This window comes from Azolla caroliniana, unplaced genomic scaffold, assembly GCF_043228905.1.
Source record: "Azolla caroliniana isolate FFs.n. ecotype wild unplaced genomic scaffold, voAzoCaro1.0.p SCAF_6, whole genome shotgun sequence".
In the NCBI taxonomy this organism is placed as follows: Eukaryota; Viridiplantae; Streptophyta; class Polypodiopsida; order Salviniales; family Salviniaceae; genus Azolla; species Azolla caroliniana.
Window position 1 is genome coordinate 14,192,902 of NW_028230441.1, and position 72,089 is coordinate 14,264,990.

At 42.6% G+C, this 72,089-nt stretch overlaps 1 protein-coding gene across 6 annotated transcripts; it reads right to left on the reverse strand.

Annotated features, from left to right (window-relative positions):
* Nucleotides 1-25,748: 25,748 nt before the first annotated feature.
* On the reverse strand, nucleotides 25,749-33,971 carry LOC147863170 (elongation factor P (EF-P) family protein). 6 transcript variants are annotated; one of them, XM_087321060.1, is made up of 12 exons: nucleotides 33,803-33,967; nucleotides 32,579-32,609; nucleotides 32,483-32,496; nucleotides 32,320-32,370; nucleotides 32,107-32,176; nucleotides 31,534-31,600; nucleotides 31,210-31,277; nucleotides 30,987-31,110; nucleotides 29,498-29,566; nucleotides 26,513-26,552; nucleotides 26,359-26,426; nucleotides 25,749-26,110 (listed from the first exon to the last, which is right to left on the reverse strand). In XM_087321060.1, the coding sequence occupies exons 1-12, from the start codon at nucleotides 33,890-33,892 to the stop codon at nucleotides 26,098-26,100; spliced, it is 705 nt and encodes a 234-aa protein (XP_087177186.1). In that variant the 5' UTR covers nucleotides 33,893-33,967; the 3' UTR covers nucleotides 25,749-26,097. The 6 variants fall into 6 exon arrangements, with proteins under 6 accessions (XP_087177186.1, XP_087177181.1, XP_087177182.1 ...); XM_087321055.1 differs by lacking the exons at nucleotides 25,749-26,110; nucleotides 26,359-26,426; nucleotides 26,513-26,552 and adding exons at nucleotides 27,121-27,563; nucleotides 27,654-27,722; nucleotides 27,900-27,974 and having other exon boundaries at nucleotides 33,803-33,971; XM_087321056.1 differs by lacking the exons at nucleotides 25,749-26,110; nucleotides 26,359-26,426; nucleotides 26,513-26,552 and adding exons at nucleotides 27,121-27,563; nucleotides 27,654-27,710; nucleotides 27,900-27,974 and having other exon boundaries at nucleotides 33,803-33,970.
* Nucleotides 33,972-72,089: the final 38,118 nt, after the last annotated feature.

Consider the following 72,089-nt stretch of genomic DNA (forward strand, 5'->3'; position numbering starts at 1 on the left):
CAAACTTATTTGAATTTCTAATGATCTCCACTCGTAGACCTATCATGTATTTTTATATTTGCAAATTCTAATCAAGTTGTGGAACATGTGATACTAGTGCATCCAATTTTTGTAGAGAGGGTATATTTGGATAGTTTCAAGAAGATTCTACAAGTGGAATGCGTAATCCTTCCACTTGTGAACGCGAACGTGTTAAAGGTAAAACTCATCCTAGCCATGCCACCTCCCACGAACGAGAAACAACTACAAGCGTTCATGGGATATGCAGGTTACTATAGACGCTTCATTAAGATGTTCACGGACAAGGCCAAACCACTCTATGCCCTACTAAAGCAGTATACTTGGACGGAAGAGTGCACACACTCGTTCAAGCTCTTGAAAGAGTGCCTAACTAAGGCCCCCATCCTCCGACCCCCAGACTCTAGACCAAAGACTTCCACGTTCACACCAACGCTTCCGCCTTCGCGATTGGTAGAGTGCTAGCTCAACCCGACGAAGGGGCACTCGACCTACCGGTCACCTTCGCTAGTCGTCAACTGAATGTCGCATAACGAAATTACTCCATGACAGAACAAGAAGCTTTGGCCATGGTTTACAGCGTAAAAAAATTCTGCCACTACCTCTTGGCGTCACGGTTCTCATTTTTCATAGATCATTAGGCCCTCCTCTACTTGGTAAACAAAACTCACGCCATCGGACGCATCTCACGATGGATCGTAACGTTACTCGAGTTCGACTTCAAGGTAGTGGTGAGAAAAAGAAAAGACCATGTACTCGTCGATCATTTCTCCCGGATACCAAATGGAGAAGAATCCATTGGGGTCGACGATGAAACACTAGATGCAGCATTATTCATGATCGACACTGTACCAGCATGGGCATCAAACATTGTTCGCATCTTAACTGACAGAGCGTCCTTCCTAAAACAACTAAACCGGGCACACGCGCATGTCTTGTTAAAGAAATGTGGCCCCTTCACGATGCTCAGAGGCAACTTGTACCGACGAGGAAACAATGATCTACTTCGGAGGTGTGTAACAGACCATGACGTCGTCGCCACCCGAGAACAAGCTCATTGCGGAAGCAGAAGTGGACATTTCAATCACGAGGTCACCGCATGCAAGATCCTCCAGTCCGGCTTATGGTGGCCAACACTCTTCAAAGACACATATGAGTATGTACACTGTTGTGATGAGTGCCAACGTTTCAAACACCCACTAAAAGCGGATTTCAATACATTAAACCTGGTGGTGGCATGGCAACCGTTCGAGAAATGGGGTATCGACTTTATCGGCCCAACCGGCCAAGCTTCCAACCTCAATCGATACATAATAACTGCCACTGACTACGCTACCAAGTGGGTGGAAGCTAAAGCTTGCATTAATGCCGACGCGCTGTCGTAGTGTATTTCGTACACTAAGTGAAAAAGTAAAAATAATATAACCGATTTAATTACATATAAATAAATAAAATAAGAATATTAAGATATTTATCACATGCATAGGGCAAGATTCAAACCTTGTACCTCCACATAGCCAAACCTCAACTTTACCATTATGCTACCTTATCTTTAGTGTTTTACAAATAGATTTAATAACTATAAGTGCTTTATTTGTGCCTACCTTTATTAAAAGGTAAATCATGTATTTTTAGAGTGCGTGAATATTTTATAGAAAAACGCAAGCAACTAAAAAGTGACTCATGCACATCTAGCGTGCATGAGCACTATATTTAGCAAATAAAAGCAAGGATTAGAAAAGCATCACATGCACATTTAGTGTGCATGAACATATTAGAAAAAAGCATGTAGCTATGCTTAGTCTCTCCCATCACTATATAAGGATGGGGAGCACATTGTAGTTTTTGTTGATTTTTTTTCTATAATGATGAATCAATCTAAAATATTCGTGGGATTCACGAATTTGCTAAAATAATTCTCTCTTACTACCTAAATATTGACTAAATATACTAAACTCGAGGGATTCACAAGATTCTTATCTTATAACTCTTTATACCTATTCTTTACTAGCCTTATTTGTATTTTTCTTCCTCCTAGTCCAAAACCTCGGCGGTTCCCACCCGACTCACGCAACGATCCGGCGCCGAAAGGCACGACACATTTGGCGAACCCGACGTGAAGACGGGTGGCAAGGGGATGGAGAATCAACAAGAGGCGATGAACATGATGATGATGATGGTTGAGTGGATGCAACAAGAACAACGCGCGATGACGGAGATGAAGGCGGCAGTAGAGCGGCTTGTGTGACGAAATGGGGAATTCAACGGAAATGATGTGTCACGCTATCTACGTGACTACAAAGTGGAGATGATGCGATGTGGGATACCGGAAGGATTGCAAGTGATATCCTTCAGTCGGGTAGCCACGGATGAGTTACAAGAAAGAATCTACAAGATACGGCAACAAAATCCAACATGGGGGTCCCAGCTCGTTGTTGAGATACAAGCTCAACATTGGCCGGATCGGTTGTGCAAGCCGAGAACCGGATCGGTTGGGGCCGATCGGTTAGGCCAGACTGATGCGTAAAACGGGTGCGTAAACCAGTACGCAACTGGTGCATAACGAGAAGCCGTAACGGTGCGTAAACCGCGAGGCCGTTGGAAAGATATTCCGCATAGGAATATATTTTGGGAGTTAGCATAGAGCTCAGTTATGAGCATTGAAGTACGTGTCAGTACTTCTGTCAGTCCGTATGGACTTGTATAAAAGTGCTCACTGAGCACATCCTATGTACAGATTGAGTATTATTTTGAATCGATTTTTTTCCTTTGTGTTCTCTCTCTGTCTCTCCCGCGTACTGTGCATATACAAGCTCTCCATTAAACCTGCGTATTTTCTATGTTCAATTTCCTATTGCTTCTGCACGCTATTCTTCACATGGTATCAGAGCGCGAGCGTTGGGAACCTTTGCAGCCGACATAGCTTGAAAGGGAAACTAACTAAGAAGAACAAGTAAAACTGATGGATAGAGGCATGGCTCGCTTCCGACGGAGAAGCTCGATAAAAACAACTACGCATCTTGATCGTACAAGATGCACCAGTACCTGCTCGGGCACGGTTACTGGAGCTATGTCGACGGAGCAAATGACACAGCACCCGAATTGACACAGAGATTTCCCGGTGTGGGAATAGTCGGCGAGCAGAGTACTATACTGCTTTGCGTCTTCTGTGGGTGAACAGCTCCTAAGCTACATTCGGGATGCAAAAACACCAAAAGATGCTTGGGGAAATCTGAAGAAGATTTTCACCACAAGCACTATAGCCAGGAAGCTTCAACTTCGACAGGAGCTGAGCAACCTATGACAACGCGATTTGTGGGTGGCTAATTACACCTCGAAGATCAAAGATATATGTGACTCCATAGCCTCCATCGATGTGAACATCGAGGACGGCGAGATGGTGCAGATCTGTCTCGGGGGACTGGCATTTAAGTTCGGAGCATTCCGAACTGCTGTGTGTACACGGGAGAATACGCCATCGTTTTTCGACCTACAGTCGATGCTCCTTATAGAGGAGAGCCACGTGGGTGCGTCGATGACCACGCATGCTGACAACAAGATGTTGTACACGGAGGGAGATAGGCCCCGTGGTCGTGGCGGACGAGGCGAGTCGGTGCGCAATGGAGGCTACTGGCGGGATCAAGGACGAAGGCACCGAAGTGATGCCGACAACAATTCCAGACCCTCTAGAAACAGGGAGAGTCGAGGCGATGAGAACCGACAAGAGAAATCCGTTGCGGAATGTTGGTATTGTGGCAAGAAAGGCCACAAGGAGAGCGAGTGCTGGAAGAAACGCGTTGATTCAGAGAGGACCGGATCCGGATCAGGCTCCAAACAAACCGACAAAGGAAATCAGCAGCGATCGCACTACGCCACAGGGTCCGGAAAAGCCGGAAAAGGGTCTGCCTTCGTGACGAGACACGAAGCGAACTCGATGAAGATGTCCACCCCAAAATCGGACGAGGTGTGGTACGTTGACTCCGGTGCGTCAAATCACATGACGTGCCACAAGGAGTGGTTCTCGTACCAGGAAAAACCGATTGAACCGGGAGTAGTCGCAACTGGAGACGACACTCCGCATCTGATCGCGAATGTTGGTGAAGTTCCCTTGAGCCATGTCGGGCAGAAAGGGAAACTTATGAACGTGTTGCACGTCCCCACAACCACAAAGAATCTGGTATCGGTCAGGTAGATCGTCGACCAGGGGATGCAAGTCCGGTTCAAGCATCTCGGGTGCTTCATCGAAGAAGAAGGCTGAGTTATTGCTATTTCGCAAGGGCGCAAAGACGGGAGGATGTTTATACTCGACTATAGTGATGGTGGCACCGCAATGTTCACGAAAGGACAAAAAGTCATGTCAGATATCAACTTGTGGCACAAGCGGATAGGCCACGTCAACTATCAACGGCTTCAGGACCTGCAATCGAAACATGTGGTGTTCGGATTGCCCAAATTTAGTTGCCGAAAGGCACAAATAAGTGAAGCCTGCCAACTTGGGAAGCAACACTGACTTCCTTTCCCTAACGAGCATAATCAGAGCCGGAATAAGCTCGACTTGATACATTCCGATGTATGGGGGCCGGCACAGAACGTTAGTCTTGGCGGGAGTCAATATTTTGTCTCCTTCATCGACGACTATACGCGGCACATGTGGATCTATCTCATCGAGAAGAAGAGTGAAGTCTTCGACTATTTCTAGGACCTCAAAGGGTTCGTGGAAACGAAAATAGGACGGAAGATCCAGTGCTTGCGATTGGATGGCGGAAAAGAATACTTTTCCGGTCAATTCAACGGCTATCTGCAACATATGGGAATTCGGCGCGAATTCAGTTGTAGATACACTCCAAAGCAAAACGGTGTGGCCGAGAGGAAGAACCGGTCAATTGTAGAAGCGGCACGGGCAATGCTGGAGGAGAAGAGCTTGCCCAAGTTCTATTGGGCCGAGGCGGTACGAACCGCAGTATACATCCAAAATCGGATCAGAGACAGTGTCGGCGCATGAGCAGTACTTCAGAAGGAAGTTGAATCTACGACACTAGAGAGTTTTTGGTAGCATTCCGTATGTGCATGTACCGAAGGAGAAACAGAGGAAGTTGGACGTGAAAGCCGAGAAGTGTATCTTGGTCGGCTACTCGGACGAACAGAAGGGTTATAAGTGTTATAACCCTCGCACCAAACAAGCGCGCGTCAGCCGTAACGTTGGGTTTGACAAGTCTGCGTCTTGGTACTTGCCTCCAACTCCGGACCTCACCTCCAATCCGAGTTCTGATGATGAGGTCAGTGAGGCCGAGGTGCCTCCGAATGAGCCTGAAATCGGGACCCATGAAGAGAGTCCGATTTCGTTTCGGTTAAGCGGATCGGATGTACGACTAAGTTAGTTCAACCTAGCTTTCTCAATGTTCTCTCAATAAATTCTTATATTTTGTTATTTCTTCATATGTTGTCCCACTCTTTGCTATGCTTTTTAAACTTGCGCATATAGAACAAACACCCATCCGAACCTTGCGGGGTATGACCACATTGTTAAACTTCAATCTCCATAAACGATTAAAATGTTGATATTGTATGTAAGGTACACTTTCCAATAACATGTCATCCTTATACACTTGGTATACCTCACGACGAGTGAAGTTATCTGACAAATGTAACCTTATAGTGGTGGGCATAACATCACATTGCTTTGAGAAATATATCTCCATCCATCTAACAACATGTCACCCAAGTAGACCCTTACATGTCGATTTTGTATTGTTGAAAGGTACCCACCACCCTTTAAGTAATTGATGTTGAATTCTTTGTAGCCTCATGTTCCCGATACTATAGGCAATTTTAAAAGCAACTCGACAACTCTCACCTGCTGAGAACATGACACTACTAGATGGTCCTTAACAAGTTGCATATTGGCAATCAAGAATGTATCTTGTTCGTCGTTATTGAGAGACAAATACTTTTGTCACAACCCCCGCAAGTTTGCCTTTCCAAATTTTGATAGACAAAGGCTCCCACAACATACCTTGCATATATCAATTGCAATTTGGCGATCTGAACACATAAAATTATATCGTTTAACACTCACTTGTCGAGGAACTCTTCAAAAATTTAGAGGCTTGTTGACACATTCGTCGTCAACATTCGATAAACTAGACTCATCATGATTTGTATCTACTTTAATATTTCTTATTTTACCTAAGTTAAAAGGCTCTATCGAAAAAAGTGACGTCGAACTTTGCTCTCGATCGTTGTTTGAGTTTATATGGCACCGTTTATTATTAACATGGTTATATTCCTCGATTGAGAATAACGAGTCATCAGATAATTTAAAAGGGTGAATAGAAAACAGAGAATTTTTACTGAAGTTTGAGGACATTTTGAGTAAGGCTAACTAAGATCATGGGAGTCCAAAATAGGCTCAAGTTTAGTTCTATAATAAGCACCATGTCCAAAAACATTTTCAAAAATTTGTTTTAAAGAAATTTAAAAAAATAAAAATAAAAAACAAAATTATATAAGGGAAAGTCATATTCTCATTGTCATTATCGTGTTCAAGCAACAAAAGAGCACAGCTACATAGAGCAACCAAGACTTCCAGTTTTCGCCTCCCTAGTCAAATCGACACCAACGTCAACAACATGAACAAGGGTTGAAGCACGCTACGGTGTACCAAAAAAGTATTTTTTTTGGCCAAAAAAAACACGAGTATTGTTAGTACTGTTAGTACTAAGTGATTTTTAAAAAAAACGAAAATAATTAAAATCATTTTAGGGATTGGTATACATTGCATTAAAGTCGGGGAATGGGTGGGGGGACAGTTGTTGCGTATTCAGGACTGTTTTGGGGGCTATTTCCCCCTCATGTTTAATTTAGGACACCACATTAAATCCTTTTGGTGCTTCTCCCAGGCGTCTCCTCTTCCGCCTTCCAACTGAAACAACGTAGGTCTTCACAACGCACTCTAGTCTTCCGCCTTCCAACTCAGGTCTTCACAGCGCTCTCTGGTCTTCCGCCTTCCAACTTAGGTCTTCACAGCGCACTCAAAATGTTGTTTTGTTGTTCTTTGCGTCACTCGTCTTCCCCATCTTCTCCTTCCATCGGTATGTCTTCTCCATCTTCTCTTTCACTTTGTATTTATGCGCCTATTTCTGTAAAGTGGTTATTTCTATACAGTATTGTTAATTGAATGTATACTCTAGCAATCTTAAATTCGCACATATGAAGATTAGTGTTCAATAGGAACTTAAAATAATGTAAACAAGACATGATAGCATGAATCTGAAATATTTACACCAGCCTTGTTAGCCAAATGGTTAAAACCTGCATATTTTACTGATCATTGTGGATGTTTTAATGATATAATGGATTAGCAACATCCAGGCTAGACATGTAAAATGACCAGCCAGGAGCATCAAAATATATAGTTTGAGTTGACATAAGTTATTCATCATGGAAAACGCTAAACATAAATTGTGTTTGTATGTTCTGGCAATCTTCAGGGGAGTCTTAAATTGATCCATGGTAAGGTTTTATATGGGTTGAAACATTTAACATGAATACCAATATGTTAATAAGGCTTGATAAACGGTTTGAAGAATCAGTGGATTTGAATTTCATTGATAGGGGCGTTTTTGATGGAAAAAGTAAATGAATGGTGTTTGTGTTATGAACTCATGCATAACATGAGTTATGTTATACTTATCTTAGTCTTAAAGTCTAGTTAAGAAGACTTCATGATGTAAATAGTATGCATGCATCTCATCATCTTGTGAGTCACAAAACTTATGTATTTCAAACAACAAGTTAATTGATGCAATTATTTCTTAAAAGTTAATTGTTTTGGAAAAGGAATATATGACTATGGCAAACTCTCAAATGTTTATCCGATTTCTTGTTGATGTTTATGTTATGGGGTATTAACTATGTTTATTTTACGATGTATTAAGCACTTATTCTGATTAATTAGGTCCTGAAATAACAAGAAATTAGGTGCTGGAATATATGAGAGTGACAATGGTCGTCGATGAGGAGAGCAAGGTGTCCCTTAGCAAATCTATGTCTGAGAGGAGCAAGAGACAAGTGGTTCTTCACATAGTCCATTATTTACTAGAAGTAATTGAGAGATTTAGCTTGGAGGATCGTAGGGATATTATCTCTAGAGTGTTGCACCATCAACTTTTGAATGAAGACATGGAGAATATTAAGTTTAGGGACCAATGTGTTTTAGAGGAAATTCTAGAGTGTATGAAGTCATCCCTACACTTAGTGAAAGGGGTAGAGAGCATGGATAAGCTTCCAGGTGCAAAGAGAGCAGCCCTTCACATGGTTGTAAATGGTACAACGAAAAAAAGATATACTGATACTAAAGTTGCCTTAGCACTTGGTATCCAAAGAAGGAACTTGAGAAAGCATCGGACAAACATACAATCAAATCAATTTAAGTGGTTGGGGTTAGGCCGTAGACAACGATGTGATGCATTGTCTCATGAGATTATTGAGGAAGTGGGTTCCTTTTGGGCAAAAAACACACGTCTCACCGAATAAAAAAGATGTATGTAGACAACGTATAAGTCGAGGTAGGTACCAGATTCACCCAAGACACTTCTTGGAGATGATTGAGGTAATTCAATTTTTTATCTATTTGGTCTTAAATATTTTGTTGTTTACTAAATGCTTCTATTAATGTTACCTATTTATTGAGTGATGTAGGTTGTTCATGAACTTCAAAGACCAACATCCTAGCATCAATCTTGGATTTCGCAAGTTCCAAGGTTTGAAACCATTTTTTGTTAGAAAGTTAAAGGAGAGGAACACATGTTGTTGTGTGTACCACATTAAAATGGACATGTTACGGCTTGGCGTTAACAGTATGCGTACTGATTCTAAAGGTATACACAGGGATGGGTGTGTTTGCACTTGTGAGGTATGTAGACCAAATGGGAGTGGTAATAGATGTAATGCACGAAACATGACTTATGCAATAGTTTCTGAGTTATGGAGGTCTTTAGTTTGTGAAAAACAACCATCATCTGAGTGGCATAATCGTACATGTCTTGTTAGGACATGTAAGGTTTGCCCATAATCGTACATGTCTTGTTAGGACATGTAAGGTTTGCCCACAATCGTTATTTTGTAGACAGGAGGTTGACGTGGATAACTGTCATATTGTGAAATGGAAATATTTAGAGTATATGACAGAAAATATAAGTAAGGGTCTCATTAGTAAGCGTATCAAGGAAGTATATAAGGAAACATGTGTTGCTACCCTTGTCTCAGAGTTTAAGATGTAACTCGGGGAGTTCATTCCACATAACTTTAGGAGTTATAGGCAAAATTCACAGTTCAAGGAATGTATAAATAACTTACCACCGGATGTTATGGTATCCGTTATTGACTTTGCAGAGAACTATACCTTTAAAGTTCAAAATGAGGTTCAGTCAATGCATTGGTACAATGACCAATGTACAATACTTGTACATATTTGCTACTGGAGAAAAAATGGTGAGTTACATAAGAAATCAATATTCTATATTTCAGATGATAAAAAGCATGATACACTATTTGTTCAACATTGTTTTAAGCTTCACCATGCAAATTTATTGTCCTTGGGTGTTAACTTTTATCGCCATTGGGTCTGATCTGATGGTGTTGCCTCGCAATTTAAGGCGGCTCGGTCCTTCCACTTCATTGCAAGGTAAGGAAATAATCCATATGATTGGTACTTATAACTGGAAGTCTATTTTGGTAATACTTCATAGTACATCATCTATTGCTTGAGTTTCCTACCAATACGAATATTATATGAACAGTCATAAAAAATGTTTGTATAGAATACAATTAGTAATTCTCCTACTACATGCACCAGTTATTATAGATCTAGGTACTAAAGTAAGCTTAAGATAAGGATAAAGAAATGAAAGATAGAAAGGAGAAAGAGAAAGAAGGGTGTCGATCCACCCGACCACCCCCGAGCGAAGGGATCGAGACGGACTCGAGCCTCGATCGGCATCCCATACCACCGTCGTGGCGTCGAATCGTACCTGGCGCTGGCGCGCTCGCTACAAGAGTTGACCCACCACACGAGCAGAGTCTCGATGTAGTCAAAAGATGATCCAATGAGGGTAGATAGGCCTCTTATTTATAGCGATACCCAAGGCCCCCAGGCAAGTTCACACTTGACCTAATGGGTTGTCTCAATCCCGAGGATTAAAAGTAATCCTCCCCTTCTTTACACTCTTGTTTAACACTCACACTTATCCACGTGTATAGAATACTACGGTAAATTCTTACCACGGGATATTATATGGTCATGCCCGTAACACCAGTACTGTCTTGAAATGTTTGTATAAAATGCAATTAGTAATTCTCCTACTACATGCACCAGTACTATCTTGAAATGTTTGTATAAAATGCAATTAGTAATTCTCCTACTACATGCACCAGTACTGTCTTGAAATGTTTGTATAAAATGCAATTAGTAATTCTCCTACTACATGCACCAGTACTGTCTTGAAATGTTTGTATAAAATGCAATTAGTAATTCTCCTACTACATGCACCAGTACTGTCTTGAAATGTTTGTATAAAATGCAATTAGTAATTCTCCTACTACATGCACCAGTACTGTCTTGAAATGTTTGTATAAAATGCAATTAGTAATTCTCCTACTACATGCACCAGTACTGTCTTGAAATGTTTGTACTACTTATGGTGTAAGTCTTGTTTGTATGGTTCAAAGCCTTGAAAAGTATCCTTATTTTACAACTTAGTAGTATCATCCCACATGCACAAGTACTAACTACGGTTCAACGCCTTGTAAAGTACACTTATTTTACAACTTAGTACTATCATCCCACATGCACAAGTACTGACTATGTTTTACAACTTAGTACTCAGATCCCACATTCACAAGTACTAATTGATAACTTTGTGGTGACATCCCACAAGCAGGAGTACTAATTTGTAACTTAGCATTGTCCTCTGTCGTGCATTAGTACTAATGAATAACTTAGTACTATCTTCTTTCGGTCATTACTACTCATTTATAACTTTGTTCATTAGTACTAACTTTGTTCATTAGTACTAACTTTGTTCATTAGTACTAACTTTGTTCAGTAGTACTAATTATAGGATCGGTCTCTCTAGTGCATTAGTACTAAATAATAACTTAGTATTGTCCAACTTTGTTCATTAACACAAGTTTATAACTTATGATTGTCATGGCCCATTAGTACAAACATTAGTACTAATTATTAGCATGATAACTATCCAACTATGTTCATTACTACTAATTATTAACTTAGTACTGTCCAACTTTGTTCATTAAGACCAAGTTATAACTTAGGATTGTCCTCTCTCATGCATTAGTACTAATCAATAGCTTAGTACTATCCTCTCTTGTTCATTTCTTTTAATTTATAACTTAGTATTGTCCTCTCTCGTTCATTTCTTTTAATTTATAACTTAGTACTGTCCTCTCTCGTTCATTTCTTTTAATTTATAACTTAGTATTGTCCTCTCTCGTGCATTAGTGGAAATTTTGTTTTAAGTCATGTTAAGAGTTGTAAGCTCCAGTAATGCACTAACTTTGTTTGTTGGCTAACTGTCATGCAAAACACCCAAATACTTCTCATTGACATACATTAGGATGCAATGGAACTACTTCGAGTCTGGACATGGAAAAGGAGAGCATGATGGCACGGGGGTTGTGATCAAGCGTGCTCTTACAAGTGAACAATTGGATAATAAAGGTGTGAAGTTACAAAATGCACATGATGTTGTGGAGTGGCTGACATGGAAGATGCCAGATGATGGTAAGAATAGATTGTTTATTGAGGTTAGTGCTAATGAGATGGATAGGAGTAAATCATATGGTTGTAAAACTGTGAAAGGGACGTGCAAGACCTATTGTGTTTTAGGGCTTAGTCGCAGGGACACAACACAATTGTTATTCCGCAGTTTATTGTGCTTTCGTTCCATGTGTTTAGATGAAGCTTGGGATGAATGCACCAATCTATCAATTGTGGAGCCATGGAAGCTACAGAAGCTTGAGATTGAACAATGTGTGGATATCCAAGAAGATGAACATGCAGACAATATTGTATACTACAACCAGTGTGAGGACTTGGTAGTATTGTTGGAAGTTGGAGATCATTTTGCAGTGCTCAAATCTCCTCAAAATGAAGATTTTGAAGACTACTACATTGTGGTGTGCAAGCAAGGAAATAAAATATTGGAAGAAGTCGTGAGGGACGGTTGGGTAAACATGTTCAATGTTGGTGAGTGTGTCGTGTATGGCAACTACTATGCAAAGTGACCACAATTATGCAAGAACATGTATGCATTATTAAAAGATGCACCCACTGCAATAATCTATGTTGACGTTGTCATCGCAATCAAGTTCACTATGAGTCAAGCAAAGCACAAGGTTAAGGGATACAACACTGTCTACAAGGTCCCCAAAGAGGTTCACGAACATATATTGGGGGAGGTCTCCCTCTTTAATTCTTAGAATGGCAAGCATTGTTCATATGTAACATTCGCATGTCTTGTAAACTCTGGCCTACAAATGAATGGAAATATATCCTCTTTCGTTTTCTTATGAGTTTGCAATGACAAAGCTCTTAATCTCGGTGTTTTATTTAGATATGTATGTATCTTTTACATACAATTTATGGTGAAAAATATCTTTGGTTAGTACTAAAACTGTGTTAAGTGTTTCCTAACCTAGAGATATCTAAGATAGATGTGTTCATTCCACACATGTTTCTAGTGTGTGGTACACTCATGAGGGTGTGGTTGACTAGATGAGGGAACAGATTGAACATGTTAATTGCTAGTACTAATACAATGGTTCGTTCAAGTATACATACCATGTTCATATGCATTAAAATATAGTACTAATATTGTGCTAAGTGTTTACTAACCTAGACATATCCAAGACAGGAGTGTCATATGTGTCCATAACAAGCGTCAATGTCATATGTCTGCATAACAAGTGACATTCTTACTAAGATGAGACCTCAAATAGTATCAAATTCACATTCTTACAAATATATGTATCAAAGTTAGTACATTGCATATCAAGTTGGTACTAAATTAGTCACTAAGATGAGTACTCAAATAGTATCAAGTTCCAATTCAGGATAAGTAAACCAAAACAGTGTCAAGAAGCAGTTAATCAAAAACTTGCTCATATGGTAATCAATTACAAACAATGATCTAAATACAAAAAACTTTGTTTTTAGTTTTTTCTAGATCTTGTAATGTGCCTATTTTTTGTTACACTCTTCTCAGATTTCACACCCTTCTTCTTCTTCATCTTAAAGCCACGAGGTAGTCGACTACTGAGTGGCAGTTCATCATCGGAGGGGGGGGGGGGGAAGCTTGAGGGAATCTTGTTCTCTACTGCAACTGCCTGAGACGCACACACTTCCAAGAAGATATTGTCAATAGTATTAGCGTTAATCTGCTCTTCATGGGTAGAACCGGTGTTCTGCAGTAACACGGTATTCGTAGTACAAACATGTTCCTCTTCTTGGGTGGTTGCCATCTTCATTGCAAACTCCTCGTGATTGAAGCTAGACACCTGGTTCTTTGTACAGTCTTGTTCCAAGTGCAAGCTACTTGCGGTGTTTTGGTAAGGACATGTGATTCGTAGTACCACCTTGTTCCTCTTCTTGGGTGGTAGCTACAATCTCCTTATTGATATAGTCTTGCCCCATGTTTACGATACTATCAAAATTCTTCAGCTCCTCTTCTTGGGTGATTTCACATTCCTCATGTGTGGTGCTATGTGAGTCCGAAAAATCAAGATTGCTCCATAGACTGCCTGAATCATCTGATGCTATTTGGGAATCTCCATGTTCTTCTATTCCTAAATAACAAGAACAATATCATTCACATTCTTACAAAGTGAAGGAACCTAGCCATATCAATTAACATACTAGATTAAGGGACAAACGTTTACCTATTGTTACATCTCCATCCGGGACTTTTGAAGATGAGTCTTTGCAGATGATTGTGTTTGTCATGTGTTGCAATACCTGGTTTGCATTGGTATCACACTCGTCATTATTGCTTGGGATGGTACCAGTCTTAGGTTGGGGCTCTGAATCATGCCAAGATTTTACATCACTTTCTATATATTAATAGACCAAAACCATTATTGTCACTTGGGTGATATGGTCAATATAACTATTATATAAGAGGGTTCACAACATGTACCTGCGAGGACGATAAATTCTTCTTCATGTTGTGGCTCTGAATCGGTATCTCCATTTTCATTAATCGTTTCTTCCTTGTCTAACAACAAAAGCATGTGGTCTTAGTTTAACTCATTAACTTTACAACTCTCAAAGTTTGTGAGAATTTGTATGACCCACCACTACAATCAACTCTGCATTTCTTCCCCTTTCCATACAATTTCCTTGCAGCATTACGCTTCTTCGTAGGCTCTTTGATAGAAACATAAGAAATTAGAAGTATAGCAACAATGCATTATTAAAAGTTCACACACAATTAGCATTACCGTTCACATAGTCAAGGGGAGCCGAGCTAGGAGAATTTGTTTGAAGCAACACGTCTTCAACTGTTCCAATGGCCTTTCTCATACATTCATCTTCATCATAAATTTCCTCAGCTACCACTAAGGAATGACCATGGACTTTGGAATTTGCAGCAAACTCTGTACTTAGTAGCGCGGGGGTTGGTTGGTCAATTACCTTCCCTGGTGTAGTGTTGCTTGATACTACACATTCATCTTATAATCAATCATTAGTTCTAACATGAAGACAATGTTACAAATATTATCAGTACTAAATCAAGTGGACATTTAAGACCTTCAGTACTAAAAAATCAATCTTGTTCCAACTGATCACCAAGGAATATGCATGTAACAATAATATTAGTACTAAAAAAACAAATAGGAACTTGAGGACACAATACAGAACCATCTGGACATGTTGTGCCTATTTGTTCGGTTCTCCTATTTGTTAGTACACATACAAGTGATACAACTAAACATTTAAGACGTTCAGTACTAAATAATCAGTACTAAATCAACTCAGCACCAAAGGATACAATGTAATCAGTAAGTTAGTACTAAAACATCAATCAAGGAACTTGAGAGAACAATATTGAACCACCTGGACACAAAACGTACAATGTAATGGACAGTGTTAGTACTTATACAAGTTATACAACCAATAAATTAAGACATTCAGTACTAAATAATTAGTACTGAATCAATTGATCACCAAGGAATACAATGTAATCAGTAATGTTAGTACTAAATCCTCTAACAGGGAACTTGAGGGCACATTACACAACCACCTAGACATGCATATTTCATGTAATGAACAATGTTAGTACTACAAAACCTAGACCTTCATGCCTATTTGTTCGGTCATCTAGAGCCTAAGCCAAGTGGACATAGAAAGTACAATGTAATGAATAATGTTAGTGCACATGCAAGTTATAAAACTAAACATTTAAGATCCTCGGTACTAAATAAGATTCACATTGTCAACTGATCACCAAGGAATACAATGTAATCAGTAATGTTAGTACTAAATCATGTAAAAATGATCACCAAGGAACATTACTCATGGGTATAAGACTAGAACCAAATGTTAAAATTATAAAAGCATAGTATAAAAATTACGTATGTTCTTAATCACATACCATAGGAATGTACTTTCAAACCCCAAGTTAAGTACCATTCGGCGCCAACTGTACTTTTACAGTGTAAACATATATTTTCTTTCTCAAAATGGTACTTAGCGCATAAACAATGATATGTGTGCAAGCATGGTGTAATGATAGCATCCATGGCCTCAAACTTGAATCCAAGACCACAGAATACACACCTTCAAATACGAGAAACAACATACACTATATTAGCAACGATGATATTTTATACAATAGAAGGTCAACTTGTAAAAATATAAACCATTACCTTGATACAGTAATTCTTGTAATGGTACTTTCACTACAAGTGGGATGCTCAACTACTTCTGGCCATAGAGGATCTAAACCTTTATCTTTTAGACCCTTCATCAAACATGTCAGGTTCTCAAAGTGACTTTTTAAGGCTGATAACTTATCATCAATTTCAGAACGAGATGACCTCCATGTCTCCAGATCTTTCTTCTGTTTTCCCAGTTGAGTGCCCATATTTGCCAGCTCCTTCTTCAACTCCTCTTTCAACACATCACTTTCAGAATGTTGGATTGTTGTCGTTATCCATTCGTATGTATTCGATATAGATGTGAATTGTTTCTCTACCGCCATCTCATTAGATGAAACTTCTTCCAAATCGGTGAGCAGCACTTGCATTCTTGTTTGCATGGAAGCTATGCAACGCAACAATCGTTGTTCATGCTTTTCTGTCAGTGTAGCTCTTTCTTTTGCAATCTGTTTAGTTAACACAGATGTCCTAGCTGGGATTTCAATGTGAGAGGTACCCTTAGACTTCATAGTAGTGTTGGTACTTGAGGACCCTCTGTAATGTGATGATTGATGATGAGCAAAATCTTCCCAATCAACTTCAATGCCACCATGGAGTTCACATGCAAATGCACGTGCAAAAACAGTTCCTACCTCATTGTTTAGGATATGTTTTGTATCATAAACTTGTTCATATCGTGACTTTAGTTCAGTGATATAATCCTTCTTCAATTGAGTGAGGTGAAAACCTCTCCTTGTCTCCGGTTGTGATGAACCCCATGTTTTGATCATCCACATGTCTACGTCTTCATAAGTGTCAGGTCGGTTTAGGGTTTAGGGTTTAGGGTTTCTACCTCAAAGGATGTTTGTGAACATCTTCTTGCCCTGAGATGTTGACAACTTAAACCTCCCTCTAGTGGGGATCATCATACTTTCTTTGATGGGGATCCTTTTTCTTTCCGTGCATGGTGTGTTGACATTTTCTTTGACCATTTTCGTCTTCGTGGGTGTCTTCCTTGTCATTTGAGTCCTATCTCTCTTCTTCACCTCACACACACAACAATAGTAAATAACAATAGATCAATCACAACTATCTTTTTTCATCAATCATAACTCCCGATACACAACATATACGTGCTAAACCATGGAAAATCATTGCAGCGTACCATCATAGAACCATCTTCCAATATGTCAACATGTACCAAATTCTAAATCATGCAATAAATGACATATGCATGTAAAACACTCTCATTTTCAAGCATATGCATGTACAAGTGTCTGAAATGATCAAGGGAGAACAACACGAACAACAACAACAAAACCCTAACATGTAGCAGAACGTGAAGGTAAGCCTAAAGTAGGATTACCTTTTCAGATGTCGTTAGGGTTGCAGATAGCAGGATTACCTTTCTGAAGTCCTTGCAGAGGGGACACGTTTGAAGCACAGGTTGCAAGCAAACAGACACACCAGGTAGAGGGAACATAGTGACTTGAGAACACCTGGAGGTAGAGCAAAGCAGAGGTCACAGCCAGTAGAGCAGAGTTCAATGTCGTTAGGACACGGTGAGCACAGAACACCTAACAGTGAGGGAGAACAAGGTCAATGACGCGCTTGGAGTCTGCAGAGACCTATGCAGAAGGTGGAAGAGAGACAGAGAGAGGGAGAGGAGGTACAAACCTCGAGAATCAGGGAGTAGAAGGGGAAAGGAGAGGGAGGGAGAGGGAGGGAGAGAGACTAACTGACAGTTCGAGATGAACATATGTGCCAAGAGAGAGAGCGAGAGAGAGACATACTTACTATATTCATAATTGAGTGACTACTCGAGATCTTCTATAGTTAAGATTTCCATACAACATTACCTAGGACTGTGACCCAACAACCTCAACTTTTTTAACCCAAATATTGGATTATTTTTCTTTCCTCCTCATCGAATTAGTACTAAAATTTTGGCCAAAAGTTGGTACACCGTAGCATGCTTTCACCCACAAGGGAAAGAAGATTGCTAGGTATGTTTTCCGAACTATAGTTTTAAATTCTTCAAAGATTCTTTTTTGTGTTTGTTAATTTCTGCGTCCAGAATTCGATGCTTTTTATTGAGTTCTCATAATTTCAACGAGTTCCCGTTGAAAGGGGCAAGAAATTGATGCAGTGCATCGAGTTCTCGTTGAAAGGAGGGACTTTCATGATCAATATACTAGAATTGGTCACTTCTTGCTATTTTTTTGCTTTTTCTCAATGTTTTTTATGTAACATTACATTTAAAACGGGTGATTTTCGCCTACTTTTGCGGAACTTTACCTTAGTTTTCAGGTTTAGGGTGTTTAATTTTAAGATTATTGATATATCATTGTGTTATTACCTGTTGTTTTCAATGAATCACGATAGAAGCTCCCATCCTTCAAATTGAAGATTCCCTCCCAACAAAAAAACGTTCCAACACCATGCCCAAGCCTAACTCACAAAAAACGTTTATTGAGTCGGGTGGTCATGGGACTTCAAACACTTTAGGCGAAAAGAGTAGTGGGGAGCCTCACCTGAAGAGCTACCCTCATGTCGAGTGGACATTAATAATACCCAAGAGGAAGGAGATTTGCTCCTTAATTTTGCGAAATTTGAAGGTGAGGGCAAGTTGCAGGTGGGGAGGACCTTCACCTACAGCCATGTAAAGAACATCAAATACGAAGACAATGACTCATCGAACCTCTTGTTCGATGTTGATAGTTCGATGGGAATGCGTAGAGTCAGGATAGATGAACAAAATTTCGTAACTGACTCTTGCCACCCGAAAGCTTTGAAAAAAGATGTTCAAACCAAAAATAATTTGATTGTTGCTTTGCGCCCTTATATTAAGGGAGAGCTGATGGTCGCGCAAGCAACCACACCACCAAAGTCTGCCAATAAATCAAAACCGGAACATAAGAAGTACAAGAAAAGACAGCAACCTGAGGAGGACGAGCCCGAGGTACTCGAGTTCGTGGAAGATGAGGAGGAAGATACCGAGCACGAAGTTATTACTTCAGGGGCCACATTGCATCGGGAATACCCACCTTAGAGCAAAATCGGATCAGAGAAAACATTGTAAAGACGAAGCGTGTCCGTAAAGGACAACTATTTCACTTGTTGATCCCCTCTATTAAGAGGCCACCCATTGATCCTGAAACAGGAAGACGGGGTCTAGAAATAAGAGAGCCACATTCAGTGCATGTGCAAAACTTAAAAACAAAAATGAAGATAAATCCACATGCCATTGTAGTGCCATTCTTAGTAATGGTAGACCTTGATCAGTGCCCAACTGTTGCTAACTTTAAGTACAGTTCAGCTGACGACTACACATACTATGTTATTGGAGGATCCCCCTCTACTGAAGCTCGATGTCAACTTGTGAAGGAGTATCCTCTTACCCCATTCTTCAAATATGCAAAATGTAAAGTGTACGTTGGCCTTACACATGAAGAAGCCAAGTTGCTAGCTTGGGATCATAACAATGATAATGACTACAGATAATGTATTGAGCGCATCATGTTGTTCAATCATGAGTACCTTGATGTGTTGCATCTTGGATTGTGACGACAATGTCTGCTTTAAGTGGGGATAGCAGTTGACAAAATAACCAAGTCTGAAGGCCTGAGGAAATATGACTCGTGGTTTCAACTTGCGTTCAGAACAGGGGAGGTGTGGGACCTCTAAGATCGAATTTTTAGTATGTGGGAGTGAAAAGAAGTAAAGGGTTAAAGATCAAAGAACGTTAAGCTCGACCCACAAGTGGAGATAAAGTCTAAGTCACGTAAAAGTGACTTAGTAATTGAAGAATTAGCCGAGGATATGAAGTTGCTTCCTTGGCGGTCATTGCAAGGAATCAAAGAAGACAGATTATTAATATTTGTATTATCAAGAGTTTCAAAAGTGAGTATTCTATGTGATGATTTGTTTTCATTGTATTGATTTGTTGATTTGCTCTTTATTCTAACCTTACTTTCTTTTAATTTTCAGCCATAAGGTTTATATGAAGATACAAGAGTTGATGATGAAAAAATTGTCCCTGCCTACATGGGAAGAGGTGGAGCAATCGTGCCCCAAAACATCATCATACAAGGCTCTTGAAGAAATCTTCATTGTGTTTAGAGAATGGGTATGTATGTTTTACAAATATTAATTGATTTTAGGATAATGGGGATCTTCTTACAAAACGTATAATTATAAAAACCACCTCACTCAAAGAAAATGGGTGACAACAATGAAGGCATACCAAGCGCCTTCATCACCCATTTGGAACGAGCAAAATATGAGTAACGAATGACAAAAGGAAAGGAGCTCGAGGTGCCTGATGACTTAGACACCGTGAAAAGTTTTTTGCACAATGTTGGTCCTTTCCAACAACTGTACTATAGTGTTTATAATGGTGATGTGGGTAATATGCTTGACATATTACCCAAGAGACATTATACATTGCTTGTTGCGGATATACCATATGGATTCCAGATATCAGGCTCTACATATGACGATGTAACATACAAATATCTACAAATAGAGAAGATGGTAAAAAACTTTGCAGAGCTAACCCTGGCTCCATTATGGCGAATCGTTATATTTCATAGTATGGGTCAGGCTTTATCGGTCACTACTGCATTGAAGTTGAGATGTCATGCTACCGAACACATGCATTGGTAAGCTTTATGTTATTATATATTTAATATATGGATTCTAGGGTACTTACTATATATATTAACTTGTTTCAATTCAATTACAAAATAGGGTTAAAACAAACGTAGCTCGTACCCCGGGTGATCGAATGGTGAGCGGTGTGGAGCATTTTTGTGTGGGATATTACAACATTATTTTTAAGAAGAAGGCTCGAGCACATGTGAATGAGCAGAACGTCATCAACTATATCATGTGCCCAGCTGTAACAAAGAAATTGTGCCATGTCTCTGGCGACAAGAGTCTTGTAAACCCATATCAAAAGCCCCGACAATTGATTAATCGATTGGTCGCGTTGTTCTCGAACCTTGATGATTGGGTGCCCAACTTATTTTCTGGCACAAGCAATGTCATAAGTCTAATCAAATTTTCTTAAAATAAAATAGAATTTCCTGTCTTTGTTTTCTTACTTTTGCATGTGTGATTGTTTGTTTAGGAACAACGACTACGTGCGCACTTAAATTGTTGAGGAACTGCATCGCATTAGAGAAGGACCCCGAGCAAGTAAATTTTATTAAGATGAGGATCCAAGGTATCTATGATTGTCCCGACTAGGACCAAGAGGTTGGGCAAATCATATCAATGAAACTGAGACGTTTCAGCTGACCTCTAGAGAGTCAATGGAACCTATAGACGAAGAAGGGGACCTTGTCGACCTTGAAGATGCACCAGTGTCTGATCAAATACAAGATTCAGCTTAGGAGACAAAACACGTAGATGCAACACAATTGTCGGCTGATCTTGGAGAGCAACCTGTTCCAGACCTCCTAATGGAGTGATTGTATAATACTTTGTATTTGTAACTTAAAACTTGTAACCCTAAACTTGTTTTGTCATATAAGCTTTTTTTTGTTTGAGTACCATTTCTTTACACTATTCGATTGGTGTCTCGAACTTTAAGTGTCTATTATATGTTTGCAAAGGTTGACTCGTAAAGTATGTGGTTAAGTATAATTTTCATTGATAGAAGATGATAAACTATCCATAGTATGACAAATGTTGGTTCTAATTGTTTCTTCATTAATATAATTGAATTTAGCTTTATTGTATGATCTATGTTGTCTTTAATCTTGGTTATTGAGTTTCTAGTAAACACAATAATATTAAGTCAACGTTGTTGCTCACTTGATAATACATTCATGTTGTTCATGTATGATTGGGATATAATGTTCGTAGTAGTTTTTTGGCATGTGTGGTATATCATGCGATATTCATTTGTGAATATGTTTCTAATTGTATCCAAAAATATTATTTACTAATTCAATATAACAATCTTTATAGGATTTAGAGACAAATATAGCAACAAAATTGCATTTCTAAATTTGTTAAGTTGGATTCGAAATCAACATTATGTACAATGAAGCATATTACAATTATGGTGGGGATACATAGGATAAATTTGAAATCTTGATAATATTAACTGTATTTTTTAGTGATGTTTTAAAATATTGTGTGCGCATGCGTGATACATTCTTGAAAGTTTGTTCAAAAATAGTAATTATTGACATCTCATGTATTTATCAATAAAGGAATGCGACATATTACCTATTCTAAAGGACCCGGTGTTACATGCATAATAGATGAATCTGATACCACATCCCCACCACATACATCGATCCATGACTTTGTTGTGCATACATTTTTCATGTCACTTACATCCCCCCTCATTGTGTCGCATTATTCTTCTTTTAATGCTTTAACTCAATCTTGTTAAGGAGCTCATTTATTTCGAAATAAGCTTTCTAAAATTCTTGAATCTCATCTTCAAGTTTTACAACCATTTTCTTAACACTTCCATTCTCAATAACAACAATTTGGAGCTTAGCACTCTCTTTCATTAGTGTCCTAATCTCTTCACCTTGCTTGTTTATAGTTTCTTGAAGAGAAATCAAGGGACTCATAAGAATTTTGTCCATTGTGGCTAAGTTTAGTGCATTGGCATCAAGAATAATTGGTGATCTTGGCTCATAATCGATCATACTCCTGGACTTTGTTGCCAGTTTATGAGTGTTTGCCATTGTAGGACCAAACCCTACGAGAAGGATACCTCGTAAACTTGTTAGCTTTCATTGATTACAGAACTAATCTTCTTAGATCATGTAAAGAATGAAGTGTACGATTCTATGCAGCGGAATAGATATGTTTGTGTGTCTGTATGAGAGAGAGAGAGAGATAGTTGACACAGAATAGATAGAAAACAAGGAAGTTGTATTCACAAGAAAATAAGGAAGTTGAAACAGACACAACCGACTCATACGAACAATAGCAGAAAACACAGAAGAACAAGGGAGAGAAAGCATAGTACATAGGAGAGACAGAGAGAGCAGAAGACTAAAATCATATTCGAAAAATAACAAAACTTTGTACATACGAATGTGCTCAGTGAGCACTTTTATACAAGTCCATAAAGGACAGTCAGAAGTACTAACAAGTACTTCAATTCTCATAACTGAGCTACTGACACTAACTCTTAGGAATATAACTACCTACTAGACTAGGAGCGTAGATCTCTAACGGCCTACCGGCTCTCCGCGGATTTGGCTCTCCGATCCGGCTCTCTAATCTGATCCAATCCGGGCCTAGCCGATCGGTCTTCACCTGATCTGACTCTCAGCTTGTTCATGTTAGGATCATAACCAGCCACAACTGGTTTCTCGTATATGAAAATGGGTGCAAAGAACGTGAAAGATAGTGCTCAAACAAACAAGAAAACAAAAGTAAAGAAAACGAGAGAACACAGGGACACAAGATGTTTTAACGTGGAAAACCTGAATGGGAAAAATCACGTGGAATCCACAAACTCTAAACATATCACTATACGGTAGGAGGACTATGCAATAAGAAACTCGAACGCAACGATCTTGAGTTCTTCTTCGTCAACAGACGGCTACAGAGTTACAACTCTGTTCTCACTCTCTTACTATCACTCACACTCAGTTACAAAGGCAACTACTTTCTATAACTACACAAAATAATGATCAACTACTCTAATTATTCACACACATAAAGTTTGCCCTAGTTGTATTTATACTAATACAATTGTTAATAATTAGGCATTTAACTAGGGTTAATTAGTGACTAATTATGTGAGTACTTAAGGAGCAAAAGATTATGTGATTTTTGTGTGTATGTGTGCGAGAGGAAGAGAGAGAGGAAGATACACTTATGAACAATAATATAAAATGGGGGATGATTAACAAGAGTGTGCTAAAGACCATTCCTCTATATTAATAAGGATCATCAACTTACAAAAATACCCACAATGAGGTATATATACAACTCACATGCAAGGGTGCACATGTGTGAGTAGAATATAGGTACAAGGATGTAAGTCCTATATTAAATATACTTGGTACTGGAGGATCTACAATGTATCCCCACTTACATACAAGATCCTATTTAAGGGTTTAAAAGTGAGGATACAAGATCCTATTTACTTGTGATTTGATTAAATAAACAAAGTATAAAAGTGAACTAAAAAACCCTTTTACAAGGGTTCTCTCTCATTCTAACTACTTAGGGCTAAAGCTTACGTTGTTACCTTTCTCCTTGATTACTTTATTGATCTCAATCTCTAAGCGTGTGTGAAATTATGGTAAAGTCTCTTCATGATTGTTTGTTAGTGTTTGGTCTTATGAATGTGATTAGGCCATTCAATAATATTAGAGTTTGCTTTACTAGTTAGTTTACGCACTAGTTGTCTCAGAGTGACTAATAACCGGTCTCATTGTGGGTATATATACCTCAAAAGGACTGATGGTGATATGTCTCAAAAAATGACCTTGATTTGGTTATCAAGTAGAACACTAGCAATGGGCAATGGTTCGGTTTTAAACAAAACGAACAACAAAATTCTAGCTTAATGGGCTTAATGGTTTAGTCGGTTCAGGTTCAGGCTTTTGTAAACGGTTCAAGACACACACAAAAATCTATTATAAAAAAGACTCAGTAACTTAACGTAACTTACATAGTGCTCATGTGCACTTTATATATACAAGCCCATCTGTTAGGGCCGTTATGAAGTCTGACATGTACTTCAATGCTCTTAAAGGAGCGTCTGACACTAATTTCCTACGTTGGACCTATTTAATAAAATAGGTCTACTCAGCACGTGTGACGTTCCAGACGGCTTCCGCAGCCGCTCCGACATCCGGATCCGGTATCCAGCTTCTTCCGTCGATCCGGCATCCAGTCTGGAACCCAATCTGGAGCTTAGGCTTATCAGCCTAAGTGGGCCTAACCAACCAAATCGATTCCGGTCTTGCCTACTTGCTTGTCCAACTGGTCTGACGCATGTTGAGCTTGCTCGCTCAACAATGTTTTTGAAATGGTTCGGTTTAAATGGTTTCGTGGTTCCATTCAATTTAAATTTCAACTTTTTTAAACGGTTTGAGTTTGACACTCTCAAACTAAACTGAACCAAACCAAACCATTGTCGATTGTAAAACACCCAAGTAAAAAAGTAAGTTTTCGGTAAGAAAAACAAAAGACATTTTAGTTTATTTTCAAGGACGAGTCGTATTTTTTATATTCATGAATCATACTTTTCATCAAATTTTGATGTCTTGGAAAGGTCATCCTCTGTTGAATATTAGGGAATCAAAGAATAAGTTTCGAAGGCATGTACAAACTTGGGTATCAACAACGATGACATTCTTACAAAATGGTATTTTCATGACAATGTCATGGGGCACATTGTAATATATCTCTAGGGGTTGGTGCAGACACAAATTGATTCACATGCTTTTGAGAGAATAATATTGTTGATGTTGGTAACAATAGGTGAATATTGCCGATGATGGTGACAATTGGGGAGTTTTATCAAATTGGCCAAGACACTATCAAACTTTACAAACCTATTCCCAAATATTTACATTACAACCATTATGTCATGAGAATCTCAATAGTCCTATGATCTTCATTTGGATTATAATATATCCAAGACATTATGCAAATGAACATCAACAAAATCTAATGGAGAGAATGTAGAATTATGGACTGAATTTATCCATTTGAACAGGTTCTTGAACAAAACACTTCCCCTTTGAATACAAAATACTAGTACCCGCATGATGTGATGCGTATAGCCTAAGTTCTTGAACAGGTTTATTAAAAATCTTCATTGTTCTTAACACAGCCTGAACATCAAAGAACACGATAGCAGGAAACCTTTATGAAATAATAAGTTCCACGGCTTTGGGATTTTATTAAGATCTCAGAATCTGTAAAGATTTTACAAGAATGTGAAGAGTACTATTTCTCCAAAAATAGGCCAAATGATAAGTGAAATAAAAAAGATTAGCTGAGTATTTCTATACCTAGATATCAATTTGCCCAATCATTTAGTCTTGCGTTCTTATTCATTCACGCTGCTCCAAGAAACTATGACAGAAATAAGCATTCATGGACCATACCCTGATTAGTAGAACCGCAAAAAGAAATCTATCCCTTCGCCCTAGAAATGTCCAGAAAAACAAAAACTATTCATCGTCAGAAGTATATTGAAAATATTCATGGAATTTGCAAAAAACGATTGGCAATTAATGCTCTGAAACATTCATCCTTCCAATCACTTTTGATATTGACTCAGAAATTCCCTCCATAGAAACCATAGCATTACAACAAAAACAATATCTGATCACCTCAGCTAAAAATAGATGTTTCCTTTTTAATTACTGAAAAATCAGGAAAGGTAGTTTGCACCTTGTTACGTAAGAATTATCCGTAGTATCAACAATTATCTCATCCTCGGCTACAACAAACGTAGGAGCCTGAAACAAAAAACATTGTTGTGAGAAGGATTAGTTTCTTTAAAAGAACCACAGAAACATCATGGGTAATCTTTATAACTTTATACCATAATCTGTACTCCATTTTCCAGCACAACTTTCTTATACCTGAAAAAACAAAAAAGCTGAGATTGGCTTAGAAAACCACAGGATACATGTGTTAATCTAATTTGTTTCATGATGATATCAGCCTACAAAAACCATGTGTATTTATCATTCTTTCTAGAAGTCATCTTGAAGAGGGAGATGGAATTGTTAATGGTACTATACTCAGAATGAATAAGAAAATTCTATACAACTTAAATGAACGGTATTTAAAAGAACAGGTTCATCCACGTGCAGTTTCTTATTTTGCAAGAATTGGAAATGATCATATGCATAGCACTTCACAAAGCATTTATAAGAATTAAAGGTAAAAGTTCATTTCCATTTCTATTAAAACTTTAGTAATAACTATATGAAGAAATCACACCCCTATCATTTTCCTGAAAGTTTAGGTTAATACAGATCCATTCACATGCTTGAGATTTTAACATAAAGCAATCCCCCGGTTCATACTCTGGAAGTAATTATTGATTGCTACAAAACATTTATCATGGCCCTCAGAAAAGGGGCATATTTTCTTCACTTGCAACACCCATAGGCTACTGCTATGAGGCTATTGTAAATCTGGAAATTTTTAACCAATACATTTCTAAGGGTATTGAATCCATATTTCATTCAAAAAATTTGCAATACAAGGTGTCTGAGATTCAATCATCATAATCATCCTCATCCTCATTATCGTTGCTATCAATGGAAGTAATATTGGGATCAACATTGTCATCAAGATTGCTTGATATGACATCATCAATTTTACTTGAAGTAACATTAGCATCATCGTTATCTGAGATGTCAGAAATGTCACTAATGGCTACTCGCAATGGATCGGCTGAATCTGAGTCATCTGAATGTGCAGAAGGTTCATCTTCATCATCAGAATCTTTGAAGCCACTTTCAGCCAGTCTTAATGCGTATTCAACAGTGAAATAGGAATCATATTTCTTATCCAATTCATCCATTTGCCTTTTTATTTCACGCAGCTCATTCAGGGCAGCCTCATCATTTGCGTCATCAATCCTGGTAAAGAAGTAGATATTTCCGTTTCTTAGATCTAAACAAAAAACCGAAGTCCAAAAAAGATGATATCCATCAAAAATGTTCAATTGCCTCTTTTCACTGCCTGACTGCTTTCCAATTTTATCTCCATTGTTGCATGCATCAAAGCTGGAAAAAAACCTTTTATTTACAATCAAAGTCAAAGGATAAACCATTGAACAGCTGGGAGGATATGATGAACTATGCATAAGACTAGTAGAGATTTGGGTTCAAAATGGAACCCACTTTCAAGAACTCTACAGATATAAATGCAAAACATTGTAAACCTCATGTTGGATGTGTGAACTAAAGCTATACCTCAGTTGTCTATATTTCTGCAGCCTCAGTGGAACATAAGGCCAAACCGAAGAATTGAGTGCATATGCTCGCCAACTTGCCATAGAATTTGAGAGTAATTAGACTTACGGAGGAAAATCAAGTTATGTTCTCTTGCAGTATGTTGACCAGAAAATATAGAATGCATCATCTTTGTATATTGAGGATCCATGCAAACATACTCACAAGCCAAAAAATCCATTAAAACATGATTGATGAGTGTCATTCCATCCAATGGCTTCATATCGTTTTCTACTCCATTATTCAATATCCGTAAGAAGCGACAATGATTGTGTAACATTTTCCAGTAGTTGTTTAAGACATTTAAACTTCTTTCAGAATGGATCAGATCTTGAATGCTCTATGTTCCCCAAGAAGGAAAAAACACAAAGCTTGTTTGGACAGCTGTACCTCTTCATACACAGTGGCATATTGGTAAATCTGCTAGAGTTTTGGAAAAGCCTTATATTGCATCATTCTCAATTTTAAATTGAAATTATTCTTAAGACTTCCAGTTGTGATCAATGTCATCAAGGGAGAATATTGCACCTGAACTGATACAATTGCACCTGACCCAATGAACTTGTAGAGAAGTAAAGATAGAGTGACAGTTTTCTGAAATATCTTAAGGCAGAGATATAGAAACTAAAAGCAATTATGGGGTTTAACACATAGTAGAGATTAAAGAATGCAGAGGCAGTTCTGCAAAACAAAAGCCCATCTACCTGATATATATTTACGATAGGAGTGCACACATGTATATGTGCTATTTAAGATACATAGAATGTGCGTTACCAAGAAGAGCTTTAAATGCAGATGGGATAGCCAAGTCATGGCTTCATAAATACCTTTTAAATGCTGAGTGGGAAATCTTTTCCAGTGTACAGAAAAAGACAAGACTGTACAGGAAATCAGAAAATATTAAATCATATATGAAACGTTTTCTAGTTTAATAGGAGCAACCTACGAGCCTTCAATCCCAACGGGACTCCCATCAAAATTGTGGGCAGCCTAATGACTGGTACACATTGGAAAATCCCATCAGAAGGTTTTGGACTCCATTCAGTTTCTTAAACGCTTAAGAATGCATTCTTCATGCCTTGGTATGAAGAATGCATGTCTGATGAGAGAGATAGATTGAGAGAAAGCCTTGTGAAAGTGTGACTGATGATTCCTTTAGTTTAAGAGTAGTTTAGCCTCTTAGATATGTCTTTTGCAGATAAAGGATTAAGCTCCGACTATATTGGCCAGGATATAGAGAGAAATCACAGAAGTGAGAAAAGTGATGATGATGATGATGAGTATAATTTATTTGACCTTGAGATGCCATCAATGTGACCTATAGGGCCAGTAAATGTTATATGGGAACTTTCTTTACCAAATTTGCAGAATTTCCTTATGATTTCTAAACAAAGAGCAATATGCAAGTGCAGAAAGGACTGGAACCGTAGTGGCTAACTTAACAGAGTTGTATGAGATTGGTAATTGAAGACTGTTGGTAGTACTCTATAGTCAGAAACAAAAATAGCTGGAACGAAATTACATGCAATATTAAATGCAAAAGGCGAGAGAGAAGAGACCCTGATCGAGACAAAGAAGGAATAGACCCTGCTTGGGTAGCAGTAATAGTGGATCCTGCATTATGAGACCTGCATAAACAAAAGAAACTGACGGCAGTAAAGAAGGGGTAATTTTGGGACAAAATATCAACTAATATAGAACAACACTATATACAAACAACAATATATAATATGCAGGCATGGTATGCAGCTTTCAGTGTGTTGATAATGACGGTCTAAAGGAGGGATCTTGCAAGACAGTGAGTGCAACAAAGAGATTAATGTCAGACAGTGAAGGCTGTGATTAAGCAAAGAATTACCCAGAGATTGGGCAGAAATTAGCAGAGAATGGGAAAAAATAGCAAAGAGATTAACATAAAGATTCAGGAGATTTGACACAGGGAGTACCCAGAGATGGACAAAAATATTCAGTGAGCTTAATATAAACACTTGGTTGACATTAACACCAGGACTAAGCAGAGATTCAGGACAGATTAACATAGGAATTCAGCACACATAACACAGAGAAGGCTAGAGACAATGCAGGGAAGATCAACATTAGTACTGATCATTCGATGTCGTAAGATATCTGTGAAGAAAACATGTCCATAGAGAGAGAGCATAAAAAATAAGGGTTACTAATCAAATTACATAAGTAGGGTGTAAGGTAGAATACAATAAATGTGCAGTCGTAGATTGAAAAGATTTTTGAGTGCCGGTAGTTGTAAGGAAAAAGGAGAAGGGAACTGAGAATCAGAATATAAAAATGCATGCACATCCATGCACAAACCAACAAGGGGCACAGTGTCAAACCCAATAATTAAATTTCTGATTTTCAGAAACATGAAAACCTACCGCCACTCATAGTGAACTGGGAAATTTTAGAAATGATAAATATCTGTCACAAATCAATGAAAATCAATCCGTTGGCATGCACCATAAATTGCTGGAATCATACTTTCTAAGAGACCATCATCAGCTCACTGATTGCTTTTTGTGCTCTTTTGTACAAACAATTAAGTGGGCTCCATATTTTCTAGTGCCTACACATGTTCAAATTTGCATTGCGACACATGAAATCTGTCATGTATGACGTATAAAGTCAACCCACTAGATGTCCTTTAATATTGCAGGGTTGGATAGATCATTTTCATGATTATATGTTACAATCTCCATGTTGAAATGCATCAATTCAATAAACTAATTCTGCCAGAAAGACCATGTAATTGCTCCAGTTGAACATCTAATTGCTTATTCAGGGTTTGGCCAAAGGCCTTTTAAGGAAATAAGGAAATAAGGAAATAAAAGTGTATTTCAGAGTTTCTCTATCCATTATATCTAAGACAAGAATATGCATCCCTCGGGAAGTTACAAACCAGACTGTCTCATAAAAAAGTATCAAACCGATGAGAGGCTTAGAAGATTCTAACTGCTAATCATGCAGAAGCCATCTAACCTTTTGTTTTGAGATTAGAATTAAAACAATATTATGAGTCAGTTATACACTAACATGGGAGTTGCTGTCTGTCCTTTATAAGAAGGCTCTGCATCAACAACCTTGCAAGTGACACGTTGGGGCACTGATGCTGATAGGGGCTCTCCATCAGCATATTGCACAGTTACAGGCATGCCATCTGTTGGAATTTTGCATTAAAGAAACGTTATAATGTACGAAATTACATAGCCTTGAAATACTGGAAAGCTTTAAGGTACGTCCTAATCACACACTTCACCTGACAGATATGCTGCTCCACTACCAAACATTCTTTTAGGAACCTCCACTTGTTCAAATGTTTTGGGTCTAGAAATAAACATGTCAATGATCAATCCCCTCAAATATAACCATCAAAGTACATTCAACAATTTACAAATAATTGATACATGCCATAAAAATAACACTTAATACTTTCTTCAGTGGTCAGGAAAAGTCAATATTCAATATTCAATATTCAAGAAAATAATGCATACCTAGCTAGCACAAACCTCCCAAAAGATACATCCTACACTTTCTTGACCGCTTAAATACAAATAGATTAGGAACTTCATGAAAGACTTACTCCATCAAAAACACAGTATTCCCATCGAGATACAAGTAGGTAAAGCGTTTTGATTCAATGAACACTTCTGCAGCAAGAAACGTCTCATGTTAGCACAACCCATGTTATCTAGTCAATAAGATGCATAAAACACATTAGACTCAAACTCAATCAAGGTCGTGCAGCCCCTACTATCCACCAGCATTATCCTTCCACAATTGTCATCTCATGCAATACCTAGCAATCTTTTATTATTTCAATCTTTGAATTGGTTAGTATTGCGTATTTAATGCTCTTGAATGCTTGAGTAAATCCCATACTGAAAGCTCATACACACTCTGGGGAGTTAATACAGGGCCTGAACTAAGACAGGAAGATGAAACTGTCAATAATGTTAGGTTTTTTTATAACCTTCATGACGTGAGCTCTGCATTAAAATAGTAGGAAAACCACACTGACCATGTAACAAATGTTTCTGAAGAAAGGAAGCGCATCATATGAAACGATGATTATGACTGGTAAGATTTTTCACATACCATTGAGAAAATTAACTGTTCATACTTACAAAAGATTTCACAGGTTTAGTGTGCATACTTTCAAGGGCCTCTGAAGTACGTAATCTTTCACTTGACTTAAGGCCACTTTGAACATCCCTGAGCTCAACCTGAAATTCAGTATTCCATGAATATTGACAAAAGATAGGATTAGGAGCTAAGAAAATCTATTATCACAAGTCATAGTTACACGAAAGTCTAGGAAAATGACTCTTTTGGATGTCAACACCATCAGGATATTAATATATTAAACCTGTATAGTTGCTCCTCCCCGTCCTTGTTGGGTGTGCTGAGTCTTCAGAACCTTTAAAGTTTTTCAAATTTCTAAATCAGTTCTGAATTGTGAAAATAAGTACAGATATAGAGGGAGAAAACTCGAATGTATGGACTACGATTTAAATAGGAATACGATCAACCTCCACCATGCGTCCTGGAAGAAAAGAAATCAAACTTAAACCCATCGCTAGATATCATATGTTTAATTTATGCACTGAGCTTCCAACTTTGCTCACCTGTTCGTTTGATTACATTCCCTTCTCGTACCTGGAAACGCAAACACCAGAATCCATTTGTTAATCATTGAATACAGAAAAAGAACCTAAAACTGTATGACAATACTTTCATCTCGGTTTTTTACAACCTATTCATGCATGAAATAAAGTAATATAAAGTATGCAGTTTTTCATTTCTCATAGTAATGAACCATACTTTCATCTCGGTTTTTTACAACCTATTCATGCATGAAATAAAGTAATATAAAGTATGCAGTTTTCATTTCTCATAGTAATCAAACTTAAACCCATCGCTAGATATCATATGTTTTATTTATGTGTTTTGAAGGGAAGACCATTACTTCAAATTACCACTCGGTAAATTTCTTCAAATGTATTTTACCTAGGAAGACGATTTCGAATGTCTCTAAGGCTATCCCAACTATTTTCATCATCCAGATTAAATATATGTGATTAGTCCAAGTGCTCTAATACTCATCTCTTTCGTTTCCCCATGGTGTAGTGAATATTACAAACCAAAACAAGTCTCAATATTGTCCCTTGCATAACAATATTTCCCATAACGAGTAATCGTTTCTGCCTCCATATGTCCTAATTGCAAAGGAAGCAGAAATTCTTCATCGTTTGGCTAGTAGAAAATTACACAAAAATTAACTTTAAAGTTGTTTGCCATTATAGCTTCTCTCATTACATGGAATTGGTTCAAGATAGTAATGGAATTAATGTGATTTATAAGTTTTGACTGGCCTCATGTAGACTAATGGGTTAGTGGAAGCTAGACTGTTTTCATACCTGTAGGAACTTCCATACCTTCCTCCACGTGCATATGGATGAGAAATGAAATCCATTAAGAAATAGAAAACCGTGAGGAGAACGGCTACTATATAGACAGTAATAATAATAGTATGTATGTATGTATGAATGTATGTTTTTCTATATATATATACAAACATACATACATTACGTGCGTATATAGACATAAAAAGTTATGTATAAAGATACATTTATACACATATATAATATCGATTATTCGGATTATTATCATATGCAGAAACACACACACATATATATATAAATCATTCTCCTGATGGTTTCTATTTCTGTATGCACGCACACACACACACACACACACACACATACAAACGAGCGTCCCTAAGCATGTATGTATGGTGTATGTATGTTTATCATAGATGTATTTATATAAGGAGAGAATTGAAGACGTACATCTGCTCCGAGGATTTTCGATCCTCTCAACTGCTGCATACACCAAGCGCTTCTCCCTGCTGCTCGCAGAAAAGCCCTAGCTCGATTCATCACTTAGGAATGAAGGGCTTCTTCTTCCTTTACACACACTGTCTCCACGACAGAGAGAGACAGAGAGAGGGGGGTTGTTCTACATACATACATATTTACCTCTTGAGTGTTTCCTTTCATCTCTTTGTTTCTCCAAATGCGTATTACATACATGCATGCATATGTTACATGTATGTATGTATCCTCTCTTTGTCTCTCCAAATGCGTATGTATGTATGTATGTATGTATGTATGTATGTATGTATGTAGAATCTAGATGATTACATGATGGTGATTGGTGCATGGCGTGTGTCTATTTGTATCCAAATCATAAAGAGGCCTGACCAAGGAATCGCTGCCACGAATAGACAGTGCATTCCGAGGGCGCGTGCAATCTGTGTCGTTATATCTTTATACAAGGAATGCGCGCCATCAAAAAATCTGATTTTTGGGAGGTTGAGTAGCCCAACTATATGAATATGAGTTGCTCGGCTCAAATTAGTAGCCAAACTTGACACTCTACAATCCGCCTTTGTCCTCGGACTTTGTTTTCCCGATAGCTTGTAGTTTGCCGAAAGTGTCGATCTGACCGATTTCGCCTCCGCAGGAGCCCAACAGACTTAGGGCACTAGAAGGAGCCCGACTCACAAGAATAGCCCGACTTGCATGTTGCATTCTGAAAACTTGCATGATTTCTTGATATACCTTCATGTTTCTAAGTGAAATCCAAATGTTTTTTAATATACCTACATGTTTCTAAATCTAGTATTAGGGTTTAGATTCTTGTCACCGCAAATAGTTCGTAATTATTTTTATTCTCCCTTGCTTGTATAAATGGATTCTCGTTCAAAAGAGTTCCTAGAGTTTGATGTTTATTGGGTGAAAGAAAACCAAGTGAAGGGAGGAATGGCATGATTCATTTTTCAACAATGTATACGAGTCTATAATAGTGATGCATGTGTGCTAACTTTGGTTTTGGTTGCATGGTTTTTGTATGAAGAGGTATCAAAAGCAATGTATTCACTAAATGGAGGTTGATAACAACATGGAGGCCACAAAGGCTCTAGACCCAATACGGGAACATGAACCACCAGATTTGGATGCTTCTCCAAAAGGTGAGTTGTTGTACATCATTGTAATCTAGTTAGAGTTATGTATATATTGGTTTATTCTAATGCCTATTTCATTGCCAACACATTTTGACCAAATTTACGTGAGCCACTCTCGCTCTTCAAGTGTTGTCGAGATTCGACGGGGATCAAATCTTAGACATGTATAGTGTTTGAGTCATTCTAGCAAAAGCAAGGGTGGTTTCAAAAGAAAATGGATATGGAGGCACATTTGCGGAAGGTACATGGCATTGATGTAGTGCTTCTAAGAGGGCTAAAGATTGAGGAAGAGGAGCAATTGACTCCTAGAGAAGACAGTGGTGTCACGTTCTTCGGCAATTATGAAAGGCAAAGGTCAATCAAGAGCTTCATGGATCCCAAGGTAAAATATCATAGATCTCATCAATCATATCAGAAAAAGATGATGGCAAGAGTGCTTAACCATTCCAAAAGAACTTCGAACCTACACAAAGTCAGAATTTGTTGACAATTTCACACATGCCGAGATGGCAATATACGACTCAACAAAGGATGAACTAATAAAGAAGTTCAAATTAAAGATTGTTGTTGGATATGAATCTTATGTAAGTATGAACCTCAAGATTGGTGACATTTATGTATCTTATGTAATATGTTGATTCCAATCTTTGGTATTTCAGTGTAAACATGAGCTTGCGAAATCCAAAGATGACGGGGGTTTGTCAATCGGTTGTGGATAGAATCAGTTGACAAAATCGACACCAACTTAACCGAGAAGGGTGAAAATCCAAGTCCAACAAAAAGAGGTGGACCCTATCCTAAGTAAGGAGATTACATCATATTCAGATGAGGAACCACAAGATGTTGGAACAATCCACATTGGATTTGGGAAAGCCACAAGATCACATAGCATGACAACTTGCATGTCGAAGACTGGATCTGATGGTGTAAGTGGATGAGCATGATTTGCAATCGTTGTGCTAGGCAGAGGAGATGGCATCCACATGGACAATGAGCCTTTTCAGCATGTGGATGGAATATATGCGACCCCAAGAGGTCTTCTAACATGTATTGGATCGTTCGTCAATCCACTTTGGGTGTAGCTTGCTAACCAAAGCAACAAGGTGGATGGTATCCTCGGTCATGTGCAAGAGTGAGATTATGTTTTGATACCCACATTGCACTCGGGCCATTTGGTGCTTTGGATGAAAAAACTATATGGATGCTGAGAAGATGACCATCCCCATAGTATTTTGTGACCCATTGAATAATCTGACAACCCACACTTTGAAGACTTTGGTAGATATTGTTAAGATTCTATTACTAATCAATAGACCAAAATAAAGTAAAAAGAAGAAAAGTAGATTGGATAGAAGAACCCATTCCACCTGACCAACCCCCAGCTATGATGTAGACATAGCCAATCTACCACGGGCGTTCCATACCGCTGAATATTAGGATGACTAATACCTTGGAAGAGATAACACGATCATCGAGACGAAAGCCTAGCCCACACCACCGGTGTCTAAGACAACAACCTTCCGACGTAATGTCCCTATGAGGGTAGCTAAGCCTCATATTTATACCTCTCCTTAGGCCCCTTGAATAGATATGGCTTTCTAAAAGACTCTCCATTCATTGGTTGTCCAAATCATGATAGTGCATGCACCTATCATTCCTTCTATCCAATGACATTAGTCCAATTTTAACATTGGTGAACATGCCCTTCACTTATGTAAATATTAGTGACCTACCCTCACCTATATTATGTGTAGATAACATACTCACCTACTTCAAAAGATTGCACTCTTGCAATATAAAGTGAGGAAATTGTGCCTTAAGAGTATGCTTGCGTTCCCATGTGGCATCATCAATAGGTTTATCCATCCATTTGATGTTGAATAACCGAATCTCTCTAGAACGTAAACGTTTAGTACAAGAATCAAAATTTCGTTTAGGAACATGAGGTCTGTAAAAAAAATCCTCAAATGCTACAAGATCTTGGATTGTGATGGTGTTATCAGCAGAGCCTAAAAATGGTTTTAGACGACTGACGTGAAAAACAGGATGAATACCAACGTTACGGGGTAAGGCAATGTGATAAGCATATGACCCAACTCGCTTAAGGATTTCAAATGGGCCACAATATCGTGGGTTTAACTTAGCGCACTTGCATGTAGACAATGACTTAGAGTCTGTAGGGATATGCAAAAAACTTTTTGAGCAATAGTAAATGCATGAGGACGTCTATCCTGATCATCATAAAATCGAGCACGATCTTGAGCTGTCTGAACATTTGGTTCATGTCTTGCAAAAATTGGTGTGTACTGTCTAATGTATCACAATTGTTGAGAATCAAGCTCAACATGGTCTAGTGTGTGAACACACCCTTGCGAGTGTATGAACACTCAAAGGTCAAAAGTCACACCACTATCTACATATTAACTATGTGTCATAGAATCATATTCTATGACACATAACTAATGAGTTTCCACATTCCCCATGACTGATGAGCTTTGGTAGTTAATGAAGAGAGAGGGTGACTATATAAAGCACCCTCCTACTTTGTAATGGGTCGGTTAATCTCCTTTGTAATATACATTTTCTTGAGTATTCTATTTTCCATTCTATCTATCTTGTGTCTCTCTACTCTCCTCTCGTCTTCTCACAAACACACACAACACACATCTCTAACCTATTCCGATGCACAAAATAACCATCCATTCGTTACAATGATGAATCGTGACATCGATTGGGGCACGTGGTTGAAAACCATACATCAACATAAAAGGACTATATCCAATGGATGTATGTTTAGAGCTATTATAGGCAAATTCTAAGGTAGGAATGTATTGCTCCCACTTAGAAGGGGTTTTTGCGACATAAGCTCGCAACATGTCCTCAATAATTTGATTAACTCGTTCAGTTTGTCCATTAGATAGAGGATGATCTGCGGAACTCATGCTCAACGTACTTTCTAGTTTCTTAAAGACTTGAGTCCAAAAGTCACTCGTAAACTTGGAATCTCGATCACTAACAATATCCATCGGTAATTCATAAAAACGAAATAACTCATCAACAAATTGATAAGCCAATTGTTGAGCGGTTACCGTGGTTTTGGTAGGAATAAATCTAGCCAATTTTGTTAGTCGGTCAACAATAACCCAAATGCAACATGACCTCTCTGTGTACGAGGTAAACTAACAATAAAATCCATCGAGATACTTTCACATTTGTTGTTGGGAATATCTAAAGGATACAAAAGACCAACAACTTTAAGTCGTTCCAACTTATTAATTTGACATTGTAAGCATTGAGTCACGTATTTATGCATGTTAGAGTGCATCTTAGGCCATAAAAAAGTACTTGACATGAGAACGAATTGTGCGTTGTATTCCAGGATGACTAGCGGATGGTGCATCATGACATTCATGAAGAATTTTTTGTTTTAAGTTTGGTAAATATGGAACACAGACCTTGCCACTACGGTATAGCAAACTGTTTGTAATGTGAAAGGTCACCTTCGAGGGTAGGGTGCTAGTAACGACATCTAAACCAAATTCGGCTTCTGTCCAATATTTTGAGAAATAACTGCCATCAAGGTATTTCCCTCGAAATGATCTAAAAGATCAGATTTTATTTCCGTGAAGCTAAGCATGTTAACTTCTTTAATGCGACTATGAGCATCTGCAACGATGTTCATAGAACCCTTGTGATACCATATGAAAAAATCAAAATCTTGCATAAGGTCAACCCAACGGCCTTTAAGACCAACAAGATCTAGCTACTCACAAAAATACTTCAATGATGGATGGTATGTTGTAACCACAAATTGATTTCCATATAGATAATGCCTCCATGTTTTTAGTGCATGTATTACTGTGAACAACTCTTTCTCTCGAACTTAATACCGAGATTGAGTAGCATCAAGCTTTTTACTGTTAAAAGTAATAAGGTGACCGCCTTGATAAAGGACAACACCAATAGCATAATCACTAGCATCATTTTTTATTGAGAAAGGCTTGGAAGGGTTCGATAATAGAAGAGTGGGAGCTTGACACACATGCTCTTTGAGTGTCTCAAATGATGTGTCAAGTTTTTCATTCTAGGAAATTGGTTTGAAAGACTTACGTGGATGACCTTTTAAAAGGTCAGTTAATGGTGTAGTCAATTTGGAATAGTTTCCTCTGTGATTTCTTCAAGGTTGATTTTCTGCGCGACCTTTTCCGGTTCTTTGTGAGGAGGTGTTTCGACTACCCAGAGGAAACCCTCCAGTCCGTTCTGGGTTAACCACTTCTTTGTCGTTTTAGAGAGAGTCATTGGTGCAAGGTCATTGTTGGTTTTTCCTGTGCTAGGGAGCTTTGATGCGCCAGTGCTTTCTGTTTGTGCGCATTTGATAACCTGTATCCGCTTCTGCTCTCTATATGCTCTGTTCTCGCTAAATGAAAATGCTTTTGCGATGCGGATGTTTTGTGTCCCCATTTTGCCGCCTTTTCTTGATTCTCGTGCATGCACGTCGTGTACCATAATAGGGGTTGTACGCCGCGTGGTGCGCTTTAAATGGCTATTGTCACGTCATTTCGGGGTGTCCATTCATCATTTATTTATTTATTTTATTTATTTATTAGTACGGAGAAGTGCTATCATATTTCCGTAGTAATTGGCAATGCCGGATCTAGTTTAAGTGCCTCCTGGTTACCGCTCCTGGTTTTCACTTCGTCATCAGGTTGCTTGAACGGATTTTGTGGCATCAGTCCGTGATAAGGTTTCAGTCGGAAACCGTTTACCCACTTCTCTAGGACTTCATTGGCCAACGTTCCTAATTGATAGGACCCCTTGAATTCTCGCGTTATCCAGTATGGTCCGGTCCACCGAAACCGTAGTTTTCCCGGCATCTTGCCCATCCGGATCTGGAATACCAAAACTGCCTCGCCGATCCCGAACAACTTTTCATTCCCCTTCTGGTGCCGGTCGACGAACGCTTTCTGCCGTCTTTGTTCGAGCTCCAACTCCAGAGCATCAAATCATATGACGAGTCACGAAGAATGGTTCTCATACTTGGAGAAACCGGAAAAATAGGGAGTGGTCGAAACTGGAGATGACACTCCGCATACCATCGAACATGTAGTTGAAGTTCCCCTCAGCCACGTCGGGCAGAAAGGGAAACTCATGAACGTGCTACACGTCCCAATAATAACGAAGAACTTGGTGTCGGTCGGACATATGCAAGTTCGGTTCACACATCTCGGTTGTTACATCGAAGAAGAGGGCAAAGTCATTGCGCCAGGGCACCAAGAAGGGAGGATGTTCATCCTCAATACCAATGAAGTCGGAACTGCATTGTTCGCGAAAGGACAGAAGGTCGAGTCGAACATCGACCTATGGCACAAGCGGTTCAACCATGTTAACTTCCCGTGGCTTCGTGAAATGTAGACGAAGAACATCGTTTTCTAATTGCCGAAATTTAGTGGTTGGAATGGACAAGTCTGTAAAGCCTACCAGCTTGGGAAGCAACACCAACTTCCATTTCCCAATGAGCATAATCGGAGTCAAAATCCGGTTGATATGATCCATTCGGATATATGGAGACCGGCATAGAACGTGAGCATCAGAGGAAGCTGTTACTTCGTAAACTTCATCGATGACTTCACTCAGCACACTTGGGTGTGCTTGATCGCGAAAAAGAACGAAGTCTTTGCATGTTTCCTGAAGGTGAAGAGCCTTGCAGAAAGGGAAACTGGGTGAAAGATCAAGTGCCTAAGGTTTGATGGCGGGAAGGAGTACTTCTCCAACCAGTTCTCGAGTTATCTATAGAAGGAGGGAATTCAATACGAATTCTCGTGTAGATACATGCCGCAACAAAACGACTTGGCCGAGAGGGAGAATCAGACGATAGAAGAGGCAGCAAGGGTGATGCTTGAAAAGAAGCATATGCCGAAGTTCTATTGGGTCGAAGCGGTTAGAACAACCATCTACCTCTAGAATCGGGCATCTACCAATGGAGGAGTGTCACCACATGAGTTGTACTTCAAGAAGAAGCCAAACTTGGCACACTTGAGGGTCTTAGGTAGCATCACGTATGTGCATGTGTTGAAGGAAAAACGGAGGAAGTTGGATGCCAAAGCCGAGAAGTGTATCTTGGTTGGCTACTCAGACAAACAGAAGGGTTATAAGTGTTATAACCCTCGAACCAAACAATCTCGCATAAGTCGTGATGTTGTGTTCGATGAGTCTGCATCTTGGTACTTGCCTTCGCCTCCAACCCCTGATGACTCCATCTCGATCTTTGACGAAGAGGTCAGCGAGGCTGAAATGCCTCGGGACGAAGGAGACATAGGAGCTCTTGAAGAGAGTCTGATCTCATTTAAGCTAAGTGGGCCGAATGAGCGACTAAGTTGGCATGACCAGTCAGACGTAGAGTCGACGAGTAGTGGAGACTCGGTCGTGCACTCTCTGCGCAGGAAGCCGAGAAGACGGTTTACGTGCAAAGAGAAGGGAAAGAAGAAGATGCCGGAGTATGGCACTGATAAAGATGAGTCGGATCGAAGCGAATCCTACTCCAAGAAGAATGAAGATGGACTTTCAGAAGTGAAGTTCACGTCGGCCAAGAGGGCCTCAAAATCGGCTAATGAGCAATTACGCCAATCTACCCGCCAGAAGAACCCCGTGGTTCGGTTCGGATACAACAAGTGCATGGCGCATCATTATGCGTACATGACGTGAGTGGCGGGAGTGCGTGAGCCGAAGAGCTACGCAGAAGCGGTGAAGGACACAAATTGGCGTGCCACAATGGAGGAAGAGATGCACACATTAGCGGAAAATGAAACCTGGGACCTGGTTGACGCCCCGAAGGGTGTAAAGACAATTGGATGCAAGTGGGTGTACAAGGTCACGTACAACACTAACGGCTCTGTTAAGCACTACAAGGCCCAATTAGTGGTGAAGGGATACACACAACAACACGACATCGACTACGATGAGACCTTTGCGCTTGTCACAAAGATGACAACTGTTCGTGTCCTGTTTGTGGTTGCCGCGGCAAAGGGGTGACATTTACATCAAATGGATGTAAAGAATAATGCATTCATGCAAGGCGAACTTGAGGAATAGGTGTACATGGTTCAACCCCCGGTTTTAAGTCCGGAGAGAACACCTCGACGGTATGCTGACTGAAGATCACGCAACACTTGCGTCGGATAGGGTTTGCGACGTCCAAATCCGACTCTTCATTGTTTGTCCCGCAAGGTCAACATGGACCGGTTAGTATTTTATGACGGGAACTAAACGCTCCGCTATACGCAACGCTTGGCCACAACCGAGCTTAGATTCATGCACAAAAAACGGGGAAATGAAAACACAACACAAAGAAGAGAAAAGTACACAGGAGGTTTACGTGGAAAACCCCAAACTAGGGAAAAAACCACGGCAGCCCACAGGCTGCAAACTATCACTATGTAAGAATGTACAACTGTGAGTTCACGGAGGCAACGACCTCGTGCTCACGATCCTCGCGACAAGCGACGGTTACAACAGAGGCAACGACCTCTTTCTCTCTCTCTCTCTCTCTCTCTCTCTCTCTCTGTACACAGTTACACGCTCTCTCTCCTTGCACCAACAAGAATGACAACAACACTAAAAGTTTGCCCTAAGTCATATTTATACTAATATGACTTTTCGTCTATTTACAAATATAGCCTCGATGGACTCTCAGAAACATATTTACGAATATGTCTCTTCATCCGGTGAGCATTCCTCACCGGGTCTACACCATCCAGCTCTCCGTAGCCGGGTACTCCTCATCCGGTTCTCACCGGGTCTGCACCATCCGGTTCTCCGTAGCCGGGCACTCCTCATCCGGTTCTCACCGGGTCTGTACCATCCGGCTCTCCGTAGCTGGGTACTCCTCATCCGGTTCTCGCCGGGTCTGCACCATCCGGCTCTTCGTAGCCGGGTACTCCTCATCCGGTTTCGGCCTCGGCCTATCAGCCTCTGCCGAGTTTGCTTATCAGCACTGTCCTTCTAACTTCCCATCCGGAGGGACCTGTCTCCCAACAAACTCCCCCTTCACTCCGGCATGGGGTGTCTTACTAGTCCGATCCTCTTCCGGCATGCATCCAGCTTGTCGGGTATCAGCACTTTGGTCAGCATATCTGACCCGTTCTCGGCCGTGAGGATCTTCGTCAGTGCGAACTCCTGGTCATCTACTCTTTCCCGGATCCAGTGATATCTTCGCTGGATATGCTTTGTCCGGGAATGGTAGGCCGCATTCTTAGCAAGATGGATGGCACTTTGACTGTCGCAATAGAGTCGGTATTCATCTTGCCGGATACCGAGCTCTCCAATGAAGTCCTTCATCCATAATATTTCCTTGCCGGCTTCCACAACCGCCATGTACTCCGCCTCCGTGGTTGACAATGCAACCGTCTTCTGCAGCCTCGACTGCCACGAGACAACTCCCCCTGCATATGTCATTACATACCCGGATGTAGACCGGCTGGTATCCACATCAGCCGACATGTCCGAATCGGTGAAACCGTCAAGTTGAGGTTTTCCAGAGCCGAATCAGAGACATATTTGAAGTGCCCTGCATCTCCCGGTTTCAACTTGTACACCCACTTATTTCGGAGTGCCTGCTTTCCTTTTGGCAACTCCACCAATTTGTACGTATGGTTCTCATGCAGGGAATCCATCTCATCTTGCATGGCACTTAACCATTTTCGGCTGTGGGTGTCATCCTTCGCTTCTTCGAAGCTTTCCGGCTCCCCCTCATCGGTCAGCAGAACATGCTCTGCATCCGGAAATATCTGGGGGGCCCTTCTCTCTCTGAGAGGATATCTTGGTCTTCGGGCATCGGTAACTGGCTCCTCTATTTGCTCTTCATCTGAATCCGATTCGGGGTCTTGGCCGGTTCCGGATTCGGCTTCCTCTACTTCTTCTTCAGCCTATTCGGTATCCTCACTGTATCCGGCTGGTTCTTCGAGTGCTAACCGGTCTCTCGCCGGTTGGGTCTGCTCATCGTAGAATCGATCCTTACCGGTCGACTCGGAGTTCATTATCTTCTTCTCCGACTCCCAGTCGACGAGCGTCTTGTCCTCCATGAAGATAATATCTCGACTCCGGAATACCTTCTTGTCGACCAGGTCCCACACTCGGTAGCCAAACTCATCTTCACCGTAACCGAGGAATATGCAAGGCCGGGTCTTTGGATCTAACTTTCCTCTTTGGTCCTTAGCAACATGCACGCACGGGAGACACCCGAACACCTTCAGATGTCGGTAGGATACTTCCTTACCGGTCCATACTCTCTGTGGCGTGTCTCCGTCCAAGGGTACTGAGGGTGATCTGTTTATCACATATGTCGCCGTCGATAGTGCCTCAGTCCAAAACTTCTTGGGTAGTTTTGCATGCGCCAGCATACTCCGGACCCTCTCCATTATGGTCCGGTTCATCCTCTCGGCCAGCCCGTTTAGTTCAGGCGTCTTCGGCACGGTAAATTCGAGCCGAATTCCCTTCGAGCGACAGTACTCCTCGAACTGCCCCCGGTATTCACCTCCGTTATCTGCTCGAACCGCCTTCAGCTTCCGGTCGGTTTCTCTTTCCACTCTCGCGTGGAGCTCTTTGAAGACGGATAACACCTGATCCTTCGTCTTCAACAGTGTGGCCCACAGCTTCCGGCTGTGGTCATCTATGAATGTCACGAAGTACTGCACTCCGGCATGTGACTTCGTGTCTACTTGACACACATCCGTATGCACCAACTCCAGTGGTGCATTACGTCTCATAGGTGGCCTTGGTCGGAAGGAGGTCCGGTTTTGCTTACCGGCCAGACAATCAGTGCACTTCTCCAAGTGCACGTTCTTCACTAGAATGAGGTTGTCCTCTGCAAGCCTCTTCATCCCCTTCTCACTCATATGACACAGCCTCTTGTGCCACAGCTCACTGGCAATGTCGGATGCCATGTTCACTTCTTCCGGACATAACCGGGCGTTCATCAGGTACAGTGTGTTGACCTTCCGGGCCCGAGCCACAATCAGGCTCCCTTTGCTGAACTTCATGACACCGTTCCGGATGCTACCCGTGTAGCCTTCATCATCTAGCCGACCGGCTGATATCAGGTTCAGACGAACCTCCGGAACGTGTCGGACATACTTCAGCAGCAACTTGCATCCGGTTGGTGTTTTCAGCCACACCTCTCCAATGCCGACAATTCGGCATGTACCTTCATTCCCCATCCGAACACAGCCGTGATCACCGGCTGCGTAGAATGAGAAGCATTTCCGGTCCGGGGTAAGGTGGAACGACGCTCCGGAGTCTACCACCCAGGTCATCTCGTCGCCGGCAAGGTTTATCTCACTCTCCTCGGTGATGAGCATCAACTCTTCTTCACTTGCCGCGATTGCCGTCGTTCCCTTCTGGTCCGGTCCCCTCCAGTCTTTACCATTCCGGTCCGGGGTCCGCTTCGAATCGGTACCGTCGGTTTCCTTGTCTTTTCGGAAATGCTGACAGTACCACCCAGGTCATCTCGTCGCCGGCAAGGTTTATCTCACTCTCCTCGGTGATGAGCATCAACTCTTCTTCACTTGCCGCGATTGCCGTCGTTCCCTTCCGGTCCGGCCCCCTCTAGTCTTTACCGTTCTGGTCCGGGGTCCGCTTCGAATCGGTACCGTCGGTTTCCTTGTCTTTTCGGAAATGCTGACAGTTCTTTTGGAAGTGTCCTGGCTTGCCACAATAGAAGCAAGTAGGCCTTCCCCTTGACTTTGACCGTGTCCCCGACTTCTCCCGGTTCTGGGGACTACAGTTTCTATGTCTTCCGTGTTCTGATTCGGTAAGGAGCGCTTTGGAGTCGGAGCTCGTATCTTTATCTTTCCGATGCGCCTCCTCATCTAGCAAGCTCGACTTTACTCTTGCTAGGGATAACAGTTTTCCTTCCGGCCCGGCGTTGCCCAAAGTGACAACCAGCATCTCCCAGCTATCCGGGAGGGAACCGAGCAGGAGTAGCACTAGTACCTCATTTGCGAGAGGTACTTCCAATGAAGTTGCCTGGTGGATCAGCCCCTAGAAGGCATTCATGTGCTCCGCCATGCTGGAGCCATCTTGGTACCGGAGTCTTACTAGCTTCCGGAATACCGAAACTTGATTAACAACATTTTTGTTTTGGAACATTATGCCGATCTTCTCCCAGAGCTCATGGGCCTTGCTCTCTTCATTGAAGTTGTTGTACAGGCTCATGTCGATGAAGCACCGTATGTACGCCGTTGTCTTCATGTGCATCACATCCCATATCGTGGCGTCGATTTTGTTTGGTCTCTTGTCCCCGAACTGAACCGGCAGCCAGAGGTCTTTAACAACGACCATGTCCCTCATCTTCGACTTCCACACCGAATAGTTGGAGCCGGTGAGCTTGAACATGCCTCCCAATGAATCGTCCATTTTCTGTGTCGTTTCGCTCTGATACCACTTGACGGGAACTAAACGCTCCGCTATACGCAACACTCGGCCACAACCGAGCTTAGATTCATGCACAAAAAATAGGGAAATGAAAACACAACACAAAGAAGAGAAAAGTACACAGGAGGTTTACGTGGAAAACCCCAAACTAGGGAAAAAACCACGGTAGCCCACAAGCTGCAAACTATCACTATGTAAGAATGTACAACTGTGAGTTCACGGAGGCAACGACCTCGTGCTCACGATCCTCGCCACAGGCGGCGGTTACAACAGAGGCAACGACCTCTCTCTCTCTCTCTCTCTCTCTGTACACAATTACACGCTCTCTCTCTCCTTGCACCAACAAGAATGACAACAACACTAAAAGTTTGCCCTAAGTCATATTTATACTAATATGACTTTTCGGCTATTTACAAATATAGTCTCGATGGACTCTCAGAAACATATTTACGAATATGTCTCTTCATCCGGTGAGCATTCCTCACCGGGTCTGCACCATCCGGCTCTCCGTAGCCGGTTACTCCTCATCCGGTTCTCACCGGGTCTGCACCATCCGGTTCTCCGTAGCCGGGCACTCCTCATCCGGTTCTCACCGGGTCTGCACCATCCGGCTCTCCGTAGCCGGGTACTCCTCATTCGGTTTCGGCCTCGGCCTATCGGCCTCTGCTGAGTTTGCTTATCAGCACTGTCCTTCTCCCTTCCCATCCGGAGGGACCTGTCTCCCAACATTTTACTTTATGTTGATGATATAGTCATCGCCGTCGCCAACCTAGATGAAATTGGCCACGTAAAGTCCTAGCTCGCAACATCATTCGACATGAAGGACCTATGGGACCTTCATTACTTCCTAGGGATCGAAGTGATCCGCACCCCCGAAGGCATTCTGATCAGCCAATGACATTATGTACTGAGTATGCTCTTCAAGTTCAGGATGGTAGATTGTAAGTCCATCTCAACTCCTCTGGACAGAAACGTTAAGCTTCACCGAGATTTGGGAAAGGCGTGTGACCCGACACGGTTTCGGCAGATTATCGGAAGCGTAATTTATTTGAAGATCACTCGGCTGGATCTCAGCTACCTGGTCGGCTTGATCAGTCAATTTATGTCGCAGCCCATGACCGAACACCTTCAGTGCACGCAAAGGATATTGTGCTACGTTCGTGGCACTAAGGATAGGGTGTTGTTATATCGGGCAAGAATAGCCAAGCAGTTAGTCGGTTACATGGATGTCGATTGGGCCGGAAATGCCAGCGATCACAGATCAACATCTGGATATGCATTTTCATTGGGAAGTGAGGTGATAGCATGGAGCATTAACAAGCAGCCAACAGTGGCACTGTCAAGCACGGAGGCCGAGTATCGAGGAGCGGCTGTTGCTACGTGCGAAGTCATCTGGCTCAAGAGGCTACTCAAGGATCTACAGGTTGAGGTGTCCGATCCGATGACGATCTATTGCGAAAACCTCAGTAGCATCCAACTTGTGAAGAACCCTGTCTTCCACACCCGGACCAAGCACATCGAGGTGCACTACCATTTTGTTTGTGAGCGTGTCCTCTCCTGTGAAGTCAAACTAGTATATGTTTCGACAGATCGGCAACCTGCCGACATCTTCACCAATCCCCTTGGTCTCGACAAGTTGCGGCAATTCTCGGGTGTGCTTGGTTTGTGACACCTCGACGTGCCGAACTTGAGGGGGAGAAAAGACTAGGAAATCGAGTGGAAATGACCGCGAAGCAGAGTTGGATGAAGAATTCTATTTTGGGTCGGTTGAAGAAGCCGAAGGCGGAAACAATGGCAACAACCAAAGGGAAGAGCCGGAGTCAGCCGAACAAGGGGGAGATGAAGCCAAGAAGGCCAAGACCAAGACATGGTCTAATGTGGTTAAGGGCATGAAGACAAAAGACGAATTGGAGACAACCAATTCGGGCAAGAGTGGGAATGAATCGGAGACAACCGATTCAGTTCAAATGTTCGATTCGGAGACGCCAAATCAACTAAAGGCCAAGCGAGGGAAAGGACAACAGAAGAGGCGCCAACATCGCGCCAACAAGGGAGCTGAGAAAGGTTGTACGAGCAGACAAGCTGACTGAAAGGGCCGAGACATCCAGAATCAAACGGGTCGAGGAGCACGAGCGATGCGTGAAGCAAGGAGAAGCCGGAATGAAGATCTAGAAGAGCAGGCGGAACCTCAAGTTGAGCTTGAGGGGGAGTGTTGAGATACAAGCTCAACATTGGATGCGTGAACTAATGCGTAGACTGGGTGCATAAACCAGGTGCGGAACGAGAGGCCGTAGTGGTGCGTAAGCCGGAAGGCCGTTGGATAGATATTCCGCGAAGGAATATATTTTGGGAGCTAGTGTAGGGGCTCATTGATGAGCATTGAAGTACGAGTCAATACTTTTGTCAGTCCGTATGGACTTGTATAAAAGTGCTCTTTGAGCACGTCCTATGTACAGAGTTTTAGAGTATTGTTAGAATAGAGTTTTTTGTGTTTTGCTCTCTCTCTCTCTCTCTCTCTCTCTCTCTCTCTCTCTCTCTCCCATGTACGCTGTGTTGATTAAGCTTTCCATTAAACCTTCCTCATCTTCCTAGTCTCTTTGTCTTTTGTCTGTTGTTACCTAGTTGTGTCTGTTAAGCTTCTGCATGTATCCTTTTACATTCTTTCTACCATGATACGATGTTAATCTACTTATGCATTGGGTCGAGCATGTTTGCACTAATCACACACACTCAACTCATGGCCCTTTTGCATATTGCGATGTATCTCCCACTCTCCCTTCTCTTGAGCCATCTCTTACGGTAATAATTATTCTTATGCATCGGGTCGAGCATGTTTTCCCAAATCGCACACGCTCACCTCATGGCCCTTTTGCATAAGATGTTGAGTATGACACCCTTCCCTTTATTGAGCCATCACTTGGCTGATTTTATGGGATTTTGTGGCTTAACAAGGTGTATGTCGCCTACCTATCCCACTTTACTCTCTATTGAGCCATCACTGGGCTGATTTTATGGGATGTTGTGGCCTTGACGAGGTGTATGCCACTTACCTATGCCACTTTACTCTCTATTGAGCCATCACTTGGCCGACTCTAAGGATATGTGGTGGTCTTGAGGAGGTGCATGTTGAGTACCCTAGGGTTTCTTACCTTAAGGCATGCTTAATGTTCCATACACCTAATTGATTATTATTCTAATTAATTTCTAATTACACAAATTGTCGTTTCACTTTTCAAATTGTATGATTTTCTCGTAATTGTCATTTACACACCCACAATTGACTCTCTTTTTTCCCTTTTCATGTTTATGTTGGGAAGTCGGTTCCTCTGGATGGGATCCGGTTATGAATGAAGAGGACCCGGTGAGAATCGGAAGAGAAGACATATTTGTAAATATGTTTTGAGTAAGCCTATTGTAGCTATATTTATAAATAGCCCTAAAGTCATATAAGTATAAATTGTATGCTCCAACTACTCAGTGTGGAAGTCAAAGATGAGGGATATGCTGGTGGTTAAAGATCTTTGGTCGCCGGTTCAGTTCGGGGGCAAGAGACCGGATAAGATCGACACCACAGTGTGGGAGGTGATGCACATGAAGACGACGACATACATCCGGTGCTTCATTGACATGAGCCTGTACAACAATTTCAATGAAGAGTGCAAGGCTCATGAACTTTGGGAGAAGATCCACATCATGTTCCAGAAACAAGAATGTTATTAATCAGGTTTCGGTATTCCGGAAGCTAGTGAGGCTCCGGTACCAGGACGACTCCAGTATGGCAGAGCACATGAATGCTTTCTAGGGATTGATACCTCTCGCCGATGAGGTACTCACATTACTCTTGCTCGGTTCCCTCCTGGATAGTTGGGAGATGTTAGTTGTCACGTTGGACAACGCCGGGCTGGAAGGAAAGCAGTTGTCCCTAGCAAGGGTAAAATCAAGCTTGCTAGATGAAGAAACTCGTTAGAAGGACCGGGAGTCTGGAACCGATCCGAAGGCCTTGGTCTCGGAAGATAACCAAAACCAGGGAAGAGGCCGATATCGGAGTCCCCAAAACTGGGACAAATCGGGGACGAGGTCGAAGTCAAGGGGGAGGCCTACTTGCTTCTACTGTGGGAAGCTGGGGTACTTCCAGAAGAACTATCAACATTTTCGGAAAGAGAAAGAAACCAACAGTACCAATTCGAAGAAGAGTTCGGACCGGAGAGACCCGGATTGGAAAGGAACGTCGACGATCGCAACAAGTGAAGAAGAACTGATGCTCATTACCGAGGAGAATGAGTTAAACCTTGTCGGTGATGAGACAACGTGGGTTGTCGATTCCGGAGCATCATTCCACATTACACCAGACCGGAGATGCTTCTCATCCCACACAACCGGAGATCATGGTTATGTTTGGATGGGGAATGAAGGTACATGACGAATTGTTGGCATAGGAGATGTGTTGTTGATGACTTCAACCGGATGCAAGTTGTTGCTGAAGGATGTCCGACACGTTCCAGAGGTTCGACTGAACCTAATATCAGCCGGTCGGCTAGATGATGAAGGCTACATGGGTAGTATCCGAAACGGAGTCATGAAGTTCAACAAAGGGAGCCTAATAATGGCTCGAGCGTGGAAGGTCAACACGTTGTACTTGATGAATGCCCGGATATGCCGGGAAGAAGTGAACATTGCATCCGACACTGCCGGTGAGCTGTGGCACAAAAGACTGTGTCACATGAGTGAGAAGGGGATGAGAAGACTTGCCAAAGACAACCTCATTCCGGAGGTGAAAGATGTGCATCTTGAGAAGTGCACTGATTGCTTGGCCATCAAGCAAAATCAAACCTCCTTCCGGTCAAGACCACTGATGAGATGGAATGCACAACTGGAGCTGGTGAATACCGATGTGTGTCAAGTGGACACGAAGACACATGCCGGATCGCAGTTCTTCGTGACGTTCATAGACGACCACAACTGTAAGGTGTGGGTCTCACCGTTGAAGACAAAGGATCAAGTGTTATCCATCTTCAAGGAGCTCCATGCGAGAGTGGAAAGAGAAACCGGCCAGAAGCTGAAGGCGGTTCGAGTGGACAACGGAGGAGAATACTGGGGGCAGTTCGAGGAGTACTGCCGGTCGAAGGGAATCCGGCTCGAATTTACCGTGCTGAAGATGCCAGAACTAAACGGGCTGGCCGAAAGGATGAACTGGACCGTGATAGAGAGAGTACGGAGCACGTTGGCACATGCAAAGTTACCCAAGAAGTTTTGGGCGGAGGCGCTAATGACGATGACTTACGTGATAAACAGATCACCCTGAGTACCCTTGGATGGAGACACACCAAAGAGAGTATGGATCGGTGTTGTGAAGTTGACACTTCACAATGTGAAAACAATGTCAAAAATTTATAAAAAGAAATTTCCCATATGGAGCTTGTGATGAGGAGCATATGCAAATTTTTGGTTCATGAATTGGAGTTCAAGAGCCCAAGATACAAGCTTCGGAAGGATTAATGTTACTTAGGACACAAATGTAATTATGTCAAAAGGGAGAGTCGAAATTAAATAAGGGTTATTTTTGTAATTTCTCAAATGTATAACTACAAAATCGAATTTGTAGAATACATAAATAAAAAAATAAATAGATAAATAATATACAATATATATATATATAACCGCCTCAAGAGGGTGGTTGGGCGGTTGACCACCCTATATAAGCCACGCCTATGGTGGCTAAAGAGGGGAAAGAGGAGAAGGAGAAGAAAAGGAAGGAAAAGCGAGTGAAGAAACTCGCGTGAGTGTGGGATGCAAAACTCGCCAAAGAAGATGGTGGCCTACATCAATCAAGACAAGAGTTAAAGAAAAGGAATGAAATACAAGAAAAGGAAGGAGTTGAAGTGGTGTATCTCAAACTCTTTGTAATCATAAGGTTGTGAGTTCAAATCCTCTTGGAATAACTTCTTTTGGTAATCAAATTTTGTAATATAAATTTAGTATATATAAAATGAAAGAGAAAGATAAATAAATAGAAACCAAAGAGATTGAAGTGGTCTATCTCAAACGCTTCTTCTCAAATAGAGTTTGTGAGTTCAAGTCTTGGCAAGTAAATTTTGGCAAATAAATATTGTAAGTGGTTGTTTTACAAATAAAATTCTTTTCGCGACAACATCACATTTATCTTGCCCTTCCAAGTGGCATTGTTACTAAATCTATCATCCACTTGTAGTGCACCCCCAGTGAGTATGTTGGGTGTAATTCATCACAAAATTTTACATTTTTTTATTTGCTCATAGTATTGAGGCCACCAAAACCATTCTTTAATCTTACTGAAAGTGGCCCACACTCCTCGATGACCAACCCATTCTTTGTCATGCAGCTCTCTGATTATCTCCTTTCTTTGCCCTTCAGAACCTATTACTCTTTGCGGGTTTCCAGTCTTGGTTTTTGGATGTCGCCATAGATATACTTCATGCAGGAAGAACTTATGGGCTTTCTTGCGAAACTGTGCGAACTCTTTTCCAAATCGACCTTTGTACTTGTCAAGGGTTTGTAGGTATTTCCCTATTTCCTTGAATTCTTCTTCATACTCCTCTTCTAGAAACTGCATTCCTCCTTCCTAGGTAATGCTTGTGGTAAGGATTGTTTGTTCTTTGTCCTCATCCTCCGAGTTTGGAATCTCCTCTTCCTCATACCTTGCTCTTGATAACATATCTGCTACTGCATTTCTATTCCCAGAGATATGTTGAACTTCAGGGTTGACTGATCTAATATAGATACACCATCTTAACATGGCTTGATTTGGAATATCACAATTAGCTATGATACCAAGAATAGGCAAACAATCTGTTTCTATTATTACTTCAGCACCAATTAAGTAATCTCTATCTGTCTTAACTGCTGTTACTACCCCCCATAACTCTCTTTTGACCTGTGCATATTTTCTTTGTTGACCACTAAGAACCTTTGCTCCGAATCGGACTGGATACCTTTCTTCCCCATCTTGTTGTCTTATCACCCATCCAATTCCAATGGGCCTGGAGTCTACCGTGAGATATATATGGGCCGAGTGTAGTCAGGTTGCTTTAATGGCGGAGCTTGTGCCAAGTAACACTTCAATTTCCTCATTGCCTCCAAATGCTCTTCACTCCATTCAAATGTTTCTCCTTTTCTTAGGAGTCTGTAAAAAGGTTCAGATAAATGGGCATAATGTGGAATCCATCTACAGTAAAAAAGACATACCCCTAGAAACCTTCGTACTTCGGAGACGGATGCACATTCTTCTTGCATGTTTTGAATTGCATTGACCTTGGTGGGGGATGGCTTTCTCCCATACGGGCCACACAGATGACCAACTATTAATATCTCTTTTGCCCCAAATATTGATTTCACCCCTGATAAGGTCAGATGCACTTCTTCCATCCTTGATAGTATCTTCTCACAATCCTTGATATGGCCGACAACGAATTGTCGGCAACCATCTTCGTCCAATTCCTCATTCTTCTCTTCCTCCTTGCATCCCTTGATCGGAACATCATCTAAAAAAGGCATTGTAATATGAGGAATAAAATCACGAAGTACCTTGTTCATTCCATTCATCATATGCGCCACTGAATTGGTCGCTCCTTGCGGCAAGGTACACATCTGTACTAACCCTATAGGTGTCTTGATAGAAGTAATATCTCAACTTTTGATAGCAAGTTGAAATTGATCATACCTGGAATAAAGGTCTCCCATTGAATATATAGCTCTTCCTGCAAAAATCTTAGCAAACTCATCCACAATTGGCCTTACTCTCGAGTTTTGGATTGTTATCTTATTCACGGGTTTCATATCTTGGATAAATCGGAGGCGTCCATCTTTCTTTAACACAGTGAACCATTGACTCGAGTAAGGAGCATTCGATGGTTCCAAGCTACCCACCCTTATCTTTTCTTTCAGAAGTTCTAATAGTTGAGGGATTCTAGCCCTAGGCATGGGTATTGGCTTAAAATTCCATGGAATATGAGAGATAGTAAATATAACCATGGGCTCCACTAATTTTGGATCTGCACACCCTATTTCTTTAGGTTGGAATGCGAATGCCTTTCCATGCCTTTTTAACATCTCCCTAAATTGCTTTTCTTCGGCTAGTAATAGGAAGTCACCCCCTCCTATTTTCATCCCTTGTATTGTTTCTGGAGTAAACACATGTCCCACCTTTCGTGGGTCTCTGATCATTGGCTCTGTGGCCGCTTCTTTAATTGCTCTTTCACTATCCCCTGGAAGTGGAGCAACAATAGGACGAACCTTCTTCTCTACTATCTCGTACTTTGTCAGGACATGTGCTTCATGATCCTTTCGAGCAACTTCTTCAATGACCTCGTACATCTTGATCAAATGAACAAGAACTTGGTTTTCGTTGTCATCCTCCATTGCTTCCAAATGAGTTATTGTATCTTCAAAACTTAATTCTTCAAACATATCCTGAATTTCTTCATCATTATCTATTAATCCAGAAGACTTAAAGTACTCAAAAGCATTTTGTATTTATTATTATCTACTTTTAACATAAAAGTAGCACCACTAGTTGAGATTGTACAAGGAATATTTTTATTTACATTATTATTCATGGGGTTTTCTTTCATGTCCAGGCTATCACAACCCCTACCTATAAAAGCCCTATCTAAAAATCTTGGGAAAATTCTTCATCCACCTCTCGAACTAGATGTTCCCTCAAGGATTCTTTATTTCTTTCGTGGTTGGGCCTCATGGTTAAGAATTGGACTGTCTTTCTTCCATCTTGACTCTTGATTCTTGCAAAAGCCGAACCATCATCAATCACCTTTGTTTCCATCCTGACTGCGGTGATGTAAGGCTGACCAAGGATGACGGGGTAGGTTGATCGATCCTGCACAAAGAAATTTTGATTCACCGACACATCACCAATTGTTACCTTCACAGTGGGGCATGCTCCGAATAGATCCTTCGTAGTATCTGTGGCAACTCTTATCTTCCACCCATGATTCTTGTCAATCGGCCACCATCCTTGAGTGTAAAATTTCGATGACATTATGTTAATCTCGGATCCATGATCGATCAAACCAATACATGGAATTTGTTGCTCCCCAATTTTTGTAGGTGCCTTCGTTGTTGCTCGAGCCCAATGATCCTTGTATAGTGACTCCTATCCTCTTCATGAAACCCAACATCATTTCTATTTTTTACACTTGCAGCATTAATGGTGCCACCATATTAATCTCGAAGCGTTGCTGCACACCCTCCCGTAACTTCCTCTGTCACCTGTCTCTTTCTTCTAATAATATCTATGATAACTTCATGAAATTCTTTCTACTTCTCTTAAAGTAAATTCGACCTTACTATTTAATATTCTTGTTTCTAGTACCTTTTTTATATCCATTGTTGTTTCTATGTCAGAGGCAAGCTTGAAAGATGGGCCTGTCTTCCTTTTTACTTTATCAACTTCCTTCAGCTCAGTAGCACCCTTTTCCATCTCCCTTCTCTTCTGTTCTCGTGTCTCATGCCTCTTTGTTGGATCATCTTCCTCTGCTCTCTTCTGCTTCTCTTCCACTAGCACATCTTGTGCATTCACTTGGGCGAATGCTGATAGCGCATCTACTGGATCATTCCATCCAGTGAAGTTTCGTATTTCATCTCCCGCTCCTTTTAATTCATCTACTCAAACCTTCCCTTTTCTTGCATAATCCATCACATCTTGCCAAAAGTCAGATCCACCATATGAGTCTTCTACGCGCAACCCTAAGGTTGCCAAGGATTGTATCGCTTGAGTCATTTCTCTCTCGACATCTTCCATTAGTTTTTTCATTCCACCTTGCCCGAAGTTGAGTTGAAGTGGTTGCCGAGTCTATGTCGAGTGAATCTTGCCATCTTGATAGTAGATTTTATTATGATTAAGAGCATCCCTATGTTCTTGAAAATCTTTCTTCTGGTGGTCGATATTGTCACACCACATACACCTTCAGACCACCCCACCTCCTTGCCTTGACGAAGTTGAGCTTTGTCCCGATTCAAGCTTCGTCACTTTGATCGACAAGTCTTTCATGCCTTTCACCAATTCGTGCAAGAGTGACTCTTCCACTTTCTTTTCTCTCGACTTGTTCCCCGTTTCTTCTTCATTTCTCTCTGACAACTCCATAAACCATAACTTCCTTTTACAGAAATGGGCGCAAGCCCTTTTCACCTCCTCCCAGTCTTCAGTAAGTCCACTCGGACTATTCTGATCTTCTAGAAGCATTCCCAAGTCATTCCTGTCTTTAATATTAGTAGCTTGTAGAAACAATATTACTTTATCTAGCATTATTATATTTCTATCTCTAACATTTAATTGCTCAAATCTTTCTGAAAACTCTTTTAACACTTCCAAAACACTTAAATGTTTATCAGACTCTACCCAATCCATGAAAGCTCGCCTTGTCATCCTTGACATATCATTGAGGTTGTATTCATTTAGTAATGCTCTTTCGAACGTTGTCCATGTCTGATTCTCCCTCTAGAGCTCTTGGATCCTCTCTTGTAGCCCAATTGCAACGACTCAACTAAAGCTATTAATTTTTGCAGCTTCGTCGACACCACGTTTAAGCATTTCTTCATTGTAAATCTTTAGAAATCTTGTTAAATTTATACCTTCGAAGATTCCTACTCAAGCAAGAATATTGTCGATGGCTTTGTCGATGCTTGCCATCATACCTTGCTCTCGCATAATTCGTTCCACCATCGTACACATAAGCCTCATTTGCTCCTCCATTTCTCCTTGTCGCTGCCTTCGCGTCGGGTTCACCAAATGTGTCGGGGTAGTTGTGGTTCGTGTGGCGAAATCACAGGGACTAAGGTTTAAGGGGAGTTGAAGAAACTTTTATAAAGCTTGCGCACAAATGTTAGGAAGATTAAGGATAAGAAGAATAAGAGTTAAAAGTATTGTGTGACAAAGAGACGAGCATAGATTAGAGACAAAGACCATATATGACTTAAGAAGCAAGAGTATATGATATTAACATGATTTATATTAAGAATATAAGATTTTACCACAAAGATTCAGGATAGCAGGAATAAAAGTTGAAAGTAATGTACAAGAGAGAGACGCACAAGGATGAGAGATAGAGACAATGTATGATTGAAGAGGTAAGAAAATATGATAAGAATATGAATTATATTAAAAACCCAAGATTTTACCAAAGTTACAATGTCGATCACAAGATGTGACTTTTCTTTTGTTGAATTGTAGATTTGAACCCTTGCCTCCAACTTCGAAACACAAGCCTCTTCCCAAATGAGCTAACTTGTTTGTTTGATCATATCATTTCTCTACCTTTCTCTTCTTGATTGATCCCCTTTTGTTTTCCTTTCCCCTCTTTTATAAGTATTTCCATGCATATGGTAATGGCATGCATGAGTTACATGTGATGCATGATTGCCATTTGGCGCACATGCATTGCATGTGATGCATGATAACCATCATGCTCATTTGAGCTCCCATGTATGAAAATATATATGGGATAAATATAATGATGGATATAACCCTAAAACAAATAACCTAGCTTAGTGGTGTATGCTTTGTGCTTGATATACAAGGTTGAGGGTTCAAGTTCCTCAATTTTATTTAATACAATATTTAAGTTTATTCTTATATAGTGAAGCACATCCTTGACAACATTTCTAAAAACAAATTGCCTACCCTAGTGGTATATACATTGTGCTTGGTTTATAAGGTTGTGGGTTCAAGTGTCTCAAATACTACTAAATACAGTGCTTAAGTTCATTTTTATATCGTGAAGCACATTCTTCACGACAACGCCCCGGTATTCAGCCTCAGTGCTCAACAGAGCCACTGTTGGCTGCTTTTTGCTGCTCCACGCAACAATCGCACTACCAAGAGAAAACATGTAACCGAAGGTGGATTTGTGATCCGATGCATTACCAGCCTAGTCCGCATCGGTATATCCGACTAGCTTCCCAACTATAACAGTCCCCGATTCTTCGTGTCGCATACATATACCAGAGTATCTGGTGTGCGCACTGAAGGTGCTCGACGGTCGGCTTCTGGATGAACTGGTTGATCACTCCGACCGGATAACTGATGTCGGGTCGAGTGATTCTCAAGTAGATAAGGCTTCCGACAATTTGTCGGAACTGTTTCTCATTGCAGGCCATTCCAGAGTCGAGACGTAGCTTCAATTTCCGGTCTAGGGGTGTAGAGATCGGTCGGCATTCCGTCATGCCAAACTTGTACAACATATTCAACATATAATGGCATTGTGAGAGTAATATGCCATCGGGGGTTCGGATCACCTCAATCCCAAGAAAATAATGAAGGTCCCCTAGGTCCTTCATTTCAAATGCGTCTGACAACCAGGACTTTATTCGGCCTATTTCATTGAGTCTGGGTCCGGTGATGACTAAATCATCTACATAAAGCAAGATACAAACCGAACCATCCGAACCTTGTCGGATGAACAATGATGAGTCAGATTTAGAGGTCACAAACCCCATCTTACGCAACCGGTGCGTGATCTTCGCATTCCAAGCTCGGGGGACTTGTTTCAAACCGTAAAGCGACTTCTTAAGCCGGCACACCGCCGACTTGTTCATCTCCGACTGAAAACCGAGAGCTTGGATCATGTAGACCCATTCTTCAAGGTCACCTTGAAGAAACACATTCTTCACATCCATCTGGTGAGAATGCCATACCCTTCACGCAGCAACCGCCAGTACCACAGGAACCTGTTAGGATTTCGGTCCCTCCGGATGGGATATGAGTACCTGGTAAGGAAGACCCGGTGAGAACCGGATGACACAGGCCCGGTGAGAACCTGTCACCGGATGAAGGGACATATATGGAAATATGTTTCTGAGAGCCCATTGGGGCTATATCTGTAAATAGTCATAATGTCATATTAGTATAAATAGGACCTAGGGCAAACAAAATGGTACTGTATCATTGTGTTGTCATTATTTTGTATAGAGTTATTGGTGTAACTGTTGTACAAAGAGAGAAAGAGAGAGCGATACAGAGCGTGTCTCTGTTGTAATTGCCGTCATGCAAAGATTGAGAGCAAGAGGTCGTTGCCTCTGTGTTCCTCTATTGTATTCTCCTTACATAGCGATAGTTGGAGTTTGTGAACTCCCGTGGTTTTTCCCATTTAGGGTTTCCACGTAAACATAATGTGTGCTCTCTTTCAGTGTTTTGTGTATACGTTCATCTATCTCCACATTCCCATTGCTGTGTTTGTAATTCTCAACGAAGTGAGTGAAGACTCGGTTGTGGCCGAGCATTATTCCACATATTCTCTTCAATATGGTGTCAGAGCAAAACAACACAGAAAATGGAAGATTCGTTCGGAGGCATGTTCAAGCTCACCGGCTCCAACTACTCAGTGTGGAAGTCAAAGATTAGAGACATGCTCGTGGTTAAAGATCTTTGGTTGCCGGTTTAGTTCGGGGACAAGAGACCGGATAAAATCGATGCCACGGTGTGGGAGGTAATGCACATGAAGACAATAGCTTACATCCGGTGCCTCATTGACATGAGACTGTACAACAACTTCAATAAAGAGAGCAAGGCTCATGAACTCTGGGAGAAGATCGACATCATGTTCTAGAACAAGAATGCCATTAATTGGGTTTCGGTATTTCGGAAGCTAGTGAGGCTCCGGTACCAAGACAGATCTAGTATGGCTGAGCACATGAATGCCTTCCAGGGGCTGATTCACCAGGCAACATCGTTGGAAGTACCTCTCGCCGATGAGGTACTAGCATTGCTCCTGCTTGGTTCCCTCCCAGATAGCTGGGAGACATTAGTTGTCACTTTGGGCAACGCCGGGCCGGAAAGAAAACTGTTATCCCTAGCAAGAGTCAAGTCGAGCTTGCTAGATGAGGAGGTGCATCAGAAAGACAAGGATATGAGCTCAGACTCCAAAGCGCTCCTTACCGAAACGGAACGCGGAAGACAAAGGAACCGTAGCCCCCAGAACCGGGAAAAGTTGGGGACACGGTCAAAATCAAGGGGAGGCCTACTTGCTTCTATTGCGGCAAGCCATGACATTTCCATAAGAACTATCGGCACTTCCGAAAAGATAAGGAAACCGAAAATACTGATTCGAAGCGGTCACCGGACTGGAACGGTAAAGACCGGAGGGGACCGGACCAGAAGGGAACGATGGCAATCGCGGCAAGTGAAGAGGAGTTGATGCTCATCACCGAGGAGAGTGAGTTGAACCTTGCCGGTGACGAGACAACGTGGGTTGTCGATTCCGGAGCGTCGTTCCACCTGACCCCGGACCGGAAATGCTTCTCATCCTACATAGCCGGTGATCATGGCTGTGTCCGGATGGGGAATGAAGGTACATGGCGTAGGAGACGTGTGGCTGACAACACCAACCAGATGCAAGTTGCTGCTGAAGGATGTCCGAGACGTTCTGGAGCTTCGACTGAACTTGATATCAGCTGGTCGGCTAGATAATGAAGGCTACACGGGTAGCATCTGGAATGGTGTTATGAAGTTCAACAAAGGGAGCCTAAGAGTGGCTCGGGCCCGGAAAGTCAACACAATGTACCTAATGAATACCTGGTTATGCCCGGAAGAAGTGAACGTAGCATCTGACATTGTCGGTGAGCTGTGGCACAAAAGACTCTCACATGAGTGAGAAGGGGATGAAGAGGCTTGCTGAAGACAACCTCATTCCGGTGAAGGAAGTGCAACTTGAGAAGTGCACCGATTGCCTAGCCGACAAGCAAAACTGCACCTCCTTTTGGTCAAGAGCACCGATGAGACGGAATGCACCACTAGAGTTGGTGCATATCGATGTGTGTCAAGTCGACACGAAGTCACATGCTGGATCGCAGTACTTCGTAACGTTCATAGACGACCACAACTGGAAGCTGTGGGTCTCACTGTTGAAGACAAAGGACCAAGTGTTATCCGTCTTCAAGGAGCTCCATGTGAGAGTGGAAAGAGAAACCGGCCGGAAGCTGAAGGTGGTTCGAGTAGACAACAGAGGAGAATACCGGGGGCAGTTCGAGGAGTACTGCCGCTCGAAGGGAATCCGGCTCGAATTTACTGTGCCGAAGACGTCGGAACTCAATGGGTTGGCTGAGAGGATGAACCGGACCATAATGGAAAGGGTCCGGAGTATGTTAGCACATGCAAAGTTACCCAAGACATTTTGGGTTGAGGTGCTGTCGACAACGACGTATGTGATAAACAGATCACCCTCAATGCCCTTGGACAGAGACACGCCACAGAGAGTATGGACCAGTAAGGAAGTGTCTTATCGGCACTTGAAGGTGTTCAGGTGTCTGGCTTACGTTCATGTGGCAAAGGACCGGAGAGCAAAGTTGGATCCAAAGTCCTGGCCTTGCATATTCCTTGGATACGAAGATGATGAGTTCAGCTACCGAGTGTGGGACCTCGTCGACAAGAAGGTGTTCCGGAGTCGAGATATTATCTTCATGGAGGACAAGACCCTTGCTGACTAGGAGTCGGAGAAGAAGATAATGAACTCCGAGTCGACTGGTAAGGATCAGACCGATGAGATTCAGACCTACCCGTGTAAGAGCCGATTGACACTCGAAGAACCGGCCGGTCACGGTGAGGATACCGAACCGGCAAAGGAAGGAGAGGAAACTGAAACCGGAACCAGACAAGACCCCAAATCTGATTCGGATGAAGAACAGACACAGGAGGTGGTTACCAAAAACCGAGGACGGAGATATCCTCTCCGGGAAAGAAGAGCCCCCCGGAGATTTCCGGATGTAGAGCATGTGTTGCTGACTGATGAGGGGGAGCCGGAAAGCTTCGAAGAAGCGAAGGATGACACCCATAGCCACAAGTAGTGGAGTGCCATACAGGACGAGATGGATTCCCTGCATGAGAACCACACGTATGAATTGGTGGAGTTGCCGAAAGGAAAGAGGGCACTTCGAAACAAGTGGGTGTACAAGCTGAAATCGGGAGATGCCGGCAACCCCCCGAGATACAAAGCCAAGATCGTGGTGAAGGGGTTCCAATAGAAGAAGGGTGTGAACTTTGACGAGATATTTGCCCTGGTAGTAAAGATGACTTCCATCCGGACGGTGTTGAGCATAGCGGCAAGCATGGACCTCGAGGTAGAGCAGTTAGACGTGAAGACGACGTTCCTCCACGGTGACCTCAAAGAGGAAATCTACATGCAGCAACCAGAGGGATTTGTGAAGAAAGGGAAGGAACACCTGGTTTGCCAGTTGAAGAAGAGCCTCTACGGTTTGAAGCAGGCTCCCCGACAATGGTACTGGAAATTCGACTCCTTCATGACCAATTAGGGGTACCACAAGACGCAGGCCGACCACTGCGTATTTGTGAAGAAGTTCGAAGATGGAGACTTCCTGATACTCCTCCGGTATGTGGAGGACATGTTGATCGTCGAACGAGACCAAGTCGAGTTACGGATGCTAAAGAAGGCCTTGAACCAAACCTTCTTAATGAAAGACTTGGGTCCGGAAGATAGATACTAGGGATGCATATCATCCGGGACCGGTCAACGAAGCAATTGTGGCTATCATAGGAGAAGTACATGACAAAGGTGCTTCAACGGTTCAACATGTCAGATGTGAAATCGGTCGGATCGATACTCCCGGCAAACTGCGGGTTATCCGGTAGGCAAAGCCCGAAGACGAAGGCAAAGAAGGCGGATATGATGAAGATACCATATGCCTCTGCCGTCGGGAGCTTAATGTACACAATGGTGTGTATCCGACCGGATATCGGATATGCAGTCCAAGTGGTGAACCGGTTTATGAGCAATCCCAACAAGGAGCATTGGAATGCGGTAAAATGGATACTTCGGTACTTGAAAGGTACCTCAAGTATGTGTCTCCGATTCAGCTCAGGTAAACCCCAACTCGACGGATTCACGGATTCAGACATGTCGGTTGATGCGGATACCAGTCGGTCTACATCCGGATATGTCATGACATATGCAGGGGGAGCTGTCTCATGGCAGTTGAGGCTACAGAAGACGGTTGCGTTGTCAACCACGGAAGCGGTGTACATGGCAGCTGTGGAAGCCGGCAAGGAAATACTGTGGATGAAGGACTTCATCGAAGAGCTAGGGATCTGGCAAGAGGAATACCGGCTCTATTGCGACAGTCAAAGTGCCATCCACCTTGCGAAGAACGCAACATATCATTCCAGGACAAAGCACATCTAGCGCAGGTACCACTAGATCTGTGAGCAAGTTGAAGATCGAGAGTTCGTGCTGATGAAGATTCACACGTAGGAGGACGGGTCGGATTTCGGTCCCTCTGGATGGGATATGAGTACCTGGTAAGGAAGACCCGGTAAGAACCGGATGACGCAGGCCCGGTGAGAACCTCTCACCGAATGAAGGGACATATATGGAAATATGTTTCCAAGAGCCCATTGGGGCTATATTTGTAAATAGTCCTAATGTCATATTAGTATAAATAGGACCTAGGGCAAACAGAGTGGTAGTGTATCATTGTGTTGTCATTATTTTGTATAGAGTTATTGGTGTAACTGTTGTACAGAGAGAGAAAGAGAGAGCGATATAGAGTGTGTCTCTGTTGTAACTGCCGTCAGGCAAAGATTGAGAGCAAGAGGTCCTTGCCTCTGTGTTCCTCTGTTTTAATCTCCTTACATGGTGATAGTTGGAGTTTGTAGACTCCCGTGGTTTTTCCCATTTAGGGTTTGCACGTAAACATAATGTGTGCTCTCTTTCAATGTTTTGTGCATACGTTCATCTATCTCCACATTCCCATTATTGTGTTTGTAATTCTCAACGAAGTGAGTGAAGACTCGATTGTGGCCAAGCATTATTCCGCATATTCTCTTGAGAACCGTCATCATCTTTGCTACCGGAGCGAAGGTCTCGTCATAGTTGATTCCGTAGGTCTGTGCGTATCCCTTCGCCACTAACCGGGCCTTGTTCCAGTTAACCGAACCTTCGACATTGTACTTTACCTTGTACACCCATTTGCAACCAATCAGTTTACAGTGTCGGGGAGGGTCAACGAGGTCCCATGTGTTGTTGGCATCAAGTGCCCGCATTTCTTCTTCCATAGCAGCATGCCAATTTGCGTTTTTCGCTGCTTCTGCGTAGCTCTCTAGCTCACGCACTTCCGCCACTTTGGTCATGTACGCATAGTGATGCGCCATGTACTCATTGTACCCGTACCACGTAACGGGGTTCTTCTGGTGGGCAGAGCAGTGTAACTTGTCATCACCCGGTTCGGGGCCCTTCTTGGCCGGTTCAGACTTCGTTCTCGAAGATCCACCTTCATCCTTTTGGGAGTTGGATTCGCTCCGATCTGACTCAACATTTCCGGTTTCGTACTCCAGCATCTGTTGTCTGTCTGGCCGGACTAGCCTCAACACAGGTGTCTATCCGACACTTCTCCAAAGGGGTGGTAAGGATTGGATGCTAGGTTACACGCATAAGATGATTACAATTAAGCCCAGACGGTAAACAATACAAGATACAGATAAATACGCAATAATTACTATTGTATTACTTCCGTCAAAACACTTTACAAATCATCGGATCCTTTTATAGGCATCCGGCAAGGTTACAATCGGTGCGCTTAGGCAACCGACATCCGAATCGGTTCGGATCCGGATCGGTACAACTGTACCGGATCCGTCCCTCCGAATAATAATTCTACTATTATTTACTTCCTATTATCCGATCCGATTCCGCCTTCCCACTTGTCCTTGCTCTTCTGACCGGCCAACACATGGCACGCCCGTGGGAAAGTGCCTTGCACTTCGAATCCACTCCCGGCCTCAGTCTTCCTCCAAAATATCGAGCACACTCTGCTCGATGGTGTCAAGTGGTGCTTCTTCCTCCTGTTCCTGTTCCTTGCCTGCCTGGTCTCCGACCTCCGGTTGGGTGGGCTGTTCCGTAAAAATTTGCTGCTCCGGCTCTGCTTGATTCTGTGGTGCCGGTGCTTCCTCACCTCTTCGTCCGGGTTCTTCCTGTTCTCCCTCCGTTCCTGGCTCTGTTCTGTTACCAGTGTCGCTTTCTCCGGTCTCGACTGGTCGACTCAATATGCCTCCTTCCTCTGCTCTGGTGTCTTCCGGTCTCAGCTCTTCTTCTTCTCCGGCATCAGTCCGCTCCTGCTCTTCTTCAAGTTCGTCTTCGGGTATTCCTCGTCGGGGTTGTTCGGTGTCGGTTGGTTCATCTTCAGCCGGTCGCGTTCCCTCACCAATAGTGGTTGGCATCGTTCTTCCCTTAGCTTCCTGTCGTAACCGGTCCTGCTCGTATCTCTCCAACTCTAACTGAGTTGCGAGCTGCCCGTCATCCAACCTCTCTACCAACCCTCGGATTTCTTTGAGATGTTCTTCCGCTAAAGTGTAGAAATCTTCCGACAATTCTTCCCGAATGGCGACGATACTTTCCTCATCCATCTTGTAGAACTTGTCACCGGTCTTCCTCCGATTCTCGGCATCCGCTCGGAGTGTCTGCAGCTCAGCTGCCTGTTGTGACCACTCCTTCCATAGCTTTTCCGTACTTTCATTGATGCTTGCCTGAGCTCGGGTACTCCATCCTGACATGATGAGCTTGATCCGGTCAACCCCTGCCTTAGCATGCGCATAAGCTTCCTGCTTTTCCTTCCTTGCCCGTTTTGTAATGTCGGCCATTATCTGAGCCTGGGCCTCGTAATCTGCTTTCTGCTTTTCATAGGTACTCTGCAGTTTGCTGATCGTGAAGGTCGATTTTTCCTTTTCTTCATTCCTGATCTTGGTCAGGTCCAGCTTTTCCCGCCTTAGCGCCTCTAATTCCTTCCTTCTCTCCGTTGCTTGGGCTATTTCCGCCGACAATGCTTCCTTGTTGGCACTGACCTCATCCATCGCCTTAGCCAGGTCTAATCGGGTCTCTTTGAGCTGCTCTTTCAGCTTCTCTATTTGCCGGTCGTAGTCTGCTGCTCGTTTTTTGTTGTCCGACTCGGCCTGCTTGTGATCTCGGTAGAGACGGTCGAAGTCCTCCGTCTTCTGCTTCAGGCGTCGGGTTGCCTGAGCTCTTAACCGATCGTCCCGGTCCTTCTGTTGTCGGAGTTCTTCCTGCAGTCGTTCTATCTCTTGCTCGGCATGTCGACATAGTCGGTCCTTCTCCTTTTGCAGCTTCTCTTTTTCTTCTTGCAGTCGGTCATTAGCGGCTCGACCTTTCCGGAGGCCTTCTTCCATTTTTCGTCTGTCGTCCTCCACTGCTTTCCGCTGCTCCCTTTCTCTTTCCCTTAATGCCTCCTGAGCTTGTAACTCCTCTCGTAAGGTTTCTATTATTTTTTCGGTCTCAGGGCCAGTTTGCAAGGCTACCGGTTCCGGTTCCGGTTCTGGTTGCTTCCTTGTTGTCCGGACCGGCTCGGTGACAGCTTGTGCTTGTTGAATTCCTTCCCTTGCCTGCAACAGCTCCCCTTGCATTTCCTCGATCTGTGTTCGGAGCGCGACCAACTCCTGAGTTGTTGTATGCGTCAGCTGTTGCCTACACGTTTGTTCTTTCTCTAACTGGTCCGCTACTCCCGATAACTGCTCCGAAAGCCATCTCAGCCATTGTGGCTTTGTTCTTCCGGTGTCGGGGTGGCCTTGCTCACTTAAGCCAGGCTGATTTTCCGGCCTCTTTTCTGGCTCCGGCTCCGGCGCTTGTTCCTTCTTCTTCTCTGGGATGACTGGTTTTCTGAAGTCCGGCCCAACCGGTGTCGGTGCTGCTTCCCTGGGTACGGGTTCCAGTGCTGTTTCCGCCTCGGCTACTGGAGATGGTCCTTGCGCTCTCTGCTGAGTTCTGTCCACTGGTGGAGCCGGTCCTTTCGCCCGTTTCTCCCGACCTTGTCTTGCTGGGAGTCTTACCAGTGGTTCGGATGAGTCTTCTGTTTCAGTTTCCTCCTCCGGTGCGGTTACCAGACGGACCTTTTGTATAGAGACCTTTGGTTCCGGTTCCGGCTGTCGCAGCGTTATATGGATTGGTTTGCGCGCTATTGGTTCCTCCTCGGCCGCTTTCCCTTTGCCTTTACCTGCCGGTTTTGCCTTTGTTGCCGGTTCCTGTTGCTGTCGGGATGGTCCTTCTTCCTGCTGTTCTGCTTCTTGCTGGGTCCATCCGGGGGTGTGTTTCTCCAAGATCTGTCGGCGCTTTGTGACCTTTTTCGGCGTCGTCTCCTGCCGACCTCTTTTCTTTTGTGTGATGGGGAGCACCGGTGGAACTAACACCGTTAGCCATTGTGCTATCCCGGCCCATGGCCTTTTTCCTTCCACAAGATTTCTGATGGCCTCCTTCAATCCTTCGGTTATGAAATGGAGCCAGTCTATTTGTAAGCCCTCGTACGCTGCTATTAAGAACGCTGCCTGGTACTTGGCTATGGCTGGGGGACGGGGATTCACGAATCCGTATTCCATCATAGCGCGGGCCACTTCTCCGAACAGCAGGTTCTCTCCGCCCTGCGTTCGGTACGCCTTGCTGCTGATAGAGTATTCCCCGAAATATTCGAACAGGATTTCACTGGAAGGGTTTTCGATTGTTTGAAGTCCTCTTGCTTTGATCCCCGTGAGCGCCTGCACCGCTCCTTCCGTGACTTCTGATATATCGATCGATGCTGCCGCCTGCTCTGGTTCTGCGTGTGGTGGAGCGTCGGCGATCCGCAGCAATCCTTTTAACCCGTTCTCCCTCATCCATTGGCGTGCCTCTTCCGACAGTACCATTGTTTCGAATTCTTCTTCTGCTGCCTGTTGTTCGGGATCGCGCTGTGTGTGCTCTGTGTGTCGGGTCGCTCTTCTGTGCTTCTGCGCCTGTATGTAGGAAAATTCGTAAAAAGTGAGCCCTTCGCAGGCCTGTGTCTTATATAGTGGGTTGTGCCTCGAGCCGCCCTTTTTCGTTTCCCGCGCATGTTCCTCTCCCGCCATAATTAGTATGTCCTTTCTTGTTTGCCGCGTGTGAGTGCCCACGTTCCATGCTTTAAATAGCAAGTCCGCGCACGTCCTTCTTTAATGCATGGCGCCCCTTCGTTGCATGGTGGCGCTCCCACCTCTTGTGATCTCCCCATCATTACGATGATTCGCGTCGATTTTGCCCACGTCATTTTTTATTTTATTTTATTTTTATTTTTTATTTTTTATTTTTTTATTTTTTTATTTTTTTATTTTATTTTTCCTTTTGCTTGGACCACGTCATTTGCTGGTCCCCCCCGATTTGTTCGGGTCGGTTCGTGTGGATACCGGATCCTTCTGTCGGTTTTCCGGGATAGTCTTCGTCAGTATCGGTGTCGGTTCTTCCTCGGTCCTAGTATCTTCAGCAGCGTCTGTCGGTGTCGGTTCTTCCTCGGTCCGGATTTTCGGGTTTCGCTTGAACGGGTTGGCTGGCATATTTCCCTTATACGGCTTTAGCCGAAATCCATTTGCCCACTTGCCGATGACATCTCCAGACAACGTGTCGAGCTGATACGATCCAATGTACTCCTTGGTGATCCAGAACGGTCCGGTCCATCGAAACCGCAACTTTCCCGGCATGTTCCCCATCCGTGTCTGGAATAGTAGCACCGGTTTCCCGACTTCGAACTCCTTTTCATTGCCACGCCGGTGTCGGTCCACGAAGGCTTTTCTCCTCCTTTGCTCCAGTTGGAGTTGTAGTAAGCTGGCTATTCAGTTTTCCTCTAATTCCAACAGCGTTGCCAGCCGGATTCGTTCGGACTCGTTCTCACTTAAGCGCTCCTTCACCTGAATCCGTAAGCTGGGGATCTGGAACTCTACTGGCATGACCGCTTCTAACCCGAATGCTAGTCGGAACGGGGTTGTCCGGATGCTGGTTTTGTACGTTGTTCGGTACGCCCATAGCGCGCTTTGCAATTTCGTATCCCAGTCGGTCCGGTTCTCGTTGACGATTTTTCGTAGGATGTTCTGTAGAGTTTTGTTCGTTGATTCCGCTAGTCCATTGGCTTGAGGGTAGTAGGGTGTACTCTTTTTATGTACCACCGCGTAAAATGACGTCAGGCTTTCTACTACCTGCCCGAGAAAATGTCCTCCTTGGTCACTTATAAGCTCGATCGGGCATCCATACCGGCACCATATGCATTCGTACAGAAACTTTGCCGTGGACGCGGCCGTGTTGTCCCGTAAGGCCTTTGCTTCTACCCATTTGGTGCAATAGTCGGTCGCCACTATGACATACCGATTTCCGGTTCTCATTGCCGGTGGTTTGAAGGGACCGACAAAGTCCAACCCCCACTTTTGAAACGGTTCTAAGGGCAAGACCGGGTGGTGTGGCATCCGGGCCTGCTCTGTGGGTTGGCCCAGTCGTTGACACAAATCGCATTCTCTGCTATACTTCACGGCATCTTTTAGGGTGGTCGGCCACCACAGTCCGCTCTGCCATATTTTCCGAGCGGTTGCGTCGCCGGCATAATGCCCGCCGGCAATTCCACAGTGGGCTTCCCTGAGGATTAGATCCTTCTCATCGCTCCGCACTGCACGTCTCCAGATGCCATCTGCCCCCTTGTGATAGAGGGTGTCTCCAACCAAACAAAAATGTCTACTTCTTACTGCTACCCTTTTCCTTTCATCGCGGTCCATGTTCTCCGGGGGAACTCCGGTGCTCAGGAACTGATGCATCTCAGTTAGCCATGTGTCTTCGTCGGCTACCGTTGTATCCGTTGCCGGTTTCGTCGTGATCCGGAACAATTCGGCGTCGGGAAACTCATCCTGGACGCCGTCCCCTGCTTCTCCGGATTCGAGTCTGCTTAGATAGTCCGCTACCGCATGCTACGCCCCGGGTCGGTGGAAAATTTCGAATTCAAATTCCTGTAGTAGCAGTGTCCACCGTGCAATTTTTCCTGTTAGGGATGCCTTCGAGAGCAGGTAGAGTAGTGCCGAATGGTCGACATGGAAGGAAAACTTCCTTCCGAGCAGATAGTGCCTGTACTTTGTGACACTATACACCATTCCCAATGCCTCGCGTTCCGTTGTAGAGTAATTCCGTTCGGCTTTTGAGAGTTTCCGGCTTGCGTAGTACACCGGTCGGTACCATTTCGGCTCTGTGAGTTGCATCAGAACGCTGCCGATTGCCACGTCCGAAGCGTCGACGAAGACGTGAAAGCTTTTACTCCAATCCGGCGGTTGCACCACCGGAGCTTGCGACAGCATAACCTTCAACGCTTTGTAGGATTCCTCCTCCGTCTCTGCCCATAGGAAGGGTACCCTATGTACGGCGGTATGTAACGGTGTAGCGAAGTCCGCGAGGTGCCGTATTATCCGGCTATGCCACCTTATTTGGCCCAGGAACCGGCTTAAAGCCTTTGCGTTACTTGGTGCTGGTGCATCGAGAATCGCCTTGACTTTATCCGGATCTACCGCGATTCCTTCCTTACTCACCACGTGCCCTAACAAGTTTCCGCTTGCCACTCCAAAGACGCACTTGGCCGGGTTCAGGCTCAATCGGTACTCGCGGCACTTCTCCAAGCACAGCCGGAGGTGATCGAGATGATCTCCGTGCCGGCTGTAGACCGCGAAATCGTCAAGGAATACCTACATAAAACCGGGGATATATTCCCCGAAAATTTCCATTATTATCCTTTGAAAGGTCGCTGGAGCCGTCTTTAGTCCGAACATCATCACGACCGCGACGAACACTCCCCATTCCGTCACGAACGCTGTCTTCTCTTGGTCGGCCGGGTTCATTCGTATTTGGTTGTAGCCGCTAAATCCATCCAGGAAGCTGTAAACTTCGTGGCCGGCTACCGCATCTAACACCCCGTCCGTAAATGGTAGTGGAAACGCATCGGTCACTGTTGCGGCATTTAGTTTTCGGTAGTCCACGCATACCCGGATTTTGCCGTTCTTTTTCGGGACCACCACTATCGGACTCACCCAGGTTGCCTGCTTGACTGGTCGGATAAATCCGACCCGGAGGAGCTTATCAATTTCCTCCTTCACCTTTGCCGCATAATTCGGATTCATCCGGTACCTGCGTTGAGCAATCGGTTTCGCGTCCGTACTTAGGTGAATTTGGTGCTGATAGAGCTAGGGGTCCAGCCCTCGCATGTCTTCGTACGACCACGCGAACACATCCTTGAAGTCTGTTAATAATGCTACCATTGCCTTCTTTTCTTCCTTCGGCAATTCCTTTGCAACATTTACCGGTCGGGGCTTATCTGCTGTGCCGAGGTCCACCTCCTCGAGTTGGGATGCTTTTACCCTCTGGGATATCGTCATTTCCCTCTCTAGGGATTCCTGCGCTTGTCGCAGTTCCCGGATCGCCGCTTGGTCCGGTTCTTCCGGCGTCGTAATGTACGGTTCTACTGCCGCCGTGATATCCACCTCAAATAGTGGGACGATTCGTGGGTGTTCCTCGAGGTACCGCTCGACTTCCTCGTCCGGTAATCCCTCCAACATGTTAATGCTTTCCGCATACAATGGAGTTGCTTCCTTACTGGTGATCACCCGTGGTTGCGTCGTTACTCGTACCTTTGTTTTTCCTCGCCGGAATGTGATCATGTTCTTTTGCCAGTTCTGCTTGATATGCGCCGTTCGCAGCCATGGTCGTCCTAGCAGTAGGGGGTATGCGCCTTGTACATTCAGCTGCAGCACCACGGCCGATATCCGGAATACGTGGCCTCCGATCGTTATTTCCAAATCCCGGATAAGCCCGGTCGGTCGGACTGAGCTAGTATCCGCCATGCGTAACCAGAAGGGGCATGGTTCCCATTCCCGGATG

Bases quoted from the DNA above. Each gene is read 5' to 3' on its own strand.
- LOC147863170 (XM_087321055.1), bottom strand. From the start codon at position 33,892: ATGAATCGAGCTAGGGCTTTTCTGCGAGCAGCAGGGAGAAGCGCTTGG. The intron at 32,610-33,802 runs GTACGTCTTCAA...TTGCGTTTCCAG, and splicing joins CGAAAATCCTCGGAGCAGAT to GTACGAGAAGGGAATGTAAT. The intron at 27,975-29,497 runs GTCTCTTCTCTC...TTCTATGGCAAG, and splicing joins CCTTCTTTGTCTCGATCAGG to TTGGCGAGCATATGCACTCA.